General features: G+C 31.8%; 1 long non-coding RNA gene across 1 annotated transcript; it reads right to left on the bottom strand.

The window, feature by feature from the left end:
• Positions 1-39,089: 39,089 nt before the first annotated feature.
• Positions 39,090-43,562, bottom strand: LOC143056557 (uncharacterized). Its single transcript, XR_012972400.1, has 5 exons — positions 43,343-43,562; positions 41,839-41,905; positions 41,148-41,232; positions 40,303-40,441; positions 39,090-39,546 (listed from the first exon to the last, which is right to left on the bottom strand). It is a non-coding gene; the product is annotated as an uncharacterized LOC143056557 (long non-coding RNA).
• Positions 43,563-72,089: the final 28,527 nt, after the last annotated feature.

The following is a 72,089-nucleotide window of genomic DNA, read 5'->3' as shown; positions in this document are numbered from 1 at the left end:
TTGGGAGGGGGGGGGGGGGGTCTTTTTACTTCTTTTTTCATGCTGTTATTTACACTTTTGCATTCGAAAGTTATTTTTTTATCTCTTTTACAGACAGAGATATATGTTACAATAATTCTGATGAAATGAATGAATTATTTTTGACATGCGACAAACGGACTGAAAACAACCATCACAATCACAGACTAGAGTAGTAGAGCTTAAATCAATCTTTAGAGACCCGTGAGTTACAAGTATAACTAGCATCTATATAAGTCTGATCTATAACAATAGTTGTCCAATAGAACACAGTCGAAAGCCTTACAAAAGAATAAAGTTTCGAATATTCCTTTGATGAATATATGATAAGTGTGCACCTATGTTTGACATTATCACTTACATATCTTGTCATGTTATCAATGGTTTGACAAAATAATTAATGATCTATTCTTATTTACCTACTTCCTTCTCTAAACTGTAATTACTTATAAGGAACCTATCTAGAATCAATACAAGGCAGATGTGTAAATCCAACTCTAAATGTATTTATTCACATTCTTATGTAGGTTTAACCTTAGACGTATTTGGCACAACAACTTTTTGGAATTTTAGATCCTCAATGCTCTTCAATTTTGTACTTGTTTGGCTTTATAACTATTTTGATATGAGCGTCACTGATGAGTCTTATGTAGACGAAACGCGCTTCTGGTGTACTAAATTAAAATTCTGGTACTTTTGATAAATATTAAGGCATTTCGATCTTTGAAATATTATTAATAATTATGAACTGCTGCCTATGTTACAAAATATTGCATAACTTAAATATCGACAGTAACATAAATAAATAACAGTAGTATACCGCTGCCCGAAGTTCATAAATCGATTGAGAAAAACAAATCCGGTATACAAACTAGAACTGAGGGAAACACATCAACTATAAGAGGAGAACAACGACACAAACCAGATCTATCAACCCGATCTGTAAACATGATCTATATACAACCTAATACACCCCGTGTGTACACATTTTTTATTGATATGTTAGTTGTCACAGTGTGTAATGTACCTGAGTTTTTAAATGCACATTACAAAATAGTTTTGTGTACATACAGGTGTTATCAGTTGGTTTACGTTAAATGGAAACGAATGTTGGTATAACGGAAATACACATTTCATATACAATCTTATAACAGGCTAAAAGGATGGCAGGTAAACAATCTAACTTTAATTTATATCAACAAACTTAAACATAAAGTGAAAATGAAGTAACGGTCTGCTGTCTATGTAAAACATACATATATTAAGGTTTAATATGAAGATAAACAAACACACTAATATATAATGTGTCACGTGTGTATCCAATTGTGTTTATTTTTATCTTAGTTTTCCTTTTCACCATATTGATATACCTGGGTTTTTAAATTCAAATTACAAAGTATTGCGTAGGTGCTATAACTAGATGGAATTCAAATGAAAACGAAAGTTGACATTACGAGAAAACATATTTCATATCAAATCCTATAACAAGCTGAGAGAATGGCAGGTAAACGATTTAACTTTAATAAGCATAGACAATCTTATTTATAATGTGATAGAATAGTAACTAACTGCTTCTTTTTAAAATGTACATCGTGTCGTGTTGTATGTACATGTACATGTCTTCTAAATTGGAAACGAAAGCAAATATTACGAAAATTCACGGTTCAGCCCCAAATGTATATAACAGACTAAGAGGATGAAAGGTAAACAATTTAAATTTGTTTCATATAAAAAATCATAGTATCGTTAGGTTCTTGTATCACAAAGCCACGAATAAATTTATACACATAAACAATCTCGAATACATCATTATCACAACCCGTCATCTTTCTTTGATTGTGATATTAGCTAATAAGACTTATCCCCGAACTAAAAATTATCAACATACCGATTGCAACTGGTGTAATATGTTCTACTTACCCTGAGATAAACCAAGTTCTGAAAGGGTTCGTGTCAATTTTTCTGTTTTTATCTTGATGTATTTCGAAAAATACCCCAATTGCAATGTTTCTTGCCATTTATAACCGAATTACAAAGCAAAAAAGTATATTGCGTAGTGGGTACTTTTAGTACGTCATTAAACTGCAGGCTTACGAAACTGTAGGTAAGCAACAACCTTAATTTTTATATCCTACAGTTTGTTAAAATTATTCTGATTTCACATGGAAAATGCAATGTTAATGAAATCGCATCAACATAGCTGAAAAAATGGCTTATTTATATTGAAAACAAAAAATTCACAAATTAACAGGTTATTTTGAGATAGAAAACGATGAAGGAAGTTGTCAACGACCTTGACTGTCTATACAGTTCTTGCAGGGGCTGCTTGCGAATAATTTTTATTGGGTTGAAAGGTAGGATTACACAATAAGGTATAGAGTTTTGCCTAAATCTGCAATTTTGAAAACTGTTAGTTTTTTTACAAACAATAAAATTAAGAATGGAAATGGGGAATGTATCAAAGAGACAACAACCCGAACATAAAGAAGACAACAGCAGAAGGTCATCAAAAGGTTTTCAATGCAGCGATAAATTCCCGGACTCGTACTAGTTCAGTGATAATGAACGCCATACAAAACTCCAAATTGTACACAAGAAACTAAAATTAAAAATAATACAAGACTAACAAAGGCCAGAGGCTCCTGAATTGGGACAGGCGCAAATATGCGGCGGGGTTAAACATGTTTATAAGACCTCTATACCTCTAGCCAATGCAGAAAAGTAAACGCATAACAATACGCACAGTAAAATGCAGTTCAAAAGAAGTCCGAGTCTGATATCAGAAGATGTAAGCAAAGAAAATGACAATAATACATAAATAACATCAGACTACTAACGGTTAACTGACATACCAGCTCCAGACTTCAATTAAACTGATCGAAAGATTATGTCTTCTTCATATGAATATCAGGCACAATCCTTCCCGTGAGGGGATTAGTATTATACCATCATAACATATACGAGATGAACATAACCCGTGTCATGCCAACAACTAGTTTTTAAATAATTGTGTTTAGTTCCAATTCAAAGACCCTATAAGTGAATCAATATTAACGCCAAAATATGCAATCTTTAATGACCTGACAACAGTATCGTAACTATATCCCTTCTTAATAAGTCTATTTAAAGCTTGTGTAAGCTTCTGAGGTGAATACTGACATCTTTGTACTTTGTAAAGAATATTTCCATAAAATATCGAATGTGATATACCTGAACTTAAAAGAAGTCTGCATGTTGAGCTATATTTACGAATGATGTGCGTATACCGATGATAAAATTTAGTAAATGTTTTTTGTGATATCGACAATCCTGGTGTAAGAATTTGTCAGTAATACATAAATTTCTCTCGTTAAAATCTAAAACATTGTTACATACACGAGCGAATCGTACAAGTTGATATATATAAACACCGTAAGATGGTGACAAGGGAACGTCACCTTCTAAAAATGGATAATTAAAGATAGGAAATGAGAAATCATCTTTTTTTATCATAAATTTTAGTATTAAGCTTTCCGTTAATGATATAGATATCAACTTTCCGTAAATGATATAGATATCAAGATCGAGGAAAGGGCAGTGGTCATTGTTAGTATTAGCTTTATTTAAAGTTGGTTCAACAGGATAAATTTCGTTAGTATACATACTGAAGTCGTCATTATTGAGAGCCAAAATATCATCCAAATATCAAAAAGTATTATTAAATTTGTGTATCAGATGTTGTTTCGATGGGTCTTTGGTGATTTTTGTCATAAAATGTAACTCAATACAAAAACAGGTCCGCAATCAGTGGTGCACAGCTAGTCCCCATTGGAACTCCGATAACCTGGCGATATACGGAATCTCCAAAGCGAACAAAATTGTTATCTAGTAAAAATTCAAGTGCAGATATAGTATCAAAGCATGTCCAATGAAATAGGTTTTTTTTATTGCTTCTAAAAAATGACATAATTATAAAAGAGTTTGAATATATATATTCACATTCTGACTTTTTAAATTGCCATTTAATTAGGTGTGTGATGTGGTATATAGGGTAGAAAAAGCAAAACTTTGAACAGATTCAAAATCACCAATATAAGCATGCAATTTATCAAGTACTTCCAACGAGTTTTTGACACTCCAAAAGTAATTAATTCCACTTTTTTCGAAGGCCTTATTTGAACAATTTATTATCAAGTTTTTGATTGTACCAAGTGTACTGGTACGAAGAATAGATAATTTAGTAGTGGAACAATGGCTTGAAGACGAAATAAATCTATATTTGTAAGGTGTTTTATGTAGCTTCGGAAGCCATTACATAGTTGGGACTTTCATTGTTTTTGGTTCTGCTTGTAAAGCGATAGCTAAAAGTTTATAGATATACGAAGATGTGGTGTGAGTGCCAATGAGACAACTCTCCATCTAAATAACAATTTAAAAAAAGGTAAACCATTATAGGTCAATGTACGGCCTTCAACATGGAGCCTTGGCTCACACCGAACAACAAGCTATAAAGGGCCCTAAAATTACTAGTGTAAAACCATTCAAACGGAAAAACCAACGGTCTAATCTATATTAAAAAAAAAAACGAGAAATGTTTGTTACAGATGTAGTTTTATGAAATAGAGTCAGTTGGAATGTTGGTGAATTGGTGATTTCTTTTTGTAGAACCTCAATGTAAAATTAACGTCAAACAATTATAATATTATTAGGAGCTTTATCGGCCGGGACAAAAACAAATTCCTTGGCTAGTTCTGTTAGTTTATGTTTGATACGCGAAATAGGTTTATTGTGGTTATTGTTAAGAGTAAAATGTTCTTTAAAATGTTGAATACGTATATCAACTATGTTCATTACTGAATAAAAAAAGAGTCCAAAGATTTTTTGTCACCTTTTTCCCGTTTTATCCATTTCAAACAGTACTGAGTGAGTCGTGGATGATATTACGACACTCATTCCAACTAATAATTGACGGGAGACGGTATTTAGGTCCTTTACTGAGGAATGATTTTAACTCTCGGTCTTGAACGATGTTAAGATCTATTATAACATGGAAAATGGGTCAATAAATGTATTCGGAATTACTGCAATTACACGAAGTAGGTGTATTTTCACTGATATTAACATATTAATATCTTTAAAAAATTGGCTATTATTGAAAGTCCGAATAGATTTCTTGTAAGTTTTACAATGAGAGGGAGCTCAGTATTATCAAAATAGCCAGGCTTTTGTTCTTTAACAAAATGATCGTTTAAAATACAGGCAATATTTACAAAATCAAAACCTTTATTGACCTTTATTACTATTTTTTAATAAAATGTTTTTATGATCTTCAGGGCGATCAATTTTGGGAAACAGATTAACAATATGCCATTATAATTTGAACGATTTCATACTTAGGAATGCTATAGGAAATTGTGTTGCAATCCTCTAAAATTTTATTTAACCTATTAATCGGTAATGAACAAAGCTTTGTGAACAGATGAAGGTAGACTGTCTGTAATTTTTTAATCCAATTTAGTTCAATGTGGAACATGATCTGCTTATCCTTTTGAAGTCCTTGAATTCACCCCAAATATATTTAGGGGGGTTTTTGTTACTCAATCTGTAGTTTTATATGTTATGTTTTGTATACTGTTGCTTTGTCGTGTTCGTTTTTTTGGCCGTTTTGTCAGTTCGTTTTCAATTATGAGTTTGATGTCCATTTGATATATTTCGTCACTATTCAAGTAGTCAAAGGTTTTTAAATTATAGATCATTGTAGCTAAATGTATCATAATAACGATTTGGTTCTATATATACATCACCGTGAGCAAATTAAGTTATTTTCGAGGATATTTGTCTTATTGCGTTATTCTTCTTCACGTTACTTTGAGGCGATTTTTTTGCCGATTTTCATTACTGCAAGTTAATGTCTTTAAAGTAAATTAATACCAAAAGCACAATCAACATCTTAAACCATGAATCAGATACACTTAATTAAAACCATGAACAAAATAAAATTAAAGTTTAAGAGACGAACAACAGTTCACAAAATACAGTACACCATGAAAACGATCATTGCCTAAACAGCGAATGATCTTATGAGGTCAGGAAGGGTATTCAAGTTTTTCATTTTTTTTCACAACTGCTTATAGTGTTTTACATACACAATGACCTGCATTTGTATTTTAAAAAATGTTTATGTTGAAAATACTCAAAGCATCTTTTATTCAAATAATTAAGCGATTAAACTTCTAAACACACTTAATATTACTAACACGATTTTAGACTAAATAAGAAGCAGCAGCATTATATTTTGTTCGTTTACATCCCGCTTTAGACAACCAAGTGTTTCTAAGCAAGGTTACTTTTTTCATTGTTACCTACGATTTAGTCGCAAAGTCATGTTTGCATTTAAACATGATTACAAAAGGTTAATACGTTTGACCTCGTAAAAAACACATTTTTACCTCAATTAGCTCGTATATATTCTTTTCGAACATTAAATACCCCTATTTTTATTATGGAAAATCATTTACCTCCCTGATATTGACAATAAGCGATGTGCTATCTTAACATAGAATAACAAAAAGATCGTTATTTGCAGATGGCAGATTTTTGGGCAACTGCAAACACTTCAATAGAAGGCTGTTCTATGAACAATAATTAATTATTGCATCTTAAAATTAAAAACAAATATTCCCTGACCTAAAACATATACATTTATGTATTTTTTTTAGCATACAAATATCGATTCCCTAAGATATATTTTGCTTTTGGAACAATTTTTCATTTTTTTAAGATTTGCGATAAATTTCAATTTTCGGGAAATATTACGCATCTAACCTCTATATTTTTGTTTGATTTGGAAATAATGTATCATGTTCCATAAAGTTCATATGATCTTTTGAAAAATGTTATGGTACAAGAATTAGAAAATGGCTTTCTGTTTAGTAATCGCAAAAATTGGAATGTTTATTCATGACCTTTGACCTTGATTTTACAGAAAATGCACCGTACGATTTTTTTACGACCGGGCAAAACAGAAAGTACAGATTATTAGCTTTCGAATGATATATAATACAGCCGTGTGTTAGGTTGGTGCATTAAAGTCGTTAACTAAGCGTCTTTTTGAAATAAGTCACTCGCTTATTAACTACTTCCACAGGTTAAACTACTAAATATTTAATATGATGATTGTGCTTCTTAAGGTTTTGATAAATGATACTTTTGAATTTTTGGGGTCTTTTTAAACGATACAGATGTTCTTGGTTGAGTTTAGATAAATATCGTCCAGTTTCACATACGTACTGAATACCGCATCCCGATTTGTTTCATGTGAGTAAATACATAATACTGATTGTTTTTCAAGTTTTATCAATTTAAAATTTAAAAAACAATGTTGATCATTAAACGCGGACTTTACCGTATTGTTGGTGGAAAGACGGGGAAATGTAAGTCATTTGTTGGCATGATATCGAAAGAAGGGTAACCAAAATGTTAGCGATGGTAGTATTTTTAGATAAGCGATTTGAAGATTGAGACGTGTAGATACCCTTTGAACGAGTTTAGTATTTAATGTTTTTCCATTTCTAAGCTTCATATTTGTTTTTTGTTTGTGAATTATATTAGAAAAGACTGTCGTCCAGAATATGAACCAGCATACAATGAATTAAATTATGTAAAAATGATAAATCTGTTCGGCTAAAGATGGTTCGGCTAAAAATGTCAAACGCTATCCGTATTAATTACCCGAAAAAGATATCAGGGTAGCGACTGACGTCTGACTAAATAGTAGAATGGGGCTGAATATTGAAGTACTACGTTTAGAAAAAAAATTCCTAAAGTAATGAACTAGAGAAGTTCTCGCTCGGACACACACTCCATAATCTAGTATATTATAAGAGCATAAACCTGAAGCCCGTGGAGGCACTACAAGTAATCGATGACTTGTTAAGACTGTTATAAAAAAAAATAACAGATACCTGGGATTTTATTTAACAATAAAAAAACTATCCAACTAATATATTCAGGGAGATATTACTCTTAATAGAAAATATAATTCAATTCATTCAAACAAAATAGGAAAATGTTGCGCGACTTTTACAGTTGAGTATGAAAAATTGTACGGTCACCCATACTTTAATAGCGTTTTGAAGAAAAAGAAAATCTATATTATGGAAGAGTTTGAAGGAAATACATTTTCCCCAACGTTACGTTTTATTTGAATCTCTTATTTCTTTGTTTTGATTTGTTAGTCCACTTATGTACTTAAGAGCTTTTCCTGACACAAATTCATTTATTTTGAACTTTACTCTACTAATATTTTTATTATATCACATCATCTGCATCTTCAAATCTCGTTTGATTTAAGTTTAATGTTCAAAACAAATATACTGTGGAAAACATAACTGTCAGCAAAATTAGGGAAGGCATTACAGATGTACAGTTTTGGATGATATATACCTTGAACAATGTTCTTACCATGTTTGTTTTAATTTTCTAATTACAGATATTATAACACCAAACATATCACTAGCTCTGTATAACTATCTATGTCACAACATAGTAGGAACAGAAGAACATGTTAAAACAATCAGATTAATGAACGCGATGAGGGATAATTTGTCAAGTGACAAGTCATTTACATCTATAACAAGTGGAAGCTATGGAGAAGGACTTGAAATGCGAGGAAGTGATTTAGATATAATGCAAGTAATAAAATATATTAAGGTGAATGCGGATAAGCAACCCGACTTTGATACAAGTATAATTTATCTGTTCACGGATACAGACGATGTAAAACCTGGTTTTACTCAATTAAGGCTAGAATATAGCAGAGATCAGTCTATGGAATGTTGTGAAGAACACAATGGTAAACATTTTTTTTCGAGTGCATTATGGAAGAGAACTATGTTATTGTTTATGGGAAACGGCAAAACAATTCATGGACCGTGTATAACTGATAAAAAAGGAGCTTTTGATTTGGCCTTTTCTTTACATTGTAACACGTGGATATCTTCTGCTGTAAATTGGATAACAAGATCAAGTAGCTCATGGCCAAGTCATAACGTCATACAAAGTATTATAAAACACGGAGTACTTTTTGTACCGATAGGAGTTCACGGATCACCAAAGGAGGATCTAGAATGGCGAGTATCTTTTTCAGTGGCTGAAAAACTTCTAATTAATACATTTACTCATACCCAATTAATGTGCTATGCTCTCTTGAAAATAATTTTGAAAGATGTTATAGCAAATGACTATGAATGTAAAGATTTACTCTGTTCTTATTTCCTTAAAACAATTATTTTCTGGATATCTGAAGAAATACCATCATCTGTATGGCAGCCTGATAATCTTATACCTTGTTTTATGCGATGTTTCAGACGATTAGTATATTGTGTCGAGCATTCAGTTTGCTTGCATTACTTTATTACAGAAAACAACATGTTCGCGAACAAAATAGAGGGCCGTGCTCGTGATGTACTTTTAAAAAAAATAAACACGTTACACAGCTATGGTTGGCGATGCATTTTATTTTCAGATCAAATATCTATCTTTGATGTAGCGATGTGGAATTTTCCAATTGAACCATTTACATTATATGTGAATGACGTTAAGAAAATAGTGCAATCAGGTATGTTGTATATTACAAATGGTTTATTCGAAACTTTTTCTGAGTTAGATATATTCAACTCAGGATTGTTACACAACATATGGTGTGACCATTTTCCACTAAAGCAATTATATGCATACTACATGTCACGGAGGTGCAGAAGACTAGCTCAGAGTTTACCACTTGCTGGTGCAATTATCAACAATAAATACCAATACAAACGGTACAAATCCTGTTTAAGTACTCTGCTAACAAATGTCTATCATGATGCTATTTCTGGATGGCTTATGGTAGCTTCACTGTTTTACAAAACAAAGCAATACAGGAAAGCTTTACACATCATTAGGTATTCTATATCGAAATGTACTTTCGACAAAATGTTCCTGGGAATGACTTTATCAGAAATCCATTACCAGTCACTTAAACGGTTGTCATTCAACAAGAAGAGTGTTGTTTATCTTCTGAAAATACTATTCGTAGATTTTATACAATTAAAAGTGAATTCAACGTTAACACCAGACGAGCTTGTAATGGAGGGATGGAAAAAACAATTTGTAATTCCATCCACAGCGTATGCTTATTTCCTAAGTGTTCTTTGTCATTATCACCTCAATAATGTTAGAAATTGTCAGGATTCTCTTCAAGACTTAAAACTTGTTATCGAAGAACGATATTTGATGCCAGATTCGAAGTGTATAGCGGAGGCCTACACCTTATTAGGAATTGCTTTACAATTATTTGGCGACACGGAATCTGCACGACAAGCGTTTTTACAATCTTTAGCAATCGATTCCGATGAATCGTACAATTCTGCCGCAAGGAGACTTTTGTAATGCTGTGAAATTGGTAAAAGTCACCACCATTTTGCCAGTGAATTATTCAATAACAATGTATTTTTGTTTTGAAATGATATGCGCATGACAATTCGTGGACTGTGTATAAATGATGAAAAAAAGAACTTTTGATTTGCTTACTCTCTACATTGTTGAACGTGGATATCTTATACAGTACATTGGATAACACGATCAGGTAACTCATGGCAAAGGCAAAATGTCTAGCAAAGTATTTTATACCAAGGGGTACTTTTTATACCGAGAGGAGTTCACGGATCATCAAAAGAAGATCTAGAATGGCGATTATCTTTTTCAGTGGCTGAACAATTTCTAATTAATACATTTACTCACACTCAATTAGTCTGCTCTGCTTTCTTGAAAATAATTTTGAAAGATGTTATAGAAAATTACCCTGAATATAACATTATATATAAATGTTTGGTCAAGAATGTAAAAACCATCATAAAAGAATAATAACTGTGTTGCGATGTGGCCATGGATTTATCTTATTTACATGACCAATACGACGGGTGCCACATGAAGAGCAGTATTTGATTTTCCTTTCCGCTATGCTTCACCCGAGATCCCTGATTTTGGTATGCTCGGTTTGTCAGCCTTTTTGATTTTTTGTTTTGTTTTGCCATGGCGTTTATTTTCGGATTATGAGTTCCAACACTGTGAGGAATGGTAACGGTATAATGTTTTGTTCGGCTTTTCCGCCCCTATCGGGTTTGGCAACGGACTTAACTCGTTTTGAATCAAGACACCATAACACACAATGAGCCAAATAGACAATACGAAATCGTAGGTGTTTATTATTTTTTATTACAGAAGGCAATCGGTAGCACTTATGACTTCCCACTAAACAGGACTGTTACAGTATTGTTATTAATATGTGAATTACAGTATGCAGATGGAGTGATTAAATTTGATAACACTCATATTGAAATATAAACCTTATTGCTAAAACATATTTGGTAATCGTAAGATAGAATAACTCGTATAAAACAGTATATACACATTATTTGTAAGAGTAATATCCAAAATCAGTGGACATATACACCAAATGTCTTTTTCACGCAGGTCATGTTATGGAATTCCAGCAGATATTTTACATGTACTGTTACCTCTCATTGTGTGGTAGTGCCTGGCATGATTTATATACCACAAGTATGATAAGGAATGTTTAACATGTTCTAGTTTGTGTTGATCATGCATATTTTGTAACTGTTTAGTGTGTTAATTTGAAAATTTACTTGAAACTGCATTGTTTTGCATTTGTGTGAATACTTTGGAACACTAACATTAGAATTCGTACGGCTTATACTTAAGGAATAACAGTACTGTAGTTGAAGAGTTGCCACCACCAATTCTCGATTTCCCGGTGGCAACTCTTCAGCTACAGTACTCTTATTCCGATTGTAATGCATTACAAAAAGAAATAATATCTTAGAGCTTGAAATCATGTATAACATGTATAATTCACATTAAAACGGCGAATTCGAGGTAGTTGTTGTTTTATTTTCGATAATATTGTAGTAATCGAAAACATTTTGATCTAATCAATTCAAAATGACGGGTCCTTCCTTAGTTACGCCTGATCAACTGTGGATTTTAGCCAATGAAGAAAATTGTAACATAAAAATTGCATTATAATTTACGTTTTACTCTATAACACATTATCATGACACTTGATGTGTGCATTTGAACACAACGGTAGCTATGTTTTTAAGCAGAATCTGCTTCCCTTCCGGAGCACCGAATATTACCCGGAATTTTGATGTGGTTCGTGTTGCTTAGTCTTAAGTTTTCTATGTTGTGTCTTGTGTACTATTGTTTGTCTGTTTGTCTTTTGTTTAAGGTATGGTGTTGTCGTTTTTTTTATCTATAAGTTTGAATGACCCTCTGGTATCTTATGCCCCTCTTTTCAAATAGGATTAATACTTCCTTAAAATCGATAGTAGTTTTCCTTAAGGATTGAAGTATAAATTCAAAAACACGTTATTGTATATTTTAAATACTTAAAAATAACTGACAATTATGACTTAAACAGTTGCTATTTTAACTGCTTTTGATCATCGACCACCGTTTTTGATTGTTAGGATGCACATCTGACCAATATACACTTTGTTTTTAATTATAAACTTATTTTTTTAAAGAAGGGAGGTGCCAATCTTTATAAGAAGGAAAAGGACCATGATAGATAGTTGTACATTGAACTTTTGAAGATTTGTTGCGTTGAATAAACGGCAATGTCTTCGGACGCAAGAAATTATAAAACGTGTTGTTTTCAATTTTTTGCACATTTTTATGTGAAATATAAGATATAAAACTGTTTACTTTGTGGACCAATCATTAGGCCTCATTTACCCTTATTCTTTATGATTAAGTAAAATATAATTGATAATGGGAATGGGAAATATGTCAAAGAGACAACAACCCACCAAAGAGCAGAAAACAGCCAAAGTTCACCAATTTGTCTTCAACACAGCGAAAAAATTCTGCAACTTGAGGCGGGATTCAACTGGCTTCTAAATTAATAAGTGTTCTAGGAGTAGATTACCTTAGCCATATTTGGCACAACTTTTAGGAATTTTTGATCCTCAATGCTCTTCAACTTTGTATTTATTTGGCTTTTTAACTATTTTGATCTGAGCGTCACTGATGAGTCTTATGTAATCGAAACGCGCGTCTGGCGTATAAAATTATAATCCTGGTACTTTTGATAACTTATTCTACTTTACTGCAAATGGACGTCATACTAAACTCCAAACATAAATGAACATAAATGAACTATAATTAAAGAACTAACAAGACTAACAAGAGATAGAGGATCCTGACTTTGGACAGGCGCAATAACCCGGAGGGATTAAACTTGTTTTGTAAGATCTAAACTCCCTATTCTTCTAGTCAATTTATAATAATCATACACACAGCAATATGCACAGTATAACTCAGTTTAAAGGGAAATCGAGTCCGATGTCAGAAAAGGTAACAAAAGAAGCTTAGCAAATTGATAATTTTACACAAATCAACAAAAACTACTTGTAGTTAGTGACATGCCGGCTGCAGATTTCAAGTATTCAATTTAAACGATTATTATTTGCGTTATTGCGCAATCAATCTTAACGTTTGGCAGTATCAACAATGTGTCTTCAGAAGTGATTGGACATGTACAATTGAGAATGGAAATGGGGAATGTGTCAAAGAGACAACAACCCGACCAAATAAAAAACAACAGCAGAGGGTCACCAACAGGTCTTCAATGTAGCGAGAAATTCCCGCACTCGGAGGCGTCCCTCAGCTGGCCCCTAAACAAATATATACTAGTCCAGTGATAATGAACGCCATACTAATTTCCAAATTGTACACAAGAAACTAAAATTAAAATAATACAAGACTAACAAAGGCCAGAGGCTCCTGACTTGGGACAGGCGCAAAAATGCGGTGGGGTTAAACATGTTTGTGAGATCTCAACCCTCCACCTATACCTCTAACCAATGTAGAAAAGTAAACGCATAACAATACGCACATTAAAATTCAGTTCAAGAGAAGTCCGAGTCTGATGTCAGAAGATGTAACCAAAGAAAGTAAACAAAATGACAATAATACATAAATAACAACAGACTACTAGCAGTTAACTGACATGCCAGCTCCAGACTTCAATAAAACTGACTGAAAGATTATGATTTAATCATATGAACATCAGACACAATCCTTCCCGTTAGGGGTTTAGTATTATACCATCATAACATATATGAGAAGAACATAACCCGTGTCATGCCAACAACTGTGTTTAGAATAAATTTGTTTAGTTCCGATGCAAAGACCTTATCAGTGACTCAATATTAACGCCAAAATATGCAATCTTTAATGACTTGACAACAGTATCGTAATTATATCCCTTCTTAATAAGTCTATTCAAAGGTTTTGTAAGTTTCTGAGGTGAGTACTGACACCTTTGTGCTTTATAAAGAATATTTCCATAAAAAATTGGATGTGAAATACCTGAACGTATTAGAAATCTGCATGTTGAGCTATATTCACGGATGATGTCTTTATACCGATGATAAAATTTAGTAAATGTTTTGACTAGTTTGTGATATCGAAAACCCTGGTGTAATAATTTTTCAGTAATACATAAATTTCTCTCGTTAAAATCTAAAACATTGTTACATACACGAGCGAATCGTACAAGTTGAGATATATAAACACCGTAAGATGGTGACAGGGGAACGTCACCATCTAAAAACGGATAATTAACGATAGGAAATGAAAAATCATCCCTTTTATCATAAATTTTAGTATTCAGTATGTACATAGTTATTAAGAGTACCAGGATTATAATTTAGTACGCCAGACGCGCATTTCGTCTACATAAGACACATCAGTGACGCTCATATCAAAATATTTATAAAGCCAAACAAGTAAAAAGTTGAAGAGCATTGAGGATCCAGTCAGATTTGAGAATCGAGTATCAAGTCGTTTTTGCTTCGTCAAGCTTGCAATTTTATGCTTTGGAGGCTGTATTTACTTGATGTTTTGTCAATAGTCAAATGAGGTTTCAGTTTCTCCGTTCTTAGATATTGACATCCTTTATGTTGTATTTGTGTCGATTGTTACATGGGTTTTTGTTATTTTCCCCACTGTTTGATATGTGTTACGCGTTATGTTATGTTCCACATGTTTATTGTTTGCGTATATTAATCTATAAAAATCATAAACTGCCCGGACTCCACATCCAGTGTGCGCTTTTGTTAAATGTTTTTTTTTTCTTCATTTTAGTAATCTGATGAGTTGGGCACTTTAAAATCTTAAATCTTTGCAAACTTAGTAATATTCAAATGTTTTGAACTGAGCATCCTAGACGAGACATTAATAGTCTAAATGCAAATATTGTCATTCTTTATCTTATTTTAGAGAATATTAACGAAGTGATGTTTTAAAAAGTTACAATTATCACTCCCCAAGACAATGTTTGTGAACCTACGTTGGACATTATCACTTACATATCTTGCCATGTTATCAATGGTTTGACAAAAAAAATAATGATCTGTTCTTATTTACCTACTTCCATCTCTATAATATAATTACTTCGACAAATGTTTAAATCTAACTCTAAATCTTTTTATTCACATTCTAAGGTAGGTCCATGAGGGTATCACCAGCCACTTATGTGTTGACATGAATATTAATAATGTGGTCATTTTTATAAATTTACTGTCTACAAAACTTTGAATTTTCGAAAAACTAAGAATTTTCTTATCCCAGGCATAGATTACCTTAGTCGTATTTGGCACATTTTTTTTTGGAATTTTTGATCCTCAATGCTCTTCAACTTTTGACTTGTTTGGCTTTATAAATATTTTGATAAGAGCGTCACTGATGAGTCTTGTGTAGACGAAACGCGCGTCTGGCGTAATAAATTATAATCCTGGTACCTTTGATAACTATTTACACCACTGGGTCGATGCCACTGCTGGTGGACGTTTCGTCCCCGAGGGTATCACCAGCCCAGTAGTCCCTGATGAGTCTTGTGTAGATAGATAGATAGATAGAGACTTTATTCTCTAAAAACTAGATACAAGTTTACAGAGAAAAATACAATATAAATACAGACACAATAGTTAAGGTAAACAAATACCGTAATTATGATTAGACGAAACGCGCGTCTGGCGTACTGAATTATAATCCTTGTATCTTTGATAACTATTAATCTTTAATATACTATGAATAATTATGAACTGCTGCCTATGTTACAAAATATTGAATAACTTAGATATCAACAGAAACATAAATAAATAACAGAAGATTACCGCTGTCCGAAGTTCATAAATCGATCGAGAAAAAATCAAATCCGAGTTACAAGCTAAAACTGAGGGAAACACATCGATTATAAGAGGAGAACAATGACACAAAACCGATCTATAAAACAGATCTATATACAACCTTATGCATCCCGTGTGTACCCATTTTATTGATATGTTAGTTTGTCACCATGTTTAATGTACCTGAGTTTTTAAATACAAATTACAAAATAGTTTTGTCTCCATACAGGTGTTATAAGTTGGTTTAAGTTAAATGGAAACGAAAGCTGGTATAACGAAAACACACATTTCACATAAAATCCAATAACAGGCTGAAAGGATGACAGGCAAACAATTTAACTTTAATTTATATAAACAAATTTAAACATGATGTGATAACATGGTAAAGTAGAAACGTTCTGCTGTCCATGTAACACATATATATATATATATAAAAGTTTAACATGAAAACAAACAAACACAAATACCAAATGTGCCACGTGTGTACACAATCTTTTTTATTATATCTTAGTTTTCCTTTTCACCATGTTTGATAAACCTGGGTTTTTAAATTCAAATTACAAAGTATTGCGTAGGTGCTATAAGTACGTGTTTAAGTTAAATGGAAACGACAGTTGGTATTAAATACGATAACGGAAATACACATTTCATATAAAATCCTATAACTGGCTGAAAGGATGGCAGGTAAACCAATTTAACTTTAATTGATATCAACAAATGTAAACATAATGTGATAAAGTAGTAACGTTCTGCTGTCCATTTAAATCATATATATTTGAATAGTATAAAAGTTTAATATGAAGATAAACAAACATACTAATACCTCAATTGTCACGTGTGTACATATTTGTCACCATGTTTTACATACCTGGGTTTATAAATTCAAATTACACAGTATTGCGTAGGTGATATAACTACGTTTTATTCAAATGAAAACGAAAGTTGATATTACGGGAAAACGTATTTCATATCAAATCCTATAACAAGTTGAGAGAATGGCAGGTAAACGGTTTAACCTTAATAAGCATAGACAATCTTATTTATAATGCGATAGAATAGTAACCAACTGCTTTTTTAAAATGTAAAATCTTGTGTACTTGTTGTATGTACATGTATATGTCTTTTAAATTTGAAACGAAAGCAAATATTAGGAAAATTCACGGTTCAGCCCCTAATGTATATAACAGACTAAGAGAATAAAAGGTAGACAGTTTAAACTTATTTCATATAAAACAACTCATATTATCTATAAGTTCTTTAATCACAAAACCACGAATGGATTTAAACACATGACCAAACTCGAATACATCATTAACACAACCCGCCATCGTTCTTTGATTGTGCTATCAGGTAATATGACTTATCCCTGAACGTGTACTGAAAAATATCAACATAACGATTGGTACTGGTGTAACATGTTTTATTTACCCTGAGATAATCTGAGTTATGGAAGGGTTCGTGTCAATTTTCCTGTTTTAATTATCATTGCATTGTTGTTTTTTTTCAAAACATTTATGTGAGTTTTGAATGTCTCCTGGTTATCATTCACTACTATTAAATAATACACGATGGTTTTTAGGGAATATATTTAAGTAACTGACATTGTTATCACCTCAATAATGTGCTATGTTATTCTTGTATTTGTGTTTGTGAATATTACTGATACTGTTTATATAAAAAAGAAGCTGTGGTGTGATTGCATCTGCCTTCAAGAGACCAAAGTGACACAGAAATTATTTTTAGAAATATACATTTGACGTGGATTAATACTTATACATCCGGTCATTGTGTTATGGTAAATATTTATATTATTGTTTTTCAGTGTTGCTGATGTGCTTTATAAAAAAAGATTTGGTATGATTGCCAATGAGAAAACCGTCGACAAGAGATCAAAATGACATAGAAAGTAACAACTAAAGGTCAAAGTACGGCCTTCAACAATGAGCAAAGTCCATTCTGCATAGTCATTGTCTATATGCCTTTTTTGTGTTTCTTTGTTGACATATCTGTTTGTTCTAACAGTAATACAGCTTATAACATAATGTTGACTGATGTAACCCTATATCTGACATGTTCAGCTTATATGTCCCTTTGTTTTGTTCACACATCATTGACAGTATAATGGCATTTTGTGCAAATTTCATTAAAGTGACAAGTTTAGATAGTTATAAAACTAGGTTTAATCCACCATTTTCTACATAACAAAATATCTGTACCAAGTCAGGAATATGACAATTGATGAACCAGGGGTATGTCAAAAAAAACACATACTTTGAACGGCAAAATTATTTCATTTATTGATATTACTTTTACTTAAGGATCTTGACATACTATGAATGACTAAACTATTTTATTCAATAAGACTACTTTTTCTGTTTAGTCTGTTTTTTTATGATATACATTTGACGTGAAACTGTACTTATGTATCCCGTCATACTTTGAACCACACCATTATTTTATTTATTATTATTACTTTTACTGTTAAATCTGGTTTTTGTTATATCTACTTTACGTGAGTCTGCATTTATGTATGACGTCATACGACAAAATTATTTTTATGTCTACCTGTGCGAATTTCAAACGCGCAATTTTACACCAGTAATGAAAACCTTCTATCATTTATGGGTAGACTTTACATAGATAAATTCAGCCGTATTTGACGTGAAACTGTACTTATGTGTCCCGTCATACTTTGAACCACACCATTATTTTATTTATTATTTTTACTGTAAGTCTGTTTTTTGTTATATCTACTTTGCGTGAGTCTGCATTTATGTATGCCGTCATACGACAAAATTATTTTTATGTCTACCTGTGCGAATTTCAAACGCGCAATTTTACACCAGTAATGAAAACCTTCTTTCATTTATGGGTAGACTTTACATAGATAAATTCAGCCGTATAAGAAAAGCAAAATGAGAATGTTAAATTTGATGTATGCCTTTTTGTGCTACTTTGTTACATTTGTATTTATGTAGTGATATTAAGATGATAACACAATATTGACTGTTGTACCCCTATTTTTGACATTTTTACTCTTTGAGTATGTTTGTTTTGTTCATGCATCGTTGACAATGTAATGGAATTTGATGCGACTGTCATACAAGTGAGAGGTTTAGCTAGCTATAAAACCAGGTTCAATCCACCATTTTCTACATTAGAAAATGCCTGTACCAAGTCAGGAATATGACAGTTGTTATCCATTCGTTTGATGTGTTTGGACTTTTGATTTTTGATTTTCCTTTTTGAATTTTCCTCGGAGTTCAGTATTTTTGTGTTTTTACTTTTTGATATCCATATGTTTGATTTGTTTGAGGTTTTGATTTTGCAATTTAATTATGGACTCGGAGTTCTAAATGGGTCTGAATGTATTATATGAAAGCACATCTAAACGAATTTCTATTCATTTTCAAATATTGTGTATACAGAAATCATTGTGTACGACTAATTCGTCCGTGTACATTTACGCCAAACATTATTCTTTTTGAAATGAAAAATAAATTTTCAAATTGCTCTGCAAATTTTAAAGGTAGTTGGTTTGAAAAATGTAACAAAAATCTATTGAAATCACTTTCGAAAAACCATTTTCTATATAAGATTTGAAAGTTGTGATTTTCATGAAATTATATTTTTGATTTAACGAAAATATTGAAACAAATAACAATAAGTTTGTGTTATAAATGATTTGTTTTGTCAACATTTTAAATATATTAAAACATTTGTATTTGCTTGCTTTAGAAAACAAAACATAGTTCAATCTCATTCTTAAAAGCAACTATTGAAAATACTGACCTTTAGTATTTTTCAATTTAGTTTACAATATTGTAAAATGAAAATTGATCTGACGTGGAGCATTTTTCAATTTGACGTTTGATATTGAAAACTGCCAATTTTCATTTTTTTCATTTTACTCTGCAATATTCAAATTTGAAAAAATGTTCATTTATTTATTTAAATGTCTAAAAAATGAGAACGAAAAGTAATTTATTTTAATATATGCGTTTTAAATGATTAAATTGTTGACACTATTTATTAAATGTATTACTATTTCCGTTTTTAAGCGCAATATATATTGAAAATCTTGTTTATGTGTCTGTGTCTGTGCATGTGATTTTGTTGGTGTGTGTGTGTGTGTGTGTCAACGAGGGTAACACCGATCTCGTAGCCAGTGCATGAAAGTACGAAATCGTATGTTAATACAATTTCCTGTTAAATTATTTTTTATTTACTTTTCATTCAGGAATAACTCTAGACTTCGGTTAAATTCTTATGTTGTTGAGGACTTTATAGGGTATATTTGTAATGCTTTAAGCTATGCATGATCTTAAATATATAGTAAATATTGAATTAATATATGGGAGATTTAAACGTGTTTGACTGGCTATCTAGACCTTGCTTGGTCCGCGATGTAGTTTCACATTGATCAAATTTTATATTAAATGTACATTGACTTTTTAAAGAAGTTTACAAATGTTTTGCAACGATGCAAATACAAAACTTTGGAGTAGAAATAAATATCGTTATCAATGAATTCAACATACCAATATCTATTTGATTCAACAGATATATAGAGAATATTTAGTTAACCTGAATGTAAAAAACAAAATAGGGAAATATAAAATTCATGGTTTTAAACAAGGGAAATAACAATTGCATAATAATCCTGCGCCACAACACAAACAGTTGCTGGCGCGATGTTGTTCTCCTATCTTTTCGGGGTAAGGTAATAAATGTGTATGTACGGGTTCGAACATACACACATGTGGACTGTATTTAAAGCGTTACAACAAAACTTCTAAAGTGTAAACAATGAATGAAAAAATAATTTGATTATCTATTTTTCAATATCTCTGAAAAAAAGTTATAAAGATAAAAATTCAACATTCACAGCTCTGTCGCAGAATATCAAATAAGCATCATCTTATAAAAGATAATATGAAAAAACTTGCATGCATGTATGTGTACATATGATAAATGTATATTTCGAAGGATAAATGATTTTTATATTTGCTTTTACCGGAGAAAAAAAAATGTAGCAAAGAATATATCATAATTACGTGAATAGTATTTCAACAAAGACATAACAGAAAAAGTTAAAACAAAACCAGATCGACAGAGAACGACACAGACGTATTCCAAACCATATGCATCATGTACATGGAACATATACTAGTAATTACATTTAAAACGTGATGTGCGCATAGTGTGTGTTATTTTCAGGTTGGACCCACATACGGTTGGAAAATGATGACAGACCATTTATTAAGCAAAGGAATCGACGTGTCTGAGGCTAGAGTAGTTAACGCATTAGCGACAGTTAATCCTCGCTGCCATCATTTACGACAACAGCAGTGGCGGATCCAGAACTTTTCATAAAGGGAGGGGGCACTGAATGACCTTAAGGGGGGCCGATTCGGTCATGCTTCAGTGATTCCCTATATAATCAATCAAATGTTCCCAACAAAGTGGAGGGGCGGTCAACAAACGGAAATACATAGTGTTTGAACTTCTGCAATGATGACAGAATATAATACACACGGTCGACGCTTCCAGAAAGCCAAGAAGTAAGGAACGACATCAAAATTCCAATGTAGGACAAACAGAAACTTAATTCACCTAGTTTTTTTCACTGACACTCTCTCCCTTTTTTCTTAACTCAATTTGAGAAAAACTGATTGCAAAATATGGTCATATGTGAAATCGATTTTGGATAAACAAAACTCGCAGCAATTTTACACCCCGCTCCCCCACTCCCACCCAAACTATTTGATTGAAGTTTTTCATTCTACATTCATTCTGCTTGTGTGCCTATTACCATGATCGGTCGTGGATTTTGCGTTTAATTATGGACATATAAAATCTCTTTTGAATAGCCTTAATTTTTGTTTGCTTGTCAAAAGAAAGGTCAATAAAAAGTTAATATTTAAAAGATAAATATTTTGTGTGTATGTGTGTAAATCTCGTCTTCTAGTGAGTCATGCCGCTTTCCTCTTATATATTATTATTGAATATATCATTTGACCAAAATATCACTTGGTGTAAATTAACCAATTATCAGAATTGACGAACAGACGCCATTGATGCCTTGATTTGTATTTCAGTACAACAAATAACAAACACTGATTTTGTTTGGATATTGAATTGTCATGGCAACATTTAATCAAAATTCATTCATAAAACAACAACAACTATTACAACAACAGTACACAACCAAAATATGTGTCAATCAATAAAATGTTGATGACGATTGAACTAATCATTGTATCACAGCTGGGCGATCCAAAGCTGGTGTACTGAAGGGCGGTCCATTCAGCAATATTTCAGAATTAGCAGCTGGGCTATCCATAGTCTGCATAAAATGAAGTAAATTTCGCCAAAATTATCATTTGAACTTTAGTACAGAATGATAATCCGCCACAAAATTTACCCATGACAATTCAGTTATCTCCAATTCTACAATCAACTTTTCAACAACATTTAAACAATCAAAATAATAAAAGATATTGCGAATTTAACATTTATATAACAACCAAATTTCATAAAATACATGTATTTTCATCCATTATCAGTATGAACTGTGTTTATTTTAAATTAGAGGTGATCGTGAGGAAATACAACCCAATGTGGATAGTTTATGAATGTTTCTAGTGCTGACTGAATTTGATTCAAGAAAATATCATTTCCAATAAATGATAGATGTACTCCATCGTCAGAATATAGCGCTGGATGACGATCATCAAAATCTGGATATTTGATAACGTATCCTCCATGTTTGAGTATATAAGATCTCACTCCCCTATTTATTCTCTTTCTTGTAACTTCCATGGCATGGTCATCACTTGAGTAACGTCATGAACGCCTGGGAAGAATGCTTGACCATATAAGAGAACAATTTGGGAGCATGCGAGACAGAATTGCTATTGTGAACTTAATGTGATATAGCAGAGCACCACATGGTACATTTCCTATGTCATTCCCACCACAATGCAATATCAACGCATGTGGAATTTTGTTGCATAAATTAATGATGCTGTTAACTGTGCCAACAACATCGTCCCATTTCATACCAGATTTGCCTGCCCATTGCAAAAAACAATTATTATTTTTCAAAAGACCTAAATTACTACCTGAAGGTCTGTTTTCCGAGTGATCACGAGCACTGCATATTATTGAAGAACCAATAATCCATATTTCATTACTAACACAAGCTGAAATTATAAGTTATTTGGTTAGCTCAATTCTTATATAACGTTTAAAGGATGCAGATTTCCAACGACCTAAAGTCATAATTTCTTCATCAGTATGACCGTTCATAGCAAAATGTGTAGCTGCTCCTATTCGAAATGAATGCATGTTGTACTCATTTGGATTACAATCAATAAATGTCATGGTCTTGCATAGTACACTAGAAAATTGATATCGTGTTACACCGGTTTTGTTAAAATGACAAAAAAGTGGTCCATTGTTTTGGTGTCTGATTGAAATAAAGTTTAATAACAATCTCACCGGGCAAATATCTACTTGATTAAATCGTTCAACTGTTAATGTTGTAGATAAACCTTTTTGGTCTGTTTTCGAAAAGGGAATTGTGATATATGCAGATTGTGAATGATGTGAAACATTGACATCATCATTGTTAATGACATGTTGCGTATTTCTATCATTTTAATTTCACCGATTCTCAAAAATGCAAAAAATGCTAATGAAAACATGGATCTAAATAACGTACATTCATATACTGAAGAACAGACAAATTGCAACGAGTTTATTAATCGAGCTAATATTTCTAATGTTATAGGTTTGCGACTATCCACTACGCCATATAATTTGTCCATTCCTTTCAACATTTTTTGTATAATGAACGATGAAGTCAAATCAGTGAGCTCATTTATTCGTAAATAATAGCTTAAACCTGACAAGTACACCTTAACCGTTGCAGGGGCATATCCTAATTTTGATAAATAAGCAACATAATTTACTAAATGCGAAATACTGGGCGGCCATGTATTTCCTAAACCTTCTTTTATTCTAAATGAAACAAATGAAGTCAGTCCATTGTTATACGTTTTCCATGTATTCTGAGAATTCGATGCGTCCAATAACTTTGCTATTTCTGGTCTAAAATGTTCCAAAATTCCTCCGGAATTGTAGCTGGATGTGTATCTGCTGTTAGAGCCAGACTTTTGAATTTCTGAAATTTTTTACGAGAAATACAATCTGCAATTATATTTGTATAACCAGGAATGAACTGTGCCTTAATGTGAAAATTGCCTAATAATGACCAATATACTATGTGTCTAACAAGGTTCATAATTCGTATAGCTTTTGACGTCTTCTTATTTAAAATTTCAACATCGGCATTATTATCCGAATTAAATAAAATTTTCTTTTTTTGAAAAAGGTTACCCCATAAGTAAACAGATAGTGCAATAGGTATCATTTCTAAATATCTAAATACTTCAGTACCAGACCATTCTACAGGCCATTTAAGAAAAGCCCATTTACCTTGGAAATAGCAGCCACACCCTTTTGTTGAACCACCAGCGCTGTCAGTAAATAGTTGTAAAACTGAATTTGAAGTCCAATCAATGTCGAGCATGTAACTAATACCGTTAAATTTGTCTAAAAACAATTCCCATACCAATAAGTCTTGATACATGCCTTCTGTGATTCTGACATAATGATGTGGTTTCTTTGCATGACTACTTGCCAAATAAATTCGTCTGCTAAATGCTCTGCCTGCAGGTAGAGCTTTTGCACAAAAAGCTAATGACCCAAACAAAGATTGTAGGTCCCTTAAAGTTATCTTTTTACTACCCAATACCCATTTAATTTTTGACTTTAACTCCAATACTTTGTCCTCCGGAATTTGTATTAGCATTTTTTCTGTGTCTATAAGCAAACCTAGATAACTAAGTTTTGTTGTTGGGCCTTCTGTTTTTTCATGGGACTCCAAGACGACAACATACTCTATTAAAACTATTCATCAGATTTTTACAATCCTCAGTATTACTTGTACCAGCAAATAAAAAATCATCCAAATAATGATCAAGATTATCTGAATTGGACTCATTCATGACAGCCCATTGAATGAAAGTTGAAATTTTTTCGAATAAGCAATTTGATTCTGAGTACCCCATAGGCAATGATTTATCTATGAAATAATATTCATTAGGTTTAAACCCTAATAGATCAAAGTCCCCTGGATACATTTTTACAATCTGAAGGCGGATTTAATGTCCTTTTTTCCAATTTCAACATTTGAACCCAATCTTTTAATCATATCAATAGCATTGTCAAAAGACGAATACTTTACTGTAGTAAATTTTTCATCAATAAAGTCGTTTACACTCAAATTTGGCGGAAAATATAAGTGCGTAATCAATCTAAATCCACCCGTTTTCTTAGGAATTACACCTATAGGCGAACACCTTAGATTAGATATAGGTCTAGTCAAAAAAGGACCAGCTATGCGACCATGTTTTACTTCACTCATGACTTTTTCCCATGCCACCCCAGGATTTTGGATGACTGAATGTAAATTTTTTTATTCAATCCTACATCGGGGTCCAAAATAATTTAACCTAAAACCTTCAGAAAATCCCTTGCATAATATCATTGCATCATGTTGATTTGGGTAATTGAAAAGAAGTTTATTTAATTCTGTGATATTGATCGGAGTAAAGCCAAGACACCATATGCCCAACGGATTAATTAAAGATTCTGAAAAATATAAAATTTAATTGTTAAATGTTTGTGGTGCGACCATTCGAAGGGCAGGGAATCTGCTTCCTCGAGGTCTAAATCCTTGATTCGAATTTGCTCCTCTTTGAAAATGTGTTTGACTTCTAGGTGCAAAATTTCTAGCAACTCTTGTTGTATTTTGATATGTGCCTCGGGCTGCATTTTGAGAACGAGCATATGCCTGGTTGCTATTTACTTGTTGACAGCCAGCGAAAGGGTGGGCCATTCCGTATTTCATACATAAATGGGTGTAAAAACAATTTTGACGATTACAAGCTCCCTTAAAATTATAATCATAGCATGGTCGATTACCTACACTTGTCTGTTGAATTGTATTACCCTCCGGCTCCCCATTAGCTATGACGGTGTACCATAAAATGCCATCAATGGAAGACCAAGATCTTGTAGGATTATTTGCCATTCTTAATCGAAATTGCTGGTCATAACAATAAATCTTCTCAAAAGACACTTGTGTACCTCTAATGATTGACATATAAGTGGTCAATTCACTAGCTAAATTTGGAAAACGTTGAATAAATATGTTCATATAATTTATAAATGCATCAGTCCATGACTCAATGTTTTGAATAGAATTTGAAGTGAACCAGCTGCATTATCATAACTTATAACATTCTGAGGTCTGTCAACTTGAATAATAAAATTTTGATAAAGAAGTAATGACAAATCTATAAATTCTCTATTCCATATTTTTTCTTTCAAATTTTGAGATACGTAAACATCACATTCTGACTGATTAGGTATAAGCATAGGATCATTATTTATCTCACCATTTTGATAAGGCATTGGCACAGGAGCTGGTATTTCAACTTGCGCAAATGGCGCTTGTACGTTCATTGCTGGTGTTACGGGACCTTGCAAGGCAGGTTGTCTTTCAATTGGCAAAGGAGCCTGGATTTGTAGAGGAAGAGGTGCTTGTACTTGTACTTCACCAACAATTGCCCCCACATCTTGATTTCGTGGTGCAGCAACTGCACGGTTTCTCCTTTCGCGTCGTCTCTCTGGTGGTTGTGCTTCAACAACGGGCACTCGTGCGCGCCCATTACCATTTCTTCGTCGACCAATTCTAGGCATTTGTATAAACGAAATAGGTTAAAAATTGAAGTACTTACTAACATCACATAGCTAGTATTCTGTCTTTTAATTTGATTTATTTTTGTAACAGTTTCAATGCATCGACTTCAATATCAATTTTTATTCATATCTATCAACTCAATCATTTGAGCTTAAATCAATAAATTAATTCCTTTGATTGTCTCTTATCTAATTATTTTTTTTTTTTTTTTTTTTACCGGTACATGTATATCATGAATTGTTATATGTAAAATATACAATTTATTGATGATTAATTTAACCTGTAAACATGCACCTACCTGTCTCTACGAATTATAACAGGTATACTTTAACATGCTGCATCAATGATAAAATAAACTGTGAAATTAAACATGTTTAGGCAATGCATGTGCTAATAAAAATTATTCATTTAAAATTTCAATACCACGTGGCTCAACCGCATATTTAATTCGACGAAGTAATAAGTTAATTTAATTATTACAAAAAAAAATATAAATAAAATCTTTAAATCCGAATCAGATTTAAAATATGAATTCTTAAATAAACTTATTAACACAATACTTATCTTGATAGTGTATGTAGAATATTTCTCATAATTTTTTAACGTCCTCTCCGTTCGGTTTTCAAGGTAAAAGAGACCGTTAAATTGCACGGACTTTTACTACTCGGCTGTCACATGCTCAAATTAGCATAATAAGAGTAAAGGACGACTCGATTTGTCGAGTCTCAATACATGTATATGTTAATTCAATAAATTAATTTAATTTTTTTTTAAATTAAATTCTATTATCTTGGTAGCGTTCTTTACTACTCTCAAATGGCATGACAGAGACTTGATCCCTACAAACATTCTAAAACAGTAACTTTCTTTTTCTGTACCTGCCTACCAGTATCCCAAGCTATTAATTTGTATTAATGTATTACAGTTGTTGTCCTTAATCAATTTGCTGTCAGTCATAACTTATTTTTTCATCGTTTAATTAAAATCTTGACCGTGTTTTTTTCCAGCTTCTTTTATTGTTTTGATTTTTTGGTTTGTTTGTGCTAATTTCCTATAATAATGATGATAACAAACTAGAAGTTATAATTAGTTTATTTCGCTTCATCTACCTAGTATTTGTTTAGCAACCAACAATCAATCAATCGAGCTCTTAATTATTTATAACACACGCATATAATCAATCTAATTAAAAACCGATCTCTCATCGCTCCTGTTTCTGATATATCGCGTGGGAGATCTAACGAAACCGGCTTTGAGGTCACATGTGAGTGAACTAAAAGTTATGAATTTATAAAGATATGCAAATGAGTTGACGACCTATTGATAAGCCAATCAAAAAAGTTTATGAATTATTTTGACTGACGATTTCGTCGTAAATAAAATGAGTTACATCCCTTTGCCTTACGTTAAACTTCCAAGATCGTGGAAGACTCAATTTCATTGGTTAAAAAAGACACACCTACGAGCGGGTTTCGTTAGATCTCCCACGCGACATATCAGAAACAGGAGCGATGAGAGATCGGTTTTTAATTAGATTGGCATATAATGGTCCGTTCATATTTTTTATAATTATCATTTCTCTGCAGGAAACGATGTTTTGGAATATTGTTTCATATCATTTTGTAATACGCTAACGGAAATATGATTGTGCAAGGTTTAAATTAATGTAAATGGCAGAAAGTTCTTAAACTTGGTAGCATAGTATTTATTACATTCCTTTTTATGTGACAATATTTAAGAGTTATCGAACTTTAACCACTGTAGGGTAAAATCAACTGTTTCATACTAATTACTTTCCCCTGAATAATAAATAAAAAACCCTTTCTTTTATGTTGTCAGAATAGGAACGAGAATTGGAAAAAGAGACAACAACCCGACCAAAAAGTAAAAACAGGCCAAGGCCACTAGTGGGTCTTCAAAACAGTGAGAAATTCTAAAATACGGAGTCGTGCTCCACCTGGACCTTTTACACAAATGTGTACATGGTGTACTAGTTCATCGAAATTGGACGTCACATTAAATTCCCAAACATATTAATAAACTTAAATAAATAAAAAAAAAGAAATACAAAAAGAACTAAGGCTACAAGCTTTTTTTATATTCTATTATATTACTTAACTTTTTTATACGTAGTTTGTGCAAGCGAATGTACTTCCAGTGTGACTCAGTTTCAAAAATAACTTGATAGTTGCCTAAAGTATATCATACTTTTCAAACGATTCGGAAGTTGACAAAATATATTTATAGAGACACCTGTCTTCTGTTGAATACAATATAAGAGCTTTCCAAGAGACTTTTGGTTATGTGTTTAGTTGGGTCGTTTTTTCGCCTCCGTGTAAGCGACATCTTTTTCTGTTCATAGCAGTATATATCAAATCGTCGTGTTTCGATGTAATAGAAAAAAAGGTATGAAGAGAATTATAAAGCCATAGTTTTAATAGAGATTGTGTTGATAATACTAACTTACAGAAGAAGAAAAAACTGATAAAAAATTAACGGTCGATATATTTTATACATAATTGAGTTTATCATTTATAATCCTAACAGGTGTCGATGATAACATTACAGTAATTTTTTGGTGTCAAAATCCATTGCAATTGTACTGACTGATTTTGTAGGCTCAGAGACATGAGGGTTTATATGTTGTTATTCGCTTTGAACTACATGTAACTATCACAAACTTTCAGCACGCTTGTATCTGCACTATGTGTTAAGCTGTTTTTATAACTTGTTTTTTGGTTTTTATACGCCCGTTTAAAACGGTACATATTAATATGGTATACCGTTTTCCGTTAATCCTTCCGTCGTCAACACTTCGGACAATTAATAAAAAAACGCCTCCACCAACGTTTACGAAACTTTGTTGAATTGTTTATATCTATTCACGTAAGCTCCCTTTCGATTGTTATGAATTTAAGATTTTACGTTTCCAGGTCATGAATTTTGATGCTTAAAAAGGGGTGATTTTCCTGTTTTCGGACAATCACTTGTAAACACTTTCACAAATTTAATGCAATTTTAGTGAATTGTATATATAAGAGAGGGACGAAAGATACCAAAGGGACAGTGAAACTCATTAATCTAAAACAAACTGACAACGGCATGACTAAAAATGAAAAAGACAAACAGAAAAACAATAGTACACATGACACAACATAGAAAACTAAAGAATAAACAACACGAACCCCACCAAAAACTAGGGGTGATCTCAGGTGCTCCGGAAGGGAGAGAAGATCCTGCTCCACATGTGGCACCCGTCGTGTTGCTTATGTGATTACAAATCCGGTAAATAGTCTAATTTGGTAGGTCACATTCATGAAAGGGAAGGGGGTTGTAGTTACGACGTAAGGAACATATCCGATATCATTTGTGAAACGGTAATTCCATAATGGTCAACCAACTCGTGATGGCGTCCGTAAACTTTACGAAGGGATGATTTCAACTTCACCATTTGGAACTCTTGGTTTAATAGCTTCCGTGTGAGCAGTAAGCCTCTATCAAGAAAATCATGATAGGAAATGCAAGCACGGGGATATCGTATCAATTGGGAGATATTTACCCCGTATGCAGGTGCTGCTGGAATGTTGCTACTTAGAAATGGAAAGTTCACAATTGGAAAGCTGAAATCATCTCTTTTGTCGTAAAATTTTGTTTTCAACCCACCCTCATTGTCAATTTCTAGATGTAAGTCAAGATATGAAGCCGACTTAACTGTATCTGTAGTATCCTTTATCTCCAATTCGATGGGATAGATGCGTTCAACATAGTCACCAAATTTTGAATTGTTTAGTGAAAGAACGTCATCTATATAGCGGAAAGTAGAGTTAAAGGATATTGCTAACTTCTTATCTTTCTTCCTAAGAAGTTCCTGCATGAAGTCAGCCGCATAATAATAAAGAAACAAGTCGGCAAGTAGAGGGGCACAGTTTGTTCCCATTGGGATGCCGACAGTCTGTTGACCTAAGCTATCTTTCAATATTTATAATTTCAGATTTTACGTTTATCAGTTCTAAATTTTTATATTAAAAGAGGGGAATTTTCCCAGTTTTTGGACAATAACTCAAAAACACGTTTACCAACTTTTATGAAATGTTTACATTTTTGGAGGTTTGAGGTATTACTCAGTTTTTTCAGATAATAAATCAAAAATGCTTTCAGCATTTAATGATGAAACTAAAAAGTATGGTGACTGGTTAATATCGATTTAACTGAGTACCCTTTTGTTTTTATACGATTTCTGATTTGATATTGTACAGTTGTGGAATTTTTCTTCTGAAAAAATATCGGAAACGGCCAAGGAAATTTTTTCGTTGAAAAAAATCATTTAAAGCATACAGAGAAGGGGAGTATCATGCGCTTAATGCGCAGCTCATTATTTATTTATTTGATGAGTCAAGTCTTTCAACTGATTGTATAAGAAGTTTTATAAGATGCCTTTTATCACTGTTTTATGTTAAGGGGTTGGTTTAGCACCTAAAACAAGTTTAATCACTAGGAGTTCTATTTATGCGCCGTGAAATAATTTTTTCTCGAATGAATTGAATTGTTTTAAATTTTTCATTTTTGAATCTTTTTGTAGCTTGCTGTGCGGTATTGGGTTTCCTCAATGTTGAAGACTGTACTATGAACAAAATGTCTCTCTTGCAATCTTACCACATCTATATTGTTTATGAAATTATGAATAAAACAAACACTAGTATTCGTGAGTTTAGTTACAAAGCACGCCATTCACGAATTGAGTAAATGAATGAACGGAGATCGCGCGGCATGTGCCATACATGCTATACATATATGAATTTTTATATATGTAAACGTATCAATTGGTGATACTTTTTGTACCTGCTATAGGGGAAACTAAGAAGAAATAAGACGTTTCTTCGGTAGTGATTATGTACGGTACCAAAAATACAAGACGAGAACCAGTTGCTCATTTTGATCAGTAGGAAAGGTAGAAAAACAAGTAGCATGTTTTATGCCCAAGTCACACTAGACCACTGTTGCACCACGCTCACCGCGATCTAAAAGGTGGGGTCAAGGTACAAGCAGAATGAAAGTTTGGATATTCATTGTTTTCACGATGCTACTACATACTCATTACGCTTTTACAACGATCCAGCTACGGGTCACGACTTTAATGCGATAATCACGATCTTATAACGTATAAACGACAATACATGCACGATTTAATCGATTGCAACACGATCTAAACTTGGAGCATTTTTCATTTTTCAATTGTTAAAGGCAAATTGAAAAATGCTCCACGTGTTAGCATTTTTCATTTTTCAATATTTTAAGGCAAATTAAAAAATGTTTAAGGTTATCAATTTCAATATTTTATTCTTTAGAAGGCGGTTGAAATTTTTTTTTTTTTTTTTTCTAAAACAATCAAATTCAAATGTTTTGAATTATTCAAATTTTTGATAAGATGAAATCTTTTAAAGATAAACGTTTACTTTTTATATTATCTTCGTGAAATCAAATAATGTAATCTCATGAAATTTACAAATTTCAAATCTCATAATGAAAATTATTTTTCAGAAGTGACTTCAACAGATGTTTGTTATATTTATCAAACCAATTATTTTTAAATTTGTAGAGTATTTTGCAAAATCTATTTTTTCAGCTTAAAATGGAAAATGTTTGGCGTAAATATACACGGTCTTTGATTACGCTCAGATATGTGTATGATACTTTCGATTTCATATAAAAAAAGAACTCGTTGTTATATCCACATTTTTACATACTGTAAACCATATGTGTAAACACTTTTATTTATGACTTGAGGTAGTTTGAAAAATACTCCAATTGCAATGTTTCTTGCTATTTATAACCGAATTACAAAGTTAAAGTATAATGCGTAGTCGGAATTATTAGTACGTCTGTTTTAAATAGGAACGAATATAGACTTTACAGAAAAACACATATCGCACCTAAATCTAAGCAGGCTATCGAGATTGTAGTTAAGCAACAACTTTCCTTTATATATTCTTTCAAATGTTTGAATGAGTATGAGCAACGTTTTTTTTATATTTTTATATACTACTCTGTTTTCACAGAGAAAATGTAATTTTAATGAAATCACATCACCATAGCTTACACATGACTTTTTTATATTGTAAGCAAAAAATTAACAGGTTAGGCTATTTTGAGATATATTAACTATAATTCACGATGTTTGGGTGTATACAAGTATAAAATAATAAGGTCTACTTGTTTGTTTAAATCTGAAAGTATTTTGACAGATTGACAAACAATGTTTGACACAGTTTTATAAACAAGGAAACACAAGTGTTTGATGCATTATTTAGTCTGTTTTAAAAAATACCGGATATCTGGTTTTGTAAAGGAAAAACTTTCTAACTTAGCCATTTCGGGAGAGAGTACTGCTCTAATAGAAAATATAATTAAAACAAATAATCAAAATAAGACATTTTTGCACGACTTTTAGTATAACAAATAGCACGGTCACACATACTTTTATAGGCGTTTTCAGAAAAAAAGAATGGTAAAACAAATATTTGGGAAAGCAGGAAAACTGAAAGAATATATAAATTTGCAATTCGCTTCGTTTTATTAATATCTCTTATTAATTCATCTTGATCTGCAAGTCCTTTTATGTTTTCACCAGTTTTTTTTCCATCTATTAGACTTGTGAACTAATATCTTAATAAAACACTCAATCTGCATAATCAAATCTCGTTTAAATTATTTATTGTACATATATACTGTGAAGATCTTAACTGTCAACAAAATTACCAAATGTGTCATACATGTACAGTTTTTGTTTATATCTTGAACAAGGTTTTACCATGTTTATTCTACTTTTCAAATTTCAGATATTATAACACCAGACATGTCACTAGCTCTTTATCGCTATATATGTCAAAATATCGTAGGAACAGAAGATCATGTTAACACAATCAGATTAATGAACACGGTGAGAGATAATTTTTCAAGTGGCAAGTCATTTACATTTATAACAAGTGGAAGCTATGGAGAAGGACTTGAAATGCGAGGAAGTGATTTAGATATAATGCAAGTAGTAACATATATTAAGGTGAATGCGGATAAACAACCCGACTTTGATACAAGTAGCACTTATCTGTATATGGATACAGACGATGTAAAACCTGGTTTTACTCAATTAAGGCTAGAATATAGCAGAAGTCAGAATATTTTGGAATGTTGTGAAGAACATAATGGTAAACATTATTTTTCGAGTGCATTATGTAAGGAAAATATGTTATTGTGTTTGGATAAAGGCGAAACAATTCATGGACCGTGTATATCTGACAAAACAGGAGTTATTGATTACGTCGTTTCTGTACATTGTAAGATGTGGATTTCTTCTGCATTTAATTGGATAACAAGATCAGGTAACTCATGGCCTAATCATCATGTCAAACACAGTATTATAAAACACGGAGTACTTTTTGTACCGATCGGAGTTCATGGATCACCAAAAGAAGATATAGAATGGCGAGTATCTTTTTCGGTGGCTGAAAAACTTCTAATTAATACATTTACTCACACACAATTACTCTGCTATGTTCTCTTAAAGATAATTTTGAAAGATGTTATAGCAGACAATTCTGAATGTAAAGCTTTACTCTGTTCTTGTTTCCTTAAAACAATTATTTTCTGGATATCTGAAGAACTACCATCATCTGTATGGAAGCCTGATAATCTTATACCTTGTTTTATGCGATGTTTAAGCAGGTTAGTCTATTGTGTCGAGTACTCAATTTGTTTGCATTACTTCATTCCAGAAAACAACATGTTCGAGAACAAAATAGAGGGCCGTGCTCGTGACATTCTTTTACAAAAATTAAATACGTTACACAGCTATAGTTGGCGATGCATTTTATTTTCAGATCAAATATCTAACTTTGATGTATCGATGTGGAATTTTCCAATTGAACCATTTACATTATATGTAAATGACGTTAAGAAAATAGTGCAATCCAAGAATTTGTTTCATGCAAATCTTACCGTAATAGCTTACTCTGAGTTAGATATATTCAACACAGGATTATTACACCACAAAAGGTGTCATCAATTTGCATTGAAACACTTTTATGCATACTACATATCACATAGGTGCAGTTATCTAGCTCAGCGTTTACCACTTGATGGTGCAATTATCAACAATAAATACCAATACAAACAGTACAAATCCTGTTTAAGTACTCTTCTAACAAATGTCTATCATGATGCTGTTTCTGGATGGCTTATGGTAGCTTCATTGTTTTACAAAACAAAGCAATACAGAAAAGCTTTACACATCATTAGGTATTCTATATCGAAATGTACTCCCGATAAACTGTACCAAGGAATGACAATGTTAGATATCCATTACCAATCACTTAAACTACAAACAATTGACAAGAAGAGTGTTGCTTATCTGCTGAAATTTATGTTCGTAGATTCTATGGGATTTACGCTACATTCAACTTTAACACCAGATGAACTTCCAATGGAGGGAAGGAGTATAATTCATTATTTTCCATCCACAGCGTATGCATACTTCCTTAGTCTTCTTTGTCATCATCACCTCAATAATGTTAGACAGTGTCAGGATTCCTTAGAAGGTCTGAAACTTGTTATAGCAGAACGGCTTTTGATACGAAATTGAAATGCGGAATATGCGTACACATTATTAAGGATTGATTTAGAATTACATGGCGACAAGGAATCCGTACGGCAAGCATTTTTACAATTTGTCAAATTATCCGAGGGTGAATCTCACTATTTTGCCGCATGGAGACGTTTGTCTTTGAATTGAATAATTCATTTGTGCTTTTGTTGATCTGTTTAACTGATAATGGTGCAGATGTGTACCTACAATATACTAGACAAAACATAATTAGTTAGAATATTAGAATATGCTAAAGATATGTGTGTTGCTGATAGAGATACACAAATGCCTAGCTCCTTTATTTTATTGAACATGAAATAGCTGCTGTAAAATGAAAATACATTAGCACATTTCATTTACATATGTATAATTGTAAAATTATTTCTGTCTCAGCTCTTTTTATACATGTAATATGAAGAAAAAAAATCGATATCTTTATCTATCATTCTCTCTTATTTCATATTTTAATTTTATAGATATCTTTTTCTAGACAAAACAAAATTAAAGCAAATCGTATTCATCGAAGGAATTCAATAGTCCGTTTAATTGTATTGACCAACTTGAAGGTAAAAAACTAAAACTGGTATTGTCAAGGCATGCAAATGAATCAGTTTTACACATAGATCCGTATAAAATGTTGCAAAATATAAGAACACTTCTATCATTTGTAAGGTCTGATAATTGCTATTATCTGGCGTAAACGTGACTTCTTCGTCAGTGAATTGAGAGATGTCTACGATTGATGAAGTCGGGGAATTAAAACATACAATCAGCGATGTGGCCCTGTTAATAATTTGTTAAATAAATAAAGGAAACAGTAGTATACAGCTGTTCGAAACTCATAAATCCACGAATTTTTCACAGACTTCGGTATTTTTTTGAGATTTTTTTTTTAAAACGTTCTATACAAACGAAACATAAAAGTAGAGACAGAGATCTTGAAATTATTCTCATAATATCAAAACTGACAACAAATGAATGTTCATTGTACAACAGGTACAACATAAAAGAAAATTATATAATACAAATAGATAGCTATGCAACTTAGTATGAATTTCGTTTGCTCTTATATCACCACTTTTATTATTCAAAAAAATATATATTTAAATCATGTTGATGTTATCTAGTACATGTCGGTATATCATTATTTCATAGGTTCAACTGAATAGTCAGTTACAACAGTCTCTTTGTGGCTGAATTGTACACTTATCGGAATTCATTATACAGACTGTCAGAATACTTCCGATGAGGTCTCCTTGTGGCAAATTTGTACGCTTCATCCGGGATATTTATAGAGACTGTAATGATACTTCTGGTGATAAGTCCTTGTCAGCAAATAATTTTAAAGCACTTCCCAATAGAGTGTAGTCCTTCATAAGAATCCTGAAATTGTCTAACATTATTGACATGATAATGATATGATATACAACTAAGGAAATAAACATGCACGATGGAAGGAAAAAAACCTGATTTATTCCACCACTCCAAATTTTGTCTGGTATTAATCATATATAAGAACATTATTTAAGAATACTTTCCTCGTTAAATGATGCAATTTAAGGTATTCGGCCCATAATTAGCCAATATACAACAAGCAAAATAATTTACATTTTTATCATGGATTGTAAGTAGGGGGGTCTAAGAGTTCTTGCTATGAAATAAAAATCCGCAAAATATTTGAGGTTAAAAGCAGATCTTGGTTACAGTGCCCCCCTTTTTTGTCCTCAAATGCCAAATAAGGGGTTCAAATAGTATGTAATTTTAAAAAATCTATATAGTATAATTTACTAATCTATCTTTTAAAAGGAATCTTAAATGTAACCTTGTAAAATTGAACATAAAAAATAAATTGTTTTTTTCCTATTCTATTTTTAGAACTGTGTTATTGTTACTAATAATAGAAAAAGGCGAAAAGTATAAAGTTTGTCAATTTTATTTCTTCACTAGTTCAAAAGTGAATATTTTAGCAGAGCATTAAAAAATGACATTTAAACTAAGTTTACATATTGTTCCATCCTAAAAAAAATTGTTAGAAACTTTTACCGTACCTATTTCGAGAAATTTTGATTAAGAATGTCAAGGTCACAGTTCGTAAATGGAGACTTGGTATCCCTGTTCTACTGTTTTTTGGTATAATTTATGTAAATATTTAGCAAAACTAACCATACTTCATATAATCTTATAATAAGAATAAACTATGATATTTATGACATGTAAAGTTTAAAAGGTCAAAGGTCAAGGTCATTTTGGAGCTAAAATCAACAAAAATCTCCTTTTTTGCTAAATTTTCAAAACTGTATCTACCTATTGGTCCCATAATCTTCACAACCTTTGTAAATAAAGACCATTTGATAATATTCAAAAGATCATGGTTTGGTTTCAACCTTTAGGGGTCAACAGGTCAAAAGGTCAAGTAATTTTAGGAGCTAAAATTAGACAATGACCTCCTTTTTTGCTCAATTTTCTATAGTAAACTTACCTGTATGTACTATAATCTTTCATTACATTTGTAAATTATGATAACTTTATGATATGCATTAGATGAAGGATTAGCTTCAACCTTGAGGTCAAAAGGTCAAAGGTCAAGGTAATTCTAGGACCTGAAATATGAAAATTCTCTCCTTTTTGCTCATATTTCAAAAGTATATGATAAAAAGAAGATGTGGTATGATTGCTAATGAGACAACTCTCTACAAGAGACCAAAATGACACAGAAATTAACAGTTATAGGTAACTGTACGGCCTTCAACAATGAGCAAAGCCTATACCGCATAGTCAGCTATAAAAGGACCAAAATGACAATGTAAAACAATTCAAACGAGAAAACTCACGGCCCTATGTAGAAAAAAAAATGATAAAAAAACAAATATTTTACACACACACCACAACCACTGAATAACAGGCTCCTGACTTGGGACAGACACATACATACATAATGTGGCGGGGTTAAACATGTTGGACAATATTTATGGTTTGCTACATTTTTTCGATTTTGTCCAATGTGCAACACCAGACATCACATGACAGCATTAGGGCTTAGACTGAGGATGCATTTTCTTATATTTCACATCAGCATTAACTAGAGCTCATTAAAAAATACCCCATCATTCCTGTTCAACATTGAACTCAGTTAGGTTAATTATCTCCCATGAAATATTTCAGAAAGTGTTTATCCTACTTCATGCACATAATAAATAATAGAAATAATCTTCTTCAATGATATTAATAAACTCTATCACATTTCAATATTAATTTGTACATTATCATGAAAGTATAACATAGTCATGATGGTTCAAAGGATACAAATAAATATTATCATATTTATATACAAAATGTACAATCAATTTTAAATCTTTTGAATATTAACATTGATCAATAAACCATGACAATGAGATCAGGATCAATCATACAGTATACCAAATTAAGCAGACCTATTGCTTTTTGAATCTGATACATGGACTTGACCATGGGTACATAACTTTTTTCACCGATCCATGAAATGGGGTCAGTGTCAAGGGAAAACAGTTTTACAGGCATGAGGAACTTTCAATTCATGCTCATAGCAAGTATAGATATCATATTATTCATAAGAGAGAGAATTAACATTAAAAACATTAATACAAATTGCTGAGTTCAAAATATCTGTAATGCAGCAACAACTTTTCTCTTTAGTCTAAGGTTGGTCAAATCCTACACAAATCCTGTTATGTCTTCAGCCCCTGATGGTATTTGAGCTTTTAGTACCACATTATATCAATACTGGCTGCCAGTTTCTTATTCTATCTCTTTGATATGAGAGATAACATCTTGGCTTACTGGAAGTAAAAAAGAAAATTCATCACAAATTATTTCAAACTTTCAAATTTACCATTCTGAAGAAGAAAAATATCACTTTAGTATATGGTTGAAAGCAATCTGACTACCAAATGTGTTTATGTGTTGCGACACTGATGGATGTTCCAGAAATAAATGTAGGGGGAGAGGGGGTCAGAAGACACTTTTTATTTCACCCCCACCATGCATAATCTTTCATTTGTCATTTCAGTGCCTTTTATATCTGAATATGCGGTATAGGCTTTGCTCATTGTTGAAGGCCTTACAATGACCTGTAGCTGTTAATTTCTGTGTCACTTGGTTTCTTGTGGAGAGTTGTATCTTTGGCAATCATATGACATCTTCTTTTGTATATAAATAGGGGTATTAAAAAAAAGATGGTAAAGTTCTAGATTTCTTTTTTCTTTTTTTTAATAGAAGTCATTGACTTTCAAATATACACTACAGCTCAGGTGGATTTTGCTTTGTCCACCCGTCCACAGTGGGAGAGGGCAAACTTTCTAGCTTGTCAACTCTCCCCACCCATAGGAGTGGGCATGCCATTTCTTTTGTTGAATCAAAAGACTTGCAATTACAAAAAAATGTACAATCAATTGAAAAAAAGCAGTTAGCATTAGATATCAATTTTTAACAAAAAAGAGATTATAGCTGGAGTGGCCTGGTGGAAAAAGCAAAATCCACCCAGGCTGTTGTGTAGCACTGTTCAAACATAATTGATTAAATGTAAGCTAACATACTCAATCAGTTGTTTCAAAGTCCATTACAATGAAGGATGTAGATGTATTCATAGGTCCCTCAACATTTGAAAATGTCTGCTTTGGTGTGGCATTTGGTATCTGGTGGATATACCTGCATCTTGATCTCACAGGCTAATTTCTACAAGAAGCAAATTATAGTTTAACAAATATGTAAACAGCAGAGTAATCTGAGTTCACTTAGTAATAGGCATTTTTAGTTTGATAATGGGTAATTTTTTTAATAAAGTTCAATCTAGTTTATCCCTGCCACATTCTGTATGTGCCTGTCCCAAGTCAGGAACCAGTAATTCAGTAGTTGTATTTTAATGCTGTATATGTATAACCAATAATTCAGTAGTTGTATTTAGTCTTCTCCTTTGAATTGTTTAAATTTATAGCTGATTATGTAGTATGGGTTTGTCTTATTGTGTAAGGTTGTATGGTGACTTAAAGTGGTTCCTTTATATGTCATGTGAAGTACATGTATTGGGGAGAGTTTTCATATTGGCAATCATACCACATCTTCTTATTTTCAAAATGGCTTTGTACCAATGCAAGCATTATGAATATTTTATCCAACTTTATAGATTTAATTTTCAAACTCTATCCATAATAAGATAAATCATGAACAAATAGAGAAACAAATAGACTAAAATTCTGATAGTACTAAGTAGTTATCAGCTTTTAAACAGGTTAGATAGCTCTCTAATACATGTAAACATGGAACATGTACATATGTGTTCATGTTTCATATCTATCTTTTTTAAAGACAAGGCATAATATACATGATACATGTATAACAATTAACATGAACATGTATCTTAGAAAGCTGCTCTATTTATTACCTATGCCCGGCATTTGTGTTTGTCTGTGTATTAGGTAAATGTAGCATAAGTTCTCCACAGTCATTAACAAGGTTAATTAGCATCTCTGAAATTTAAAAAGTTCCTTGACATCATTGATACATTGATCATGTACATATAGATATATCTACAAATGTAAATAAAAACTGGTTATACAATGTTAATTGTATCTATATATAAGTTAGGTTCAGACATGTTTCAAATAATTTTAGGTACAACCATTTATTTCATTCATTTATCAATGACACTACAACAATTGACAACAAAATTGCTTGTTTTCAAAATTTCAATAGGGAACATACTTTAAATTGTATAAATAAACCAATTTTTCAAGACATTTGGCCATTGGCCTTCTTCAGTTCTTTAGTTTTTCTCTCAACTACATGGCTGAAAAACAAAATTGCTATCAATCTGAACACAAAAAAAACAACATGTGTATTAGTTAATGAAAATACACATGATTAGTCTTTATACATGTATCATGTTTTGATTATTTACTGACCCCTAATGTACATTTAAATTAACAGTGACAGATGGCAGAAATACATATACAACTGTACAAATTACAAGGTACATGTATCTTCATGATCATATAAATGAAAGAAGAGTAATACATGTATGCTACATTTCTTGGGATGGTAATCTAAAATATCTCAGATAATCTGCAACTTACCTATAAATCAATTGTGTTTTGTAGGTTTGGAGGGATTAATGTCACATCTTTAACAAGAATGGTTTCTCTAAAAAATGAAATATAAATTTCTGTTACAAAAATGTTCTTCAATTAGATAGCACATAGATAGGGAATGTATATATGTAGCAGTACAATGTGCATGTACATCATTTGTACAGCATGTACATGTATGTATGTACAAATGATGTTTGTTAGTTTGTAATACAAATTTTCTTACCAAATATAATAAAGTGAAAACTGGACATATATTAAAAAACACATACATTAAAATTATAATAAAATAATTTTTGTTGTAAACATGCTATATGCCAATGTACATGTACATGATGTAATAAAAAGAATAAATAATCAAAGAATTCAAATATTGAAAAGCTTTACAACTTGTGACCTTACAACGCTGAAAATTTACTCAGGGACAATGCACCTTGGTGAACTTGTGTCTTATTCGCTCAGTCGTGCAATATTTGTCTGTATTTAATTTTTTCGACTAGTTATTGTATAAAAATAATTAAGTATAGTATGGATCTCAGATTAAACTGGGAAGTACATGTACATTGTTTTGTACATGTAAAGTATCAACCTCTTCCTACATTCATAGAAATTAAACAGAAAAAATTCCCAGATATATACATGTATGAACGGTCAATTGTTTGTTTGCTCTTCATTTATGTTTCTTTGTTTCCTACATCATGTACATGAGCATTTGACTTTTAATCAAATACTGATTAAATTATTAGATGATTTTTAGATGGATATTATCAAATATATTAATATAGTCATGCTACTAAGTATATACATGTATCAATTAATTAGTGTTGTGGGAGTGTCTGTGTCAATATGACAGCCATTGATGGTTCATGCTACATGATGATCATACATGTACATTGTATGTGTACCATGGCACATAAAAAAGAAGATGTGTATGATTGCCAATGAGACAACTTTCCACAAAAGACCAAAATGACACAGACATTAACGACTATACGTCACCATACGGCCTTCAACAATGAGCAAAGCCCATACCGCAGAGTCAGCTATAAAAGGCCCCGATACAGAATATATAAACAATTTATAACACAGACGAAGAATTCTTATCAAAACTATATTGAACAGCCAATTCAACTTTTGATCATGTTGAAGGGTAGCCTTGGCTTGAATCCCTCAATTATCTGATAGCATGCATGTTTTCCTATTTAATTCTACTAAACTTTTGTTTAATGCTTTCTTGCAATTGTTATCAATATGTTTGTATCTGTTTTTTGCCTTGACTTGGGTGTTTGTTCCTAAATTATTACAAACATATAAACTGACCGACCTGGATTATTTTTTAAATAATCATTTTGTTCATACATGTATCTAGTTTAGATTACCGTGACATATAACGGCTGTTTTGCCAGACAAGCTGGTGTCGTGGGGCATAATTAACATGACAATGTTGTCCAACTCAAGTTTTAAAATGTTTGGATTTGTAAATGCAAATTACCTGGCACCTGCTCAAAGTTTTACACTGAAGCTTGGCATCAGCTTGGCCTTTGGTTACTAGGTTCTCGATGTTAGGAACCATAAGAAAGTCGGTTCAATTCCATCCAGATATACACTTAACATATGAATACAGAACTTTAAAACATAAAAATGAACGATCCATCCAAATCGTCTCTCAGAGCAGATCGCCAGATGAAAAGGACAAGTGCGTGATGTGTTCACATTCCTTCTATCAAGGTGTTGAAAAAATTTACACCTCGGTAAACTCCGAAAAATTTTCCGTAAATCTTGATTATGGGTCGGATACCTTAAACATAAGCAATACATGTGTTAGTAAAAGTAAAGTTACAAAAATACTGAACTCTGAGGAAAATTCAAAACGAAAAATCCCTAATCAAATGGCAAAAACAAATGATAAAAACATCAAACGAATGGACAACCACTGTCATATTCCAGACTTGGTACAGGTATTTTCAAATGTATAAAATGGTGGATTCATTGAGTTCTGTGAGATCTTCATTAAAAAAAGAAAGACATAAGATAAAAGCAATGATTTTTTCTTTGCATTAATAGTCAGTTTATTCAAAGATTTCAACATTATAACTTTTTTTTTATTTTTAATGAATAGGTTAAAATAATCTCGATGCATTTGTACGAAAGTCACGTGTGATGTCACGCTATAAAATTCACGTATATTTACCAAAAGATGTCATTTCATAGTTTAAAAAAAAAAAACTTCACAAATAATCAATTGCGAAGTACTTTCAAACAGTCTGAGGACAAAACTACACTCAAGTATTTCACCAAATTTTACCATACATACAATACTGACATGATTTAACAAACCTTTCTAAAATTATCCGTTTTTAAGTTTGGAAATTATTAAGAAACTAAGGTTTCAACTCCCTCAGTCAAAGTTGACTTAAAATGAATTTGGCTATTTATTCTAGGTATTCTTGACAAATAGCTCTTCAACGGTTTTGGTACTTATACATCCTCGGATTTCAAATGTTTTGCTTTGAGTGTTCCTGATGTATGTTAATCCAGAAAAGCGCTTTGGACGCATGAAATTATTAAACGTCTTGTTTTTCAATTTTTCACATCACTGGGTCGATACCTGTGCTGATGGACTATCATTCCCCGAGGGTAGCATCAGCTCAGTAGTCAGTACTTCGGTACTGACATGATTTAGCAAACCTTTCTAAAATTGTCCGTTATTAACTTTGAAATTATTAAGAAACTAAGGTTTCAACTCCCTTTGGCAAAGTTGACTTTAGATGAATTTGGCTATTTATGTTAGGTATTTTTGACATATAGGTCTTCAACAGTTTCGGTACTTATTCATTCTCGGATTTGAAATGTTTAGCTTTGAGCGTTCTTGATGAATGTAAATCCAGAAAAGCGCTTCGGATGCATGAAATTATTAAACACGATGTTTTCAATTAATTTTTTTTTATAATGCGTGTACATTTAGGTCAATATTCGTAATTGTTTCTAAGGGTAACGTTTTCCTATGTAGCTCAGTCCATATCGTAAACTTGGATATGTATGATGACTCTTTCGAAGCTGTGAAATTCCCACATATGTGTTTACATTTTCGGGGTACGAAGTGGATGACTTTTGTCGTAAATTAGCATACCCCGAAATCCTCTTGTGATGCAGCTCCTCGTTGAAAAACTTCCTTTCATCACGCAATAAGTTCTTTAAAATTTAATGCTTTAGATACTTTTAATATCTCCATAGTTTTTACACATTTATTATGCGGTCATCTTCTTTCCAAATTAACACAAGTGGTTAAGTTCAGGCACTTGTTAAGAATTAAAACATGTCCAATCCCACAGAGATTTTTTGTTTACGCACAATTTTGAGTTCCTCAACTAAAGGCGCATTTCTAATTTTTGCTTGCTGTTTATTCATATTTAAGGCAATATACTTGATAGTTTGAAATTGTTTAACATTTGATCATGTCTGCAATATCGGACTCTTTTCTAAATAAGTACTCCATGTATCTGTAATATCGGACTCTAGCGAGCTACTCCATGTATGATCTTTTTCACTAGTCGTCCCATGTTAATTTATATGATCTTTGTCCTTCTGTTAGCTATTGATGAATCGAGCTTAGACTTCTTATAAACTTCTGTTTACCATATCTGTTTTGACTTATTGCTAGAGCATATTTTAGGCAATAGACATGATAGAGTTAAGGATGTATTCTTCTGACGTTTCAGTCTCATTCAGTCTCATTGAAATCTCGTTCTGAAATTATTTCCAAAACATGGGTCAAAAGTGGAAAATAGCAATGGATTTGATAAATATCCTAATCAAACTTAACTCTGTGAAAAAATTTGGTATTTCCAATAAGTAGATTTTGAGAAATAAAATTTTCAAATTTTATCCCTAATCTAGTCAGTCTTAAAAATCACAAATTTACAAAATTGGCAACATGGTTAATTTGACACGAAAAGGCATCAAAATATGATAACACTTTTTTACATTAACACCTACCTATATTTTGTTTTATATATATATATATATATATATATATATAGTTGAATTTATTCAGATTGGTCCACTTCATCTTTGTTGAGAGTATGAAAAAAAGTTTAATTGTGGAACTGTGATTTTTTTCACAATTATAGCCCAAAAATGGGTAAAATTGATGAAAATGGGAAAATCATCAAAATTGTATACTTTCAAAGGGTCGCAGCAGAAAAAAAAGTACATGATGTTTTCTCCACCAATTATTTTGTACAGTCCCATAAACCCAAAAATCAGGTTAAGAAAAAAAGTTTAATTTTAGAAATGTTTGGCTCCTATGAAATGGTTCCACTGTTTATGTGAGTCTGGGCAAAAACAACATAGAGGGCTATGAAAATATTGATTTAAAACAATAAAATGCTATTCGGGTGGTAAATTGTATCTTTTTTTATATCCTACTGGACAGAAACAATTGGTATACATTGAAAGATAATGTAGATACATTTTGCTAATACAGAAAAGTTAAGCCCTTTCCATTTATGCGTGTATAAAAATGATGGCTTTCATTTTAACCAATATTTAGAGTTCGATGTACAATGTTGCACTTTTTTTACCTGATTCATAAAGTAATGATTTACAAGTTAGATATGGATATAAGGAAGTAGTATGTGAATGGGTCAAATACAAAGACATGCGTTTAGCTTCACACATTCTCTTGAACTTATATTGTATGTAATGTAGTTATGTCCTGTTTAAATGTGTTAATCTATATATGATATATAAACAGACGCATATGTTTTGTATTTTGTCAAACAAAAACCGAGCACACTAAAAAGCAATAGTAGTATACCGCTATTCAAAATTCATAAATCGATTGAGAAAAATTACAAACTTTTGAAACTAAAACTGAGGGAAACACATCAAATATAAGAGGAAAGCTACGACACAACAAAAGTTCAACATTAAAATGTAGCACACACAGAAACGAACTATAAATATAACAATGGCCATTTTCCTGATTTGGGACAGGACGTTTTAAAATGGTGGGTTGAACCTGGTTTTGTGGCTTGCCAATTCTCCCGCTTTTATGGCAATGTTAGATATAACATTACATGACAGGACTACAATAAAAATAAATTGTATAACATATAGGACAGAGAAACACGCGAATAATAGCTAACAAAAGACATCCGGTTTAAAATTGAATACGCCAGACGCACGTTTCGTCAACACAAGACTAACCAGTGACGCTCAGATGAAAAAAGTTCCAAACCAAAACAAGTATAAAGTTGAAGAGCATTGAGGACCAAAAGTTCCAAAAATTGTTCCTTATACGGCTAGGGTTTTCTGCCTGGGATAAGAACATTCATACTATTTAGAATAATTCTTATTTTTGCAAGCATTACTTTTTTATTATGACTATATGATAGATAAACATGATGAAACCGAATCGAGCATTTCTGTTTGACAAAATTATCTCATACATTTTTGCAGAATATAAACAGTACATTTTGTTAATTAAAAGATTTATTAATGAAAGTAAATATCTTTAAATAGGTTGCGCCCAAAGTATTTCAATGAGCAAAAAATGGATATTGCATAAATATTGAGTTTACTCAAGGTTTTCAAAATTATGATAATCTTATTGAACTGGTTAATATAATATCGACATCTTTGAACAGACAGTAATGTTTGATCGTGGTCATGTCACTTTATAAATACCGAAATACACCTATTTGGCCGTCAATGCCATTTCATGAATATTGTCTGGTTAAATTGTATACAAACGCTTTACCGACAAGGAAATTTTACACATTTTAGACATCTTTGTGAAAATACATTTTCTGCTATGCTCAAATTGTTGCACATACCTGCGAGTCTGATTCGAATATTATCAGTTTCGTGTATTCCATGTATTCCTCTGATAAATATAGTGGTTATCTTATTTACAGTTCGACCGTGCAGGTTTTTAAAGTTTTACTATAACATGTATAACTGCATATGGTTTAGACTGACAATGCATTTGTGCAATGAACATAAATGAAATTGTTGAATAGCATCAATTGAAAAAGCCATAATGGCACTGTCCTTCATTAACTTTCATTGCTTGATCTAGACATTTCCAGAAAATGTTATTCTCATTTAATGTGTATGTTTTGCGAATGTGATCGTTGGCGTCCAGAAACATCATTTGAAGAACACATTGCGGTTTTTCTGTTTTGGTAATATTTTCCAGGTTTATAACAATTATTCTTGCTTGTAATCTAAGGAAATGTTCAATTCCAACAGTTGCTTCATAGTATGCTCAATCATTGTTCACAAACTCTTTTGAAACCACTAAGATTATCTTTATGCATTTTGGAATTGAAATGTTTATTGCAAAAAATTCTGACAAATGACATATGGTTGCTATGGAAACAGAGCTATCTGATTTTTACAAAGCAATGAGCTGTTGAGATTTGCATAAAACTCACAGTTTTTCACTATTTCAGTCTCATAAAAACTTATTTTCCTATAAAGCGTAGTATTTATCCATTGTACTGTAACTTGTTCAACTATCAAATATTCTTGAAAACAGCTGTTTTGATAAAATTCTATTTTATTTTAGAAATTTTGAGGTACAGAAGGGTTTCCATGTCCAAAAAAGACAAAAAAGAACAGCAATCAAGTTCAAATATTTTCTATTACAAGAACAGCACGAACATGGTGTCACTAAATATGGAACAAGTATTATTCATACTTTCATTATTTTATAGAAGCTCGGTTGGGCTTTTCCAAATATTGAGTAACTATATCAGGCTAAAAATCTAATTGTAACAAATGTATTCAACAATTTAGTCTAAATGCATAAGCAAGGACTAAATATGATTCATTTAATCTATTCACATTCAAATGTATAAACTGATACATGATTTTGCCCGGAAAGTATTAGATAGCAACCAAAAAATGTGCTTAGCAACCAAAATAAACAAACAATTTCTTTTTTTTCTAAATAAAAAAATATTCTCAAGTGCAAAAAATGACAATTAAGTGGTCAGATATCAATCATTTCTATATGAAGAAGTAAATAAAACGATGTCTACATTTCATCAGCAAAACCTTAAACCCTCTAGTAACGAATTAGATTATATCCATGCCAATAATTAAAATAAAAAAAAAGATAATAAAGATAAATAAATGATGTAAATGAAAAACATTTAATTGCAAAAGCAAATGCATACGATTGAAATAATGTTACCAAATTGGAAAGTGAGAAAATATCATCTTATTGCAAAAATTTAAAGCAGTTTAAAGTTTAAATTTTAACATCAATTTTCATTTTGTAGACGAAAATGCGATCTTTAAAATAACAATAAATACATAACAAACAAACAATCAAATTCGCGTCAACTATTTCTTAAACAAATCTTTTAAAATCTTGTTGAATAAAAGCAAGCCTTTTTACATTGTATACTTGAAAAGTTAAACCTATAAGATATATAACGTGTGTATAATAATATACATTTAAGTTCGGGTTACCAACAATAAAAGTGTCTATTCATACTATTACATAACTTTAATAGGAGTAATTAAATTCAAATTGATGTTTACCATTTTAGTCTGGAGAAATATAAACTTAGGTACTCGGTGAACATTGAAAAACGATATTTAAATAGAAATAAAAGAATTGTTTGACAGAAACTTAATATTCTCAAGGATCATGGTTGACCAATCAGTGTAGCTACTTTTCTGTTACAATACGATGTATATCTTGTTTATTTTGGTCAATATAAACTCATCTATTCTTATAGATTATGAAAAAATTTCACAATGTGCTAATTAGGATATTATCAAAGAATAGATTATACAAAATGAATCAAATAAGGGGTTCGCACACTGTTGAAGGCCATATGGTTACCAACAGTCTCTTGTGTAGAGTAAAAGGACAGAAATCAACAAAGGGACAATCAAATTCATAAGTCGAAAAACAAATGACAACGCAATTGCGAATAATTTGAAAATAAAAACTGAAGGACAATCAATGTTTGACAGTTTCCCTTTGACTTATGAGTTTTGGTCTTCTTGGTATCTCTCATGGCTTCCTTCAGCTGCTGTAATCCATTCGTCTAACTAGAATCGCCCTCTTCGTCATTTTTTTTCACTAACACGCTTAGTGACTCTCTCTCTCTCTCTCTCATTCCTTCTCTCTCTGTATCTTTCTTTCTCTCTCTCTCTGTCTGCCTATCTGTCTACCTGTTTCTCTCTCTCTCTCTCTCTCTCGCTGTCTGCCTATCTGTCTACCTGTTTTCTCTCTCTCTCTCTCTCTCTCTCTCTCTCTCTCTCTCTCTCTCTCTCTCTCTCTCTCTCTCTCTCTCTCTCTCTCTCTCTCTCTGAACAAAATAATAAAAATATGTCAAGCATAATATAGAGGTATAGTGACAATAGGTAATACAAAGTATAACATGATTAGTATTGTTTTAATCGATCAACATCTTATATCAGAGTAAATAAAATAAGTAATTTGCACCAAAACAATTTCATTTATTTATTTTCGTGGGGTCCAAATTTCGTGGATGATGGAAAACTTGAATGTTCGTAGACATATAATTTCGTGGTTCTGCCCAAGTCTTTATATAAGCCTTTACACAATTTGTCATTCGTTGAACATTTAATTTCGTAGTTCATCATATACCAACGAAATCCACGAAAATTGGTATCCAACAAATAATAATGCATCCACAATATGATACATTGTTTGTTGCTCTGAACTCTTTTCCGGGTAACACAAATATGTGTATAATTATTGTAAATTAAATGTAAATGAATGTATGATCATATATGTCTATAACTATATATAAAGATATAATAATTTTATTGTACTGTATATCTGTTTTCATTTAAATCCCTGATATTACAAATAATTGTAAAAATGTATTTTTCTTTCCGGAAAACATCTTTCATATTTTGTTTATTATGAAAGAAAAAACACATGTTAGGTATAATATTGAGCTCTAGATGGCGGTTAAAGTTTATATTATTCAGTTGATGTCTAAATTGTGAGGACCTGTTTAACATTATAACTTGATAATTTATCACAAACTGCGTCTTTAACGTTCCATAGCATTATGCAGGCTCATCTAGAAAGTGTTATTTTCGTCCAATTTGTCTGTTTTACTAACTTCGTTACTGGCATCAAGTGACATTATATTCAGTACACATGTCTGCTCTGTGTGTCTTATGTCTTCAAAGTTTATAACAATAATTTTTGTTTGTAACCAAAGGAAATGTTGTTGTCCCATAGTAAATTCTTTGTTTGAATCTATATCATTCAAGAAATATCTTCTTTTTTCTTGCATTTTGAAATAGATTCTTTAAAAGCGGATTTTTTTTAAACCAGCGGCGAAACCATCTCTTTTGTAAAAAAAAAGTCTGTATTTGTGTCTCTTTTCAAGAAATTCGAACAGGTGGTTTTTTTATCCAATCATAGTCGCTGTCACAGTAAGATACATAAGCATCATATTCTAGTGTATTTCCTTTAAATTTCCTGTATGGTGGATTGGTGATTTTGATAAACAAACAAAAGTATTGAATATGCCGTTTATAGCTATATCCAACTAGCGAGAACACAACCAGAAGGCAAAATAATGAAGCGGAAAAAAATAACCAGATTGCTGAAATACAATTTATACGTATATCTCTCAAGTCTTTGTACACGGCATTTGTTGTTAAATTTCCATCTTTGTTGGCACACGAATAATTACCGCTTCTGTCAAGATCTACATTTGTAGTGAATAACCATTCCACAAAATCTAACGAATTGCAATTGCAAACAAACCGGTTTCCGTCTAAGAAGATTTTTAGACTTCTATTTGATTTCTTAAATAACTGTTCAATGGTGTAAATTTCTATCTTTGTCAAGTATGCTATCTTGTTGTTTCGGATGTCAAGCAAACTGAGCCTGCTAAAATCATCGATATTCACAGGAAGACGTGTGAACAAATTTCCTTCAAGTATCAAAGATTGCAAACTATCTTGTTGACTTTTAAAAGTTGAAATTGGAATGCATTTCTTGCTAAATCTATATATTCTAAATGTGTTAGACCTTGAAGGAAAACACTGCGATGGTCATTTTTAAGACCAAAGCTTAATGAAGAACTTTGCATTGTCAGCTGTTCCAAATGGACAAAAGAATGGATAATATTATGATTTAAAATACTGCATTTGAAGTGTGATATATTTAGTATTTTAACGTTCTGAAATCCGTTTAGAGTGTAGTTACAGTCGAGAAACGAAGAGTATGTTAGGTCCAGTATTTGCAGTCGGTTTATGCCTTTCACAGTAATGTTCTTATGTGATTTGGTAGGGTTTGAAATACAGGATGCGTTTAAGAATTCAAGAGAAGATGGAAGTCTAATTAATACATCGTTTTGATCGCTTGTGAGATTGGTGAAAATGTTTTGGTAATTAGTTGAATCGCCATAGTTTTCTATACTATGACTTATTTGTGCACGAGTATTTTGAATAAAATGTGTTTTCATAGAAGATATATCAATTTTCTTTATATCTATAAAGTAATTGAAATACCATATAATGAATTCCTGGTGATATGAAAAGTCATTTTTATGTAAACTTAAATCCTCCAGACAATTCTTGTATCTCATTTTCTGAAAAGCGGATGCATCTATCATCTGTATACCATTATGCTTCAATGATAATTTTTTGACGCAAACATTACGAATATATTTAAATAAATCAGCTGTTATAATGTATTCGCCATATCTTCGGAAATTGTTGGTCAAATCCAATTCATCCATTTGTCTATTTTCAAACACGTGTAAAGCTGGCAATGTATTTGAGAGTTTCAGAAAAAAATGATCTGCAATAACAAGACTAGAAAGAAATCTTAAAGGTAAAAAAGAATGTATTTCTATGACACGTAATCTGCTTGTTATTCTTAAATATGTTAATGGTGCACTCTTAAAGGCTCGAAACGTATAGTTACGTAAAACAGTAATTTCAATTTCACAATGGAAGTACTTTAAATTTTGTATGGCAGAAAAAAATATTCGCAAATGTTTCATTTGATGGTCCACCATAACTCACAACATTTGTCAAATTGAACAAATCTGACCATGACTTTCTTGGTTATATTGACAACAAATATTGCGAAAGATAGAGATTTCGAAGCTTGTCAAGTGGTAGAAATACGTTTGAAAGAAAAATGTTCATTGGGTTATTGGATAAATTCAATACTTTTAAATTTGTCAAATTTTCGAAAGCTAATTTTTCGATTGAATAAACATTACAGTGACTTATATCCAAATACTGTAGCTGTGCATATCCAGTAAATGAGGCCTTACCTAGTATGTTTAGATTATTGTTAAATACATATAAATCCGTTGTGTTTGATGGACAATCTGTTGGTATGAATGTTAAATTCCTTGAACTACAATCACATTTAATATTCCTCTTACTGATTCTGATTTCACAATGTCTGGAATAAACAAAGGAACAACAACAATTAACACAAAGAAACAATAAAAAGGACAACATTTTGCAGAATTTTTTGGTCAAAATTCACATATCACTGATTAATAAATGTAAAACTTACATCATTAAAAATATCACGTTGGGTATTTACACATTATAGCCAGTCATGTATACATAGATACATGACACTTTTAACACAATATCGAGATTTAACTATTTGTTGCAGATGGATTTTGTGTACAACGAGGTAATTGAGGATCTGGGTAGGGTTTTTCGAGTACAGAACAATGGACAAAATGTGTGGGGTAAAGGGAGGGGGGGATAAAAGAATAAAACAAAATAGGCAAAATTAATAAAAAAAAATTAGAAAATAATGGGTGCTTCAAGATAAAGAATAGAGAATAAATAGGGTAGTAACATATGTAGAATAGAGAATAAATAGGGTGGTAACATATGTAGAATAGAGAATAAATAGGGTGGTAACATATGTAGAATAGAGAATAAATAGGGTGGTAACATATGTAGAATAGAGAATAAATAGGGTAGTAACATATGTAGAATAGAGAATAAATAGGGTAGTAACATATGTAGAATAGAGAATAAATAGGGTAGTAACATATGTAGAATAGAGAATAAATAGGGTAGTAACATATGTAGAATAGAGAATAAATAGGGTGGTAACATATGTAGAATAGAGAATAAATAGGGTGGTAACATATGTAGAATAGAGAATAAATAGGGTGGTAACATATGTAGAATAGAGAATAAATAGGGTGGTAACATATGTAGAATAGAGAATAAATAGGGTAGTAACATATGTAGAATAGAGAATAAATAGGGTAGTAACATATGTAGAATAGAGAATAAATAGGGTAGTAACATATGTAGAATAGAGAATAAATAGGGTAGTAACATATGTAGAATAGAGAATAAATAGGGTAGTAACATATGTAGAATAGAGAATAAATAGGGTAGTAACATATGTAGAATAGAGAATAAATAGACAAAACAAATAAAGAATAGAGTCAAATGGTAAAAAAAACAAAGGATAAAAATAAAAAGGACCCTTATAAATACCCTCATAATTGTTAAACTTAATGTAAAAGAAAGTTTTCTGCACTATATAGCACGTGTGCAGACAATTTTGCGATTAAAAACGGTGGTCGAGTTAACTAAGTAGTATGGACTCTGTAGGAATTTTGTGACAAACCTGAAAAAAATATTTTGGCGGATAAAACATGTGATTTGGATTGTTGGGAAGAAGTTATTGCCATGTCAGAATACAATGTTTTTTCTGTCACTTTTTTTTAACATGACTAGCTTTCATCGTTATTATTTATATACAAGACGATTTGACTTGGCAAATTTCCTCTGAACATTGATTTTATATCATTTAAGTCTCTAGCTAGCAAAATATTTTACTACATCTGTTAGAAATGGTAAGTCATGCATGGCCTCTGATGATTACTGACAGCTTTTATTTGATGAAAAAAGATTAAATCATCTTAAGAAATTAACGAAGGAAAATGGGGACCTTGTATATTGATAAGAGTCATCTTTATAAAACCAAAAATCCATTTATAGGAAAACTTAAGATAACATTCCAGGCTTTTATTTGCATACAGCCAATTCAGGATTAAAGATTGTTATTTTTTCGCAAGGAGAGGGGGTTATGATTTTGAATCCGGGTCCGATGGAGACCAAAAAACTTAACAATAAGAAGGACATTTTATTCTATTATAACCCGCATCATCTAGTTTACTTGTGTTTGTATACGTTTTTATTGCATTTTCATGAATTTCTGTATTAAATATATTCGTGTATACATGTATGCCATCAATCAAACTATGCATTGTTTTTTTTTTTTATTTTTCTGAAGCTCCGCTTTTTGTAAACCCATAATATTGGTCAAAAACGTTATATAGTATGAAAAGTTCACATTATTCACATTATAATGACCATAATGCTACCTTCTATCGTAGGCGGACATAAAACAGAATGTTACAACCTCAATGAACGCTTCATTATTTCAGATAATAAATTTAAGCTTTGGTTTCTGCTTGGTGAAGTACTTAATATTTGACTTTTATGTATTATCATTAACAAATGACTTAAAACACATAATACATAGTCCACTAAATACAACTTCATGTGTATGATATGTTGTTTATAAATGTCCATTATAGAAAACGCGGTTAAAAGATATTTTTTTTCTAGTATCCATACATATTTTGTATCTTATATGCGTCAGTATTGGAGATAACCGGAGATAAGCAATAGGCTCAAATGTTTATGATCCGTTATTTACCGGTAGTATACGTGCTGTTCAACAAAAACAAACGCCAATGCAACGTACGTAAAAACGAAGTATTTGGTAACATCTGCCATATTCCTAACTTGTTACAGTACATTTAGAAAAAAAATGGTGGATTTAACGGCGTTTTATGGTTAGCCAAAAAGATATATATTTTATAAAAAAAAATAAAAAAAATTTGTTCAATCATTAAATAATAATTTGCTTTTAACAGCCATTATCAATTTTGTTGAAATAAGAAAAAAACATCGATGATAAATTATTAACTTGCAAGTGAATAATTCTATCTAATTCAATCCGTATTCATGTGACTTCAATTAACCCCTTATTAGAAGAAGATGTGGCATGAATTTCGCGTGCTTAGTTATCAAATGGAAAAGAATGTCAACATTGAAAGTTAAACAACGGTAAATCATTTGATCCACAAAACTAGACATACAAAACCTCATTCTTATACAGGTACACACGATGATTATCAAATATTTGTAATCTATATTATGAACGTATACGTACACACACCTAGTAAAATTCTATTGCTATCGTTGTATATCTATATATTTAATTGTATCGATGATATGACGGCTTTCAGTCTTAAGAGGTCAACTCCATATATAGTTACTTAGACATGTTAGATGGCATCTTGAATAAAATACACACAAAACGTTAACACATGTAATCGAGCCCATGCCTTAGAAAATGTTTATTTTCCGTTTTTTTTTTAATAATTTCAATATACGTTTTAGTATGTTATAATTCAAATATGAGAATTTATGTTAAATCGGTGAAGATGAATTTGATAGCCAATGCCCCTTCAAGATATTTGTGAAATTCAAGGAAATAAACATTCTTCCGAATGGATTTGTCAGGATTATGTCTCACATTACACAGTCGTTCCATTAAGAATCTTTGTTAAAATTATATAAAAAAAAAAAAAGGTTTTGCATACATCTTTTTATATTTATTCTCTGATCTTTCAAACAAGATAATTTATTAGGTTTTGCTATTATTCTCATAAGCAGTCATAAACAGATAAATATACAGAAAAAAACATAATTTTGGATGATATTCAAATATCACATCTGGCTTCGAGCAATGCTTTTTGTTGCATTTCTAGCACTGAGTTGACCATTTTGTAAAAGATAAAAATGAATAAGGTATGTCAAATTAATTGTTTTGTTCATTTTCAGAAACACACTTCCCGATAGATTAGTAATACTCATATAATCATTAGCATGATGTAAACTTTCTATAAAATTGAAACAAGTTAAACATTTTGACAATTTTCTATGTTTTAACAGTTACGAAACATGTAGGCTTATGATAGACAATATATACAACTTGAATTATTCAAGTGAGATAGTAAGTACGATTAAATCTTCATCACTACTCGGGTTTCGGACATACAAACTGTAAACTATCATGCACGTTCTAAGTTGATGATTTATAACTGGTTCTAGTTTCATCATTTCTGAATTAAGGGAGTTGCAGTTAAATTTAGCATAATAAAAAATTGACATGCAGACACGAAAAAAATGAGTGGAATGAGTACAAAAAAAACCTATTCTGCCGCTAAATCTTAGTCGAGATGTAATTTAACTTTGGAATTCCTATAGTAGGCAGAAAAGTGTTGCGAAAAAAATAGTTGTTATGAATTTAAATGTTACAGATTACAGGTATTTTAGTGTTGAAGTTAGTTGTTGTTGTTTATATTTGACGTAAATTTTTTTTTTATTTGATTGGGGACTTTCCTTTCTTGAATTTTACTCGGAGTTCAGTACTTTTGTGATTTTACTTTTAATACTCAATTTGACACTCTGTATTTTCAATACAATGGAACGTACCGAATTAAAATGATCACCAGATTTGTAAATACAATAGATGCAACTTATGGTGCAATTTGCAAACTCTTTAGGAGCCCCTTAGATAAGCACCAGATAAATATGTTGCTCAGTCTTTGGTTATCTTTGTTGTGTTTTGTGTACTGTTGTTGTTTATTTGTTTTATTCAATCATGTCGTTGTCAGTTTATTTTCGACGTATGATTTAAAAAAGAAGTGGGATACATTTCTCGCCGTGACAGATGTAAACAATTTAAACTAGAAATTTAACGGCTTGATTTATGTAAAAATTTATGAACGAAAAGCAAATATGATATGCAGCAACAAGTGATTAACATTTAATTACCTACACCTGATTTGTGACAAATATATATAAGTTTGAAGGCAAAAACACTCCCTCTAAACTTAGACAATAGTGTCATAGTACAACATAAGAACAAATTATAAAAAAAATCATTTAAAAAGATCATCAGATCGACGTAACAGAGCAGAAATACATCTTACGAAAACAAGGACAAGACGTTTCAGGATACTTATACATAGAATAAATTTAAAAAACCCATTTAGTACAGAATATAGTTTTAATATCCTCTGCCTCTATTTAATAGGTATATATTGACAAAAAATCTTTTAAATTATATATTAAGTAGATCCCGCTAGTTTTTGACTTTTTGCTATACATCATTTTGAAAAACATCATTCATTTGTTATAGTCAGAGGTTTTAACGGATACGTAGTTTAAGACTTTTAACCTAAAATCAAAATACCCACCTAAATCTTGTTGGTTTTTTTCTCAAATGTGACATCTTTGAATGACATTTAAAACTAGTTTGTCATCAGGAGAGTAAAAGGTTTACATTTCCGAAGCATCTGCTATAACTTGAGTTCATTTTATTCTGCCTAAAGTTGTCCTTTTCGGGGATCTGTTCATCTGTTTTTATTGATGATTATGAATACATTTTCTGAAAACGACAATCATAACTTAAAATATAAACTGTATTGCTTCCAATTATGTAGCATGAATAATCATCAAATGGAGCTTGAAAAAGGAAAATCGTCGCATTTTTATACATGAAGAAAGTTTTGACCATAATTCCTTGAACACGTGTTATGATTAATTGAATTGATTTCAGTTTATTTCTGAGATAACAGATCTGTGATCAAGAAAGTAAAGAAGAAATAGTTTTTTGGGGTATTTTTTATAAAAAAGAATGATAATTTCTTTAAATAAACATTTTGAAGACAGATAGAGGCAGATAATGCATCCTGTTACAATTACCATGTTGCTTCGTCAGCCTCTTTCTGTCGTAAGATTCCTCATCAAAAACCGAATTCTTACTTTTCTTGATAGTTAGGCTTACACACATATACATATATAAATTCATTGTTGAATGCACCATGTGAGATATTTTTTTAAATTCCGTTTTATTATATGTAAAATTAATTTTAAATATGTTTAAGAAACCGACGTTATAATAAGAATAGTTTGGTCAGGTAGAGGGGTGTTGCACTGTGTGAGTGATTTCTTTTAAAATTCGTTTAATGATACTGTAATTACTTTTAAATATGTCAAAGAAACTGACGTTATAATAAGAATAATTGTGTCAGGTAGTAGGGTATTGCACTGTGTCACGTGACATGTTAAATTAACCGACACAAGATGTATCAGGTAGTGGGAATTTCTATTTCATGTTATCACACGCACTTCCTGTTTACCTTCGTCAAACAATTATAACCTTGGTAATATAGCAACAATAAACTTAAGATATGAAATTTATATATTTAATTATTTAATTATTCTGATAATTGCTTGACTGGCCCCATTTTAAAATGCTTTATATAAATTTAGATATTTAAAAGTTTGACGAAAGGAGAATATTGCTTAATACTGTGGTCACGTACTCGAAAATAGGGATATAAAAAGTTAAAGATTTACAATTGATTTGAAAAATGCTGTTAACACAACGTTTATTCTTTCTTTGTGTTAAATGTATTCTTTCGTTTGCTTATTCTAGACATTGTGATATTACAATACGTGTGAATGACATAAGATGTGACTGTTCAAGGAATGTAACATTCATACCGGTAGAATGTCCAAGAAATACAACAGATTTACTTCTGATGGAAAATAACTTTAACAGTCTAGTTACGGAAACGTTTACTAGATATACACAGCTTAGATCTCTGGATATGAGCAGCTGTAACATAAGTGCAATAGATAAATCAGCTTTTGAACAATTGACACATTTAACCGAACTCTATTTATTCGATAATCCAATGAAAACGTTTCAAGGGAATATATTTCCACCACTAGTTGACCTACAAGTACTTCATATATCACATAACTTGTTGTCAACGTATCCAAGAGAGGCGTGGTCGGATGTTTTAAATTTAACAAAGGTGTTTACTTATGGTGGACCGTCAAATGGATCATTCGCGGAGATATTTTCTGTCATGAAAAATCTTCATTATTTCCATTGCGATTATGAAGGTTATGTTATACATAACTATACATTTGATTCATTTTAAAGGACGCCATTAAAGTATTTATGTATCAATGGCGGTATACGAGAAATAGAAATCGATACTTTTGCACCGTTAGAAGTACTTTCTAGTCTAAGTACGCTAGGTCAAAGATTCTCGAAACTATCAAATACTTTACAAGCTTTACGTGTGTTTGAAAATCGACAGATGGATGAATTGGATTTGAGCGATAATTTCAAAAGTTACGGCGAATACGTTATTTCTGCTGATCTATTTGCATATATCGGTAACATATGCGTAAAAAGATTATCTTTAAGAGACAACGATATCAGGCTTATAGATGCATCCGCCTTCCAGAAAATGAAATACAGAAACTGTCTTGAGACTTTAGACTTAAGTAAGAATAAATTTGATTTTCACCAGGAATATATCTTTTTATATTTCAATTTCTTTATCAATATCAAGAGAATAGACATGTCTTTAATTAGTGGTAACTTTATACAAAATGTTCAAAAACTAAAGAGTGATAGTTCTAGACGAACGAGAGACCATGGTCTTAAAACTGATAAGTAAAAAGATTACTCAATAAGACTTCCTTCTTCTCTCGAATTCTTAAACGCCTCCTTTATAATTGGCCATGATTTTGGCATGATCAACAGTATAACATTCAAGGGTATCACACGATTGTAAATCATTGATTTTACATACACATCACTTGCGGACTGCAACTACACATTTAATGGACTTCAGAACGTGGTTATACTTAATGTTTCACATTTCAAATGCGGACTTTTAAATCCCAACCTTCTGAAATCTGCCGTCAATTTGGAACAGTTACAATGTAATAATGCAAAGTTCTTCACAAAGTGTTAGTCTTAAAGAGGATCACCAAGGTAAATTCCTTGACGGACTGAAACATTTGCAGTATATAGACTTTTTAAGAAATGCATTCGAAGACCAATTCAGAACTTCAACATTTAAAAGTCAATTAGACAGTTTACAATGTTTGATACTTGAAGGAAATTTTTTCACAAGTATTCCATTAAATTTAGAAGACTTGAACATTCTTAGTTTCCTTAACATCAGAAACAACAAAATAGCGTATTTAACAACTAAAGAAACTGACGCGATTGAAGTGCTATTTGAAAAATCAAATAGAACAATGAGTCTTATTAGAGGGCAACCCTCTTGATTGTACTTGTGCTTCATTAGATTTTGTAGACTGGTTATTTACTACTAAAGTGAAACTTGACAGCAATGGTAGTTATACGTGTGTCGGAAGCGATGGAAATATTACAACAAATGTTGTCTACAATCAATTCCAAATTATGAGAATAAGATGTATTACGACAGTATGATTAATTTTTTCTGCAACTTTATTCGGTGTACTTCTATCATTTATCCTACTTGGATATCGCTACAAATTGTACCTACAATACTTTTGTTTATTTATCGGAATGGCCAATCCACTTTTCCAGAAGTCAAAAGAAGAAACACTTGAATATGATGCATATATAGCTTATTGCGAAGGCGACTATAAATGGGTGTATGGACCGCTGCGTTCATTTCTAGAAGAGAGACGCAATTATAAACTTCTTTTGTCAGACAGAGGAGATGGGGATGTACGGCCTGGTCAAAATAGACTTGCCATAAGTAATTCCATTTCAAAATGTAAAAAGATGATCTTAATTATTTCAAATGAGTTTGTGAACAATGAATGGGCGAGCTATGAAGCTACTGTTGGAATTGAGCATTTTATTGGGTTACAAGCAAAAATAATTGATATAAGCTTGGAGAGTATTACCAAATCAGAAATACCGCAATGTGTAATGCAAATAGTGTCACTGGACGCCAATGACCACATTCGTAAAACAGACACATTAAATGAAAATAACATTTTCTGGAAAACTTTGGATCTAGCCATGAAACGTTAGTGAAGACAACTTTGTCATTTAAAAATGATAGATGATTAAATTACGATATTAAATAATTTTTGAATTCATACTTTTTGAATTTATATATATGCTGAGATATATAAATTAGTGGGCTTTGTATTAGTATAAAAAAAAAGAGAAAGACATCAATATATTACATTTCTCATATTTTTTGTTAAATGGGGAACACTAACCCCTAAGAAAAATAATTGTCGAATATTTTTTAAATCATGTAGAGATAAAATTTTACATCTATTTGGAACGATAACTGTATTTATCAAAGTTTTCACACGAAAAAGGAAAGAGGAAGTACCAATATTCAACGTATCAATCACCAACATCCAAGTACCCAACGAAAAAGGAAAATAGGAAGTACCAAAACTCAGCGCATCAATCACCAATATTGAAGTACCCAACGAAAAAAATAAACAAAGATCACGTGACTGTCATTGAAAAATGTGTAATTATTTTGTACAATATGTGTTTGATATAAGTTCCTTGTAAACGTGACGCATACAAACCATGTGTATTTTGTTCAATGAAAATTAAATATTCTAACAGAATAGCCATTACTGTTTTATATGTATATATATATATATATATATATATATATATATATATATATATATATAATAATAGTGCATTGTTCTGGGGACACAAGCTACGAGATACAGACAAACTTGTGTTCAATCATTTATTAAATTGAAATAAATACAATTCGCTATTAGCAGTCAGAATGCTTATATTTTGTCAAAATAAGCTAGAAAAATATCGATGATGAATTATTCACTTGCAAGACCTCATTGAATTCGTATCCAATTGAACTTCAATTAAACCCTTTATCTAGGGATGGATTATACATGACTAATGATTGTTATGATATATAATAGAAAAGAATGTCAGCATTCATTGAAAGTGAAACAGAGGTAAATAATTTGATGTGTCTGATTCAATCAACTAAAAACCGTTCTAATACAGGTAACATCGAAAATGTACATCATTTTAACCTCAAAATTAAAATCACAATGACATAGAAATATCCATTTGCATTAGGTCCATATATCTAGTTATATTTATGTTTATATCGTGTTATCTGACCGTCGGTTGTTTTATTAGTCATCTCGAAAGTTATTTAGATGGCGCCTGGACTAAAATACACACGATACAAAGCTATATATTATCAATCGCATGCCTTCTGAAATGCTTAATTTTGACTTTTTTATGAATTGGATAAATATTTTATATGTTTTTTATATTATAAATCTAATATTCGAATTTGAGACAAATCGATGAACATGACTTTGAGAGCTAATGCCCTTATAAAATGATGCTCAGCTATCATAAAGTCATCTGCTAAAGAAAAGAAACCTAAAAGACTGACAATATTTCTGTTCGAATGGCTACACTTCGAATTCCCTCGATAAAAAAAGTTTGAAAGCTAACAAAATATATTTACATTAAAACTTTATCAATTATCAAAGTAAATCAACAAATGTATATTCAAGATGTCATATCAACACTCATTGACACTAGAATTGTGTTCGCTGTTAAAGATAACTTCTCACTCTTGAAAACTAGAGTTTGGAAAAAAAATTTAAGACATTTGTGCATACTATTTTTTTCATTCCAAAAAAAAAAGTATTGAAATAACGTTTCGCGTATTCGCTCCAATTTATATACATCGAGTATAAATAAATAGTTCTAGCATAGCCTTAGTTCAATAAACATGATTATTATAGAAGAACTTATTTTTGGCGATGAATGAGCCGCATCTTTAAAAATTCACGGCCGACACTCGGCTAACCGAGAGATTGGTCGGTTAATCTATATTGCGTATGCGGCTATATCGTCGGTTGGTCTGTTAATCGGGTTGGCTAAAGTCTGTTAATCAGGTGTTATCGAGAAAATCATTGAAAGTTCAGCATATTTCATTGTATAACTTTTTAAATATATTTTTATCATAAAAATTATTCATGTCTAACAAAACAATTCAATGTACTGAATCCAGTGGTGTAATAATAATTTTTCTAGCTTCGATGTACGATCTATAAATGAAAAGGCGCGTACTCATCAATAATTTTATACACATTCTACAAACACAAAATGTACACAAAATGACACGTTGGTTGAATTTACTTGCATGCAGTATTTTGAACATCGAAAAAAGACAGGCATTATGTTTGTTAACCATATTGATATCATTGTGTGAAAAATCTACACGAAAATCTTTATTTTGGTGACATAAATCAATCTTTATTTAAAAGCTGGTCTGTTAGTGGGTCGGATGTATAAAACCCGGTCTGTTAATTGGTCTGTTAAGAGTTGTGAATGGCAATAAAAGTATAATTTTATTGCTATATGGGGTGTTATCGGATCAAATGGGTAGGCTCAAGACGAGCGGCTAAAATATACGGAAACAATACATGAGCAATGAAACATATATTATACGGAAACAACACATGAACAATGAACAATTTAGACAGTGGAAATTGAAAATTGATAAGAATGGTCGCATATATCATGTGGATTCTGTTTAATTGTCATGAATGACACTAATTTGTCATCTACATTGCTAACCAGTATATAAATCAGAGGTAAACGTCGTAATGTAACTAAACATCAGTAAGTAAAATATATTGGGATTTAAAAAAATAAAGAATAGAGAAAGAATAACAAGTAAGATAAATAAAATGTAGAAAAAAGTAACATAATAATTTTAAGAATACAGAAATAAAAAAACACCCCAAATCCGGACCCTCATGGTATACACCAGAATCTGGATGGAGAAGCAGAATAAAGAATAATAGATATGGGCAGTAGAGAGTGATGCATTGCTAAAAAAAGAGAAAAAAATAATAGTTGTTTAAGAATACAGACATGAAACACCCCTGGGTGTTGAAACAGTAACGGATTGTGATGTACTCATATTGGTGAAAAATGCTAGAAGTTTACATGCGGACAACTGCTGTTCTCCTCTGCACTGATGTAGAAAGGAACTAAACGGAATAAAATGAATTAAAACTTAATATAACTAAATGTAGTTGCATTCACTCCTTTCTATTTACTTCTTTAGAATGATTTGTAAACAACATATGATTAGGTAATAGAAGAAAAGAACCAATTGGATGATGCTGACGAATTGGGTTTAACGTCCAGTGACAAATATCATGTGCATATGAGAAGGACAACACATTATATGTACCTTGTGTTGTATTAGAAAGACACTTTCAGTCGGATTTGAGAACGTGCTACTTTGAACAGGCACAAACATTAAGGCTGATTGAAAACGTTAATAATAAATTCATGCATATTACAGCGGCCAATCCATATCACGATATATTGAAGTTACACACCTTTCAATAAAATGTAAAGCAAGTCTAAATAAAAATGCTCTTACTATAAGGATACTGTTGCACCGTATTGTATTTTTTTTCACTCAAGAACATCTCATTCTTAACTTTTTCAATGGGAAAATATAAAGGTAGCACAACTATTGTCGTGGCTAGATAACTTTAAACTGACACAATTTCAATTGTCCAACCCGTTAACAGACTTTATTACCTTAATTTTCACTAAAACGTGTTATTATTCACGTTATATAACAATTATGAAATATTTACTAATGTCAATTTATTTTTTAGAACCAAAGTACTATTTTGTGTCCTTTAAATGATATCTAAAATTGTTTGTTTTGCCTTTTATTAAAAAATATTGCTATGCTTATAAGCATAAATACTACATACTTGCGCGCCGCCTTTTAGTTTTACTGAAAACTGCGCAGACTATGAAATGTTTGTACAGGTGGAAAATGTTCTATGAGAGATACATTTTGTCAGACACTTTTGTTTTTTTTATTTGGTTCTTATAATATGCGAAAAACCTGTATAGTTCATAGAGTTTAACATTAAATTGTGCGTTTTACTCTTAACAGACGTATAACCAACCCGATTAACAGACCAATCGCCCATATAGCCGCATACTGAATATAGATTAACCGACCAATCTCTAGATTAGCCGAGTGTCGGCTGTGAAATTATATGCACTACCAATTAAACAAAGGGAAGTATGATTGCCATTAAAACCTCTGAAGACCACTAGAGACCATATGAAATGTAAATAAGTAACCAAAGATGCCCTTATGCACTTGCATTGCGCTTAACGTTAGTTCCAAAAGTATACAAAAGTAACAACAGAGATGATATAAGAAGAAAGTGAACTGTTACTACATTGTAAAGTGTTCGCTAATATTTGAAATTAATATCTTAAATACAAAGTTAAACAGATTTTAAAGAGATCGGTTATTGACTTTATTTCTATAAAAGACACATATAAGAAAATGTGGTATGAGTGCTAATGAAACAACTCTTTACCCAGTTCACAATTGAAGATGAACCCAGAAAACGCCTCGGACGCACTAAATTATTGAACGTGTTGTTTTTAAAAAAAAATCTACAGCACTGGGTCGATACCGCTGCTGGTGGACAATCAGTCCCCGTGGGTAGCATCAGCTCAGTAGTCAGTACTACGTACGATACTGACATGATTATAACAAACCTTTCTAAAAGAGGGACGAAAGATACCAAAGGGACAGTCAAACTCATAAATCCAAAACAAACTGACAACGCCATGGCTAAAAATGAAAAAGACAAACAGAAAAACAATAGTACACATGACACAACATAGAAAAATAAAGAATAAACAACACGAACCCCACGAAAAACTAGGGGTGATCTCAGGTGCTCCGGACGGGTAAGCAGATCCTGCTCCACATGTGGCACCCGTCGTGTTGCTTATGTGATTACAAATCCGGTAAATAGTCAAATTCGGTAGGTCACATTCATGAAAGGGAAGGGGATTGTAGTTACGACGTAAGGAACATATCCGATATCATTTGTGAAACGGTTATTCCATAACGGTCAACCAACTCGTGATGGCGTCCGTAAAATTTACGAAGGGATGATTTCAACTTCACCATTTGGAACTCTTGGTTTAATAGCTTCCTTGTGAGCAGTAACCCTCTATCAAGAAAATCATGATAGGAAATGCAAGCACGGGAATATCGTATCATTTGGGAGATATATACCCCGTATGCAGGTGCTGCTGGAATGTTGCTACTTAGAAATGGAAAGTTCACAATAGGAAAGCTGAAATCATCTCTTTTGTCGTAAAGTTTTGTTTTCAACCGATCCTCATTGTCAATTTCTAGATGTAAGTCAAGATATGAAGCCGACTTAACTGTATCTGTAGTATCCTTTATCTCCAAATCGATGGGATAGATGCGTTCCACATAGTCACCAAATTTTGAATTGTTTAGTGAAAGAACGTCATCTATATAGCGGAAAGTAGAGTTAAAGGATATTGCTAACTTCTTATCTTTCTTCCTAAGAAGTTCCTGCATGAAGTCAGCCTCATAATAATAAAGAAACAAGTCGGCAAGTAGAGGGACACAGTTTGTTCCCATTGGGATGCCGACAGTCTGTTGAAAAACACGTTCTCCGAACGTTACAAATATGTTGTCAATCAAGAAATCAAGCATCTTGATAATATCGGTTTCAGAGAATTTTTCGTTTGAATCAGAGTGATTCTTTACAAAGTATGATTTATCCCTCCCTAAGACAAAATACTTGTATCTACGTTGGCCATTCTTTTTTATGAAGCAAAGTAATACCAACTCTTTCAATTTGTCTTTTAGTTTGGAATGTGGAATACTTGTACAAAGAGTAGAAAAGTCAAATGTTTTAATACTGTTACAAGATGAAAGAGAGTTAGATTGTATGTACTCTAAAAGATCTTTGGAATTTTTAAGTATCCACATCTGATTCACGCCATCTCTAGAATAGGCAGTTTCACAATAACTTTGTCCGTCTTTGATTGCTGATAAAATAGATGTTAATAATTTAGAAAGAGGTTTCGTGGAACACTTGGAAGACCCAGCAATATACCGTTGTTTGTAAGGACACTTATGTAGTTTAGGTATCCAATACAGTGATGGAAGATCCAGTTCTTCATCTTTGGTTGAAATACCAAAGGAACAGAGAACAGACCTATGATTATCCAGGATATCAAGCAATTAATGTAGTGACTTTTACAGACAAAAACGATGTTATTTGGGGCTTTGTCTGCGGGGACAACCACATATTTATCATGGAGGTCGGATAAGTGTTTAGCAACATTTGGGTCTTTAAAGATTGACGTAGCATGGGTTGATGGACCCATTCAGTTTCTTGATTCTGATTTGTATTAACGACCTCACTGCCTTAATCCATTCGGATGGAGTGTCTACGTCTTCCTTTTCACGTTCAGCCCAATGCCTGGCATAATCCTCGACTGAGTCCATCAAAATTTTAAAGTTGTATTTCCAATTGATGGATTTAGGCTCACGATATTTCGGACCTTTCGATAACACATTTCGTAGAGAAGTGTTATTAACAATGTTAAGGTCACCGGTAATAACGTGGCCAGCAGGATTATATATGAATTGGGAACTAGCACAAGTGCAATCAGGAGGTTTAGACTTGACGTCGTCAATATCGAGATTCTGCAAAACGCGTTTGTAATTGAAAATTTTAGTTGCAATAGGTTTGGTATAGGTATAAGAAATTTTAAAGTTGGCCGTTGATAATTTGAAATAATAAAGAAACTAAGGTTTCAACTCTCTCCGGCAGAGTTTACCTTGGATGGATTAGGCTTTATTTGGGTATTTTTTGTTATATACTTCTTCAACTGGTTTGGTATTTATACATCATCGGCTTTCTAATATTTGGCTCTGAACGTCACTGATAAAAGTAAATCTAGAAATGCGCTTAGTACTCATTAGATTATAAAACGTGTTGTTTTCATTTTTTGTTTTTTGTAAGAAGTAAACCATTAAAGGCCAATACCCAAATTCTGTCACTGTGATGTATAACATGTATATGTAGAACATAATTAAATCAGTTTGCTTGATACTTATACAAGATTGAGTAATTGTATAATAAGGAGTATACATCAATGAGACAGTTTTCACCAAGAAATGAAATACACGTGATTTTTAATTTTCTAATATATAATAATCTGTTTAGTGGTATTTTAATATTTGTTTTAATGTTCCAAAATTAAGCTACCCTATACAGTTACAGATGACATTACGTTAACACATATAATATACATGGTTACGTTTGTGATATACTTGAGTGTAGTTTTGTTGTCCTACTGTTTAAACGTTATTGGTTATTCGTGAAAGTTTCTTGATAACTATTTCCCACTTTAATTGATGACGTGTGTGTGTGTAGCAGGGCCATTGGGGTTCGTACTGTTGTACGTTGTGTGAGTAGCATGGCCATAGGGGTTCGTACTGTTGTACGTTGTGTGTGTATCAGGGCCATTGTGATTCGTACTGTTGTACAGCTCTTTGTTTTTGGTGATTTGTCATTTGTCTATGCCATTAGATTATCAGTATGTTTTTGACTTATGAGCCTCAATACGTTCTTGGTGTCTTTCGCCTCTCTGGTTAGTTTAAGATCAAATTATGCTTGAGATACTATTTTTAAGTGACTATCTTTCTGACAATAAACTCATCATAGATACAAGAATTAAATTTTGTATTAACGTAAGGTGCACATTTCGGCTACCAAAGACTCATCAGTGACGCTGGATTCCCAAAAAAATAAAAAGGTCAAATAAAATACGAAGTTGAACCTTGTTGCAGAGCATTAAATCCAAAATTCCTAAAAGTTGTGCCAAATACAGCTAAGGTAATCTATTCCCGAGGTAGAAAAGACTTAGTTTTCAAAAATTCAAAAGACAAATGAGAGTTCTAATAAGCAAACAGTTCTACATCAGAAAGTTTGATATGTTTATCAAAAGGATCGGACGTTGAATACACTAGCAATGTTGTGTGTTCCCTGTTTTAGGTACAATTAATTTGGATATAACTTGAACTACTCAAAATCAAATTATAACTTGACGTTAAGATATCCACAACCTGTTATAATATATTTCTATTTCCCTAATCTATCACACCTAGAGATGTTTTCTTTTTTTTTCATGCATTGTCGCATACCGAGCTTTTTTGCTAAGTTGGTTTACATTTTCCTGTACTGAGTCTGATGTTGTAGTTGTCGTTTGTTGACGTGGTTCATAACAGTGGGAAAGCCAGTGACATTGAAGAGCTTCTTCCGGTGGTCACGCGGGAAACGGGAGATAATCTAAAAATTTCGAGATGGCGCTGTAACCAGCGTGTAAACAAAAACATAGCCTGTGCTTCAGACAATGAATATATTAGAACAACTTAACATCCATCAATATTTGAGGTTAGTTTTTCATAAGAATAGATTTTGTCACACGACTGCCAAAATAGGTATTAAAATAAGTGCTGCGTTACTGAAATATGATAAATCAAAAGACGTCCTCCGTAGATTTCCAAAAAACCGCGGGTAATCCCCCTGTTTGCTAGTAACTGACACACATACATCCTATAGCTTTTCATTGGTCGAGATATAAATAAATGTGACCCAGAAACATATGGGCACATGATTATGTATAGGATTCCCGTCACTCTGAGTCTTGTTTACATAATAAATACTTCAACCGGAGGTCAAAATTCAACACTTTTCTAACGTTTTTGGAGTTATTTTGGCGCAAAATTAAGCAAATAATGTCATATTTAACAGTTTTAAACCACGAAATTGATTGAGACATTGAAGGGTGATGATGTTTCTTCTTTTGTTTTTACTAAACGGAAACGGCGTTCAACGATGTACAAGCAGAAGTCTTGATATCTGCAATAGTTTGTATAAAATAAATGTTTGCTCCGGTTTATCTGTACACTTGTAAAAATGTATCGTTAAGTCAAAAGGTCTGCTGATGGCCAAACCAATGTAATCGAGTAAAAAATACTCAGGTCTTTCCAACCGAAACGAAATCTTTTGATAAGAAAAAATTAAAATCCAGATCAAATGTCATTCCACTGTCAAATGTTAGCTTATTGTATGTCAATTACATAATTCGTTTCTATAGGCTTTTTATAAATAAGGAATACATTTTGTTACTTGCGGTAAAATTTCAATGTTTTTATAAAAAATCAATATGAAATTAAAGCAATGATCAAATCAACTTTGTCCTTGCCATCAATGTCAAGTTCATAGTTTCATACGGGGAAAAGCTGACAAAAAAATCTTTGGATTCTTTTGTTAAATCAGTAATGCAGATGGTTGATACTCGTATACAACATTTTAAAGAACATTTTACTCTTAACAACAACCATAAAAACCCTGTTTCGCGTATCAAACATAAACTAAAAGAACTAGCCAAGGAATTTGTTTGTGTCCCGGCTGATAAAGCTGCTAATAATATCATTATTGTTTGACGTATTTACCGGGTTTTCAATAATATGAGCAACACTACGGGTGACCCATGTGGAGCAGGATCTGTCTACCCTTACAGAGCCTCTGAGATCAACCCAATGTTTTGGTGGGGTTCGTGTTGCTCTGTCTTTATTTTACTATGATGTTGCTTGTGTACTATTATTTGTCTGTTAGTCTCTTTCATTTTTAGCCATGGCGGTGTCATTTTTTTTTCGATATATGAGCTTGACTGTACCTCTGGGATCTTTTGCCCTCTTGTACGGCATTATTATAAATGAGACTTTGTATCTAAATTAGCAACATAAGTACTGTTTCACTTCATGAAAATCGGAGGACACTCCTTTGTTTTGTTACACAGTTTTCAATTGATTTGTTTAATTTCTGTTTAATGTATAAGCTCTTCATTTATCTTTAAAACATTTGGAATTTCAAATATTTTGAACTCACTTGAGGACCTTCCTTGTCGAAATGAACATCTGGTTCAGATAAATTGGTATCGATAATCTAATTTTAAAGAATTTTCACGATGTCATATTTCACAAAGTTCGATTTATCCCACTACGTTTGACATTATCAATGAGATTATATTTCATACATATTTTGCAAACGAATGAACTTGGTCATCAAGGTTTCAACATGTTAATGTACTGAGTGCAATGAAAACGCAACACTTGATTTTTCAAAAATAAAATTTATATCAGAAATGATAATCTTTCAAAATAAATTGTTCTTGAAAATTAACAATTTTAACAATAGATCGACATCAAACAAAAATGTTTCATTGTCATCTTTCGTGCGCAACAGGTAAACGAAACATCCAATGTCGAATCATCAACTCACAGTCCTAACAAAAAATGTTACAACCCCGTGGTGCAGCGCAATCTCGA

This window comes from Mytilus galloprovincialis, chromosome 13 (genome assembly GCF_965363235.1).
Source record: "Mytilus galloprovincialis chromosome 13, xbMytGall1.hap1.1, whole genome shotgun sequence".
In the NCBI taxonomy this organism is placed as follows: domain Eukaryota; kingdom Metazoa; phylum Mollusca; class Bivalvia; order Mytilida; family Mytilidae; genus Mytilus; species Mytilus galloprovincialis.
Note: the sequence above shows the minus strand (reverse complement) of the source record. Positions and strands in the feature narration are given on the sequence as shown.